The sequence below is a fragment of the Hemiscyllium ocellatum genome, chromosome 13 (assembly GCF_020745735.1).
Source record: "Hemiscyllium ocellatum isolate sHemOce1 chromosome 13, sHemOce1.pat.X.cur, whole genome shotgun sequence".
Taxonomy (NCBI): domain Eukaryota; kingdom Metazoa; phylum Chordata; class Chondrichthyes; order Orectolobiformes; family Hemiscylliidae; genus Hemiscyllium; species Hemiscyllium ocellatum.
Genome location: NC_083413.1, coordinates 55,344,358 through 55,416,446, shown reverse-complemented (window position 1 = coordinate 55,416,446; position 72,089 = coordinate 55,344,358).

Below are 72,089 nucleotides of genomic sequence, written 5' to 3'. Positions count from 1 at the left end.
CAAGAGGAATTCTTTGTTTTGACTTGGGAGGCTAACAGGCCTTGATGTTATCCAGGCCTCAGGCAGTCCAAGTAACAACTTTTCAAGTTCACCTCTTTCTTCCTGCAACTTGCTCACATTCCTTATGCTATCCCTCTACGATACCTTCTCTATAATTCACTGCACTGAAAATTCAATTAATTTAACTCTTGTAACAATTCATAGTTGCGAAATACCTTAAATTGAGGAAATGAAAAATGCTGTATTAGTGAAAAATTTCTGTGGACGACAAATGGTTTGTTGCTCCATTTTTTAAATTTTTAACAAGAAACAGGTGTTGGTATCTGAATTGTCAATAGAATGGCAATGTCTCAGTCTCCAGAGAGCATTAAAAGTCTTGTCAAAAACAAAGGGATTTCTACAATATTTCCAGTGGTCAATTGGAAAACCATAAATCTTCTATGTGACTTAATTTTTTTGTAATGTGTAGATTTTTCTGGAATTCAATACTTCAAAGCCAGATAGCCAAGTTAAAAATCAAAATTTCTACAGACATGTTCTGTCTTTGGATGCCTTTATTGTCATAGAAATTTTAATTTTTAATTTGGTTATCTGGCTTTGAAATATTGATTCCAGAAGGGATCATTGTAAAAATTCAGAAGAGAAATATGGTTAACACCTGAAAATCTGTATTCTGAAGTTGAGCTTCATTTGCAGTCTCGAATTCATGTCCTTTTAGGCAATGATTGCTGGGGCTCATTGATTCATAAATAGATGCAGAGATAGAAGTGTGATTATGATATATCGGCTACAGAACTAGATTATTAAATCAAACGCTCACTAATATCTGCCCCCCCCCCCCCCCCCCACCCCACCGTGGAAACATTCTAAAATGATTGCAAAGGTTACACCTACAAATTGGCCGCAAATACAAAGCAATGCAGGCTGAGTAATTCATCCACCATTGGCATGATTGTCAATGTAGGTAAGCCTCACAAGTAATCTGGCTCACATGCCCTGTATGCAAGGCATGTGGCATTTGGAAATGCCAATGCAGAAAGTGACAGGGCATGATGAAAGTTATCCCATGAATTGTGATTGTACACAGTCCCGAAGCAGCAGCCATCAAGGTCAGGCGTGTGGCTTTGTTTCTGTGACTAGAGGAAATGGCACCATGAAAGTGATACTTGGGTAGATTCTCCCACCCAATGGGGTAACCAGTTGCTGAAATATGAACTTAACCCTGCACAAAACAATGGATGTTTTGTTGTATTAGGTAATAGTGGAATGGCTGATGTGAGCAGCATTGAACATACTGTTGTCCTGTACTGGCTGAGGCTAAAGAAATTCAACAACTCCATAAGATACAACTTACCAATTTGCAGCATGGAATATGGGAAAATCTGGACAATAGATCAAGATATATTTTGACAAAATTGAGTATCATGTTTGGTTCACAACAATGGGAAGAAAAAATATTCATTTGTATTTAAATAAAGGTGACCTTATCCAAAGGATTAAACCAGCATAACTATTGACCTGATGCACGCCTCAGGAAAAGAATTTGAAGTTTATGAAATGGTACCATATGAATCAGTTGAAACCTTTGAAGAATAACACATCGGATTGCAATGCTGGCTGCCTATGGTTGCAAATGTGGGCTCCACTGTTTGGTATTTCCCTCCATGGTCTTCACAAATGTGCATGAAAAGGTAATGGAGTTTGTTCTAAAATTATTCCTTCAAATTGAATTTACAATATATTAGGGAAACTTTGGTTATAACGTTCCCCTGCCAGCACATTTGAAAGAACTAAAAGAAGCTGCAACTGCATACAACTTGATTCTGATTGTGATTAGTACAGTTAAGACTACCCGTTTGGAGGGATTTTGGGAATAATGTGCAACTTTCCCCTGCCTACAGTTATATTCTCAAATTTTAATATTGGTGCAGATCACTGTCACTGTGTACCTCTTGATGATCACATGTTGGATAGACAGCGACTGAAGCAGATTCAAAGGAAGGATAAAATGCAAAGTTTACTAAGAACACTAAAATCCAATGAGGGATGAACAAAGGTGTCTCTCCCTCTTAATGTAAAATCTGTATGAAGTATCCCCTTTTTTGGTCTTTGTGTTCATGTAGTCTGTAGGAGTTATGTTGTTATGCAGTATGGTTATTTTTATGGTAGAATTGGTAGAAGTATTGCTATGATTTAAAAATCAGCTTTTACTAATCTCGAGCTGAGATCAATGGAACTGCAGAAGTTATATGTTATCACTGAGGAATGAATATGTACTCGTGGGCAGGCAAATGCTGCGTACATTAGCATACTGATGATTAGAGGGGAGCTAGCTGTATGAACGTGTAGTGAAATGTAGATGAACAGTTCTAATTGGAAGCCTCAGGAGAGACAGCAGCAGGGCTGCCAGCATAATTTGTTCAAGGAATTTTGCTACGGCTGGACAACAGAACAAAGCAGTGAAGACAAAGCGAAAGAAAACAAAGCAAAGGAAACTGGAAAATACACAAGGAAATACAAAACTATTAGAAAAGAAGCACACTCTGCGATCTAGATTTGAAGTTATATTGCACACTTTTGTAATTTGTTGCCTAAACATTACCTTTGGTGTATAAGCTTGTCCTGAATTACTCTTAATAAAGCTAAGGATGCTTGGTAACTGAAACTTTATTGTCACTTCAGATTCTGTTCCAAGTATGGGAGTTAAATCTCTACATCAAACATAGAAAATAGCTACATGATCATGGGTGTTTCCTGAAGTACGATTAGCTAGACAAAATGCACACTTTAGTTTGAGTATTTTTGGCAAATCAATAGAGAAAAGCCGTTAAAGGTTTCTGAAAGGTCTCGCACTTCCTGGACTGGAGATAGCCCATGTTCACAAGTAGAGCATTTTACTTGTGTGGAATCAGTGTGAGTTGTACAGAGGATTGGTGCGAGAGAACAGCATCACCACAGTTGTCATTAAAAGTAAGCTTAGGGCCTACGTGATGTGTCACATTAATGGAATGTTGTCATGAATGAATGTAGGGAACTTTATCTAATGGAACTTGAGTAGTGATTTCTGTGCATTTAGTGATAGCATGGACTGGAGACAATTTAAATTGTGTACATCTCCAGAAATCTTTCTTTGTATTCCTGTCCCCTGGATAACACTTATGTTAATAAATGTGAAGTCATCCATTTTGAATGGAATAACATCTCTCGGAAGACTTCGCGACGGCTGGTGGGTAAGTTTGGTCGTTTATTTAATAGTTAAAAGTTTAAAGTTTTCCTTTAAAAAAGCGGTAGCAGACCCGGAAGGCGCGCTAGGTTACCTGGGTAAGGTTTTTTTCTCTCTCCCCTTATTTAAACGCGTAGGCGAGTCACCCGAGGCACTACACGAGTAGTGCCTCCCACCCTTCCACCTCCTCTAACCTAATAATAAGACCAATTGTGACTAGCGGGTAAGTGCTGCATTTTCCTTGTTTGTTTCTTTAGATTTAGTTGGTTTTTGTTGTTTTTTAAGGAAAGCTTACTTTTAGAGGGATGGCAGTGCAGAGAGGGCAATGTTCCTCTTGCAACATGTATGAGGTGAGGGAAGCCATTAGCGTCCCTGCTGAGTACACTTGCAAGAAGTGCACCCATCTCCAGCTCCTCCAAACCCGTGTTAGGGAACTGGAGCTGGAGTTGGATGAACTGCGGATCATTCGGGAGGCAGAGGAGGTCATAGATCGGAGCTTTAGGCAAGTAGTTACTCCGAAAGTTCAAGATAGATGGGTGACAGTGAGGGGGAGTGGGAGGAGGAAGCCAGTGCAGGGACCCTCTGCAGTCATTCCCCTCAAGAACAAGTATACCGTTTTGGATACTTGTGGGGGGGATGACTTACCAGGGGCAAGCAACGAGGTTCAGGCCTCTGGCACGGAGCCTGGCCCCGTTGCTCAGAAGGGTAGGGTGGAGAAAGGTAGAGCAATTGTTCTTGGGGACTCGATAGTGAGGGGTACAGACAGACGGTTTTGTGGGGGCGACAGGGACTCACGTTTGGTATGTTGCCTCCCAGGTGCAAGGGTACGTGATGTCGCTGATTGTGTTTTCCGGGTCCTTAAGGGGGAGGGGGAGCAGCCCCAGATCGTGGTCCACGTTGGCACCAACGATATAGGTAGGAAGAAGGGTGAGGATGTCAGACAGGCTTTCAGGGAGCTAGGTTGGAAGCTCCGAGTTAGAACAAACAGAGTTGTAGTCTCTGGTTTGTTACCCGTGCCAAGTGATAGAGAGTCGAGGAATAGGGAGAGAGAGCAGTTAAATGCGTGGCTACAGGGATGGTGCAGGAGGGAGGGATTCCGGTTTCTGGACAACTGGGGTCCTTTCTGGGGAAGGTGGGACCTCTATAAAAAGGATGGGCTACACCTGAACCTGAGGGGCACCAGTATCCTTGGGGGGAGGTTTGCTAGTGCCCTTTGGGAGGGTTTAAACTAACTCCGCGGGGGCATGGGAACCAGGACTGTAGCTTTAGGGTACAGGACCTTGAGTGTAGGGAGGTTAGGAATAATGCAGCGATCTCTAAGGAGGGTGCCTGTAACCAGAAAGGTGGATTGAAGTGTGTATACTTCAATGCCAGAAGTATAAGGAATAAGGTAGGTGAACTTGCAGCATGGGTTGGTACCTGGGACTTCGATGTTGTGGCCATTACAGAGACGTGGGTAGAACAGGGACAAGAATGGCTGTTGCACGTTCCAGGGTTCAAATGTTTTAGTAGGATCAGACATGGGGGTAAAAAAGGGGGAGGCGTGGCATTAATTGTCAAAGACAGTATCACAGCAGTGGAATGGACGATGGAAGAGGACTTGCCATCTGAGGTAGTTTGGGCTGAGGTTAGAAATAGGAAAGGTGAGGTCACCCTGTTAGGTGTTTTCTACAGGCCTCCTAATAGTCCTAGAGAAGTAGAGGATAATATTGCGAGGATGATTCAGGAAAAGAGTGAAGGTAGCAGGGTGGTTGTTATGGGGGACTTTAACTTCCCAGATATTGACTGGGAGAGCTATAGCTCGAGTTCATTAGATGGGTCGGTGTTTGTACAATGTGTGCAGGAGGGTTTCCTGACACAATATGTCGACAGGCCAACAAGAGGGGAGGCTATATTGGATTTGGTTCTAGGTAATGAACCAGGCCAGGTGTTAGACTTGGAGGTAGGTGAGCACTTCGGGGACAGTGACCACAACTCGGTGACTTTTACTTTAGTGATGGAGAGGGATAATCGTGCGCCGCAGGGCAAGAGCTATAGCTGGGGGCAGGGAAATTATGATGCAGTGAGGCATGACTTAGGATGTGTGGATTGGAAAAACAGGCTTCAAGAGAAGAACACTAATGAGATGTGGGGATTGTTCAAGGAGCAGCTACTGCGTGTCCTCGATAGGTATGTACCAGTCAGGCATGGTGTAAAGGGCCTTGTGAGGCAGCCGTGGTTTAGTAAGGAATTGGAGTCCCTTGTGAAAGGGAAGAAGGCGGCATATGTAAAGATGAGGCGTGAAGGTTCAGTTGGGGCGATTGAGAGTTATAAGGTAGCCAGGAAGGAGCTAAAGAGGGAGCTAAGAGAAGCGAGAAGGGGACATGAAAAGTCTTTAGCTGGTAGGATTAGGGAAAACCCAAAGGCTTTCTATAGGTATGTCAAGAATAAAAGGATGACTAGGGTAGGTATCGGTCCAGTCAAGGATAGTAGTGGGAAGTTGTGTGTGGAGGCGGAGGAGATTGGAGAGACATTAAATCAGTACTTTTCATCAGTATTCACTCAGGAACAGGACACTGTTGCTGATGTGAATATGGAATCACAAATAATTAGAATGGATGCCCTGGAAATATGCAGGGAGGAGGTTTTGGGAATATTGGAAAGGATGAATACAGATAAGTCTCGTGGGCCTGATGGCATTTACCCCAGGATCCTATGGGAAGCTAGGGAGGAGATAGCAGAGCCATTGGCCTGGATTTTTATGTCGTCATTGTCTACGGGAATAGTACCAGAGGACTGGAGGATAGCGAATGTGGTCCCATTGTTCAAGAAAGGGAGTAGGGATAGCCCTAGTAACTATAGGCCAGTGAGTCTGACTTCAGTGGTGGGCAAAGTCTTAGAGAGAATGGTAAGGGATAAGATTTATGAACATCTGGGTAGGAATAACGTGATCAGGGATAGCCAGCATGGTTTTGTGAAGGGCAGGTCGTGCCTCACAAACCTTATTGAGTTCTTTGAGAAGGTGACTAAGGAAGTGGACGAGGGTAAAGCAGTAGATGTTGTGTATCTGGATTTTAGTAAGGCATTCGATAAGGTTCCCCATGGTAGGCTAATGCTAAAACTTCGGAGGTATGGCATTGAGGATACATTAGAGGTTTGGATTAGGAATTGGCTGGCTGGAAGGAGACAGAGGGTAGTAGTTGATGGATTATGTTCATCTTGGAGCGCAGTTACTAGCGGTGTACCACAAGGATCTGTTTTGGGACCGTTGCTTTTTGTTATCTTTATAAATGATCTAGAGGAAGGACTTGAAAGCTGGGTAAGCAAGTTTGCGGATGACACAAAAGTCGGTGGAGTTGTGGATAGTGAGGAAGGAAGTGGTAGGTTACAGCGGGATATAGATAAGTTGCAGAGCTGGGCGGAAATGTGGCAAATGGAATTCAATGTAGCTAAGTGCGAAGTCGTTCACTTTGGTAGGAATAACAAGATGATGGATTACTGGGCTAATGGTAGGCTACTTGGTAGTGTGGATGAGCAGAGGGATCTTGGTGTCCATGTACACAGATCTCTGAAAGTTGCCACCCAGGTAAATAGTGCTGTGAGGAAGGCATATGGTGTACTGGGCTTTATTGGCAGAGGAATTGAGTTCCGGAGTCCTGAGGTCATGTTGCAGTTGTATAAGACTCTGGTGCGGCCTCATCTGGAGTATTGTGTGCAGTTTTGGTCGCCTTACTATAGGAAGGATGTGGAAGCTTTAGAACGAGTGCAGAGGTGGTTTACCAGGATGTTGCCTGGAATGGTAGGAAAATCTTATGAGGAAAGGCTGAGGCACTTGGGGCTGTTCTCATTGGAGAAGAGAAGGTTTAGGGGAGATCTGATAGAAGTGTATAAGATGATTAGGGGTTTAGATAGGGTAGATACTAAGAACCTTTTACCGCTAATGGAGTCAGGTGTTACTAGGGGACATAGCTTTAAATTAAGGGGTGGTAGGTATAGGACAGATGTTAGGGGTAGATTCTTCACACAGCGGGTTGTGAGTTCATGGAATGCCCTGCCAGTAGCAGTGGTGAACTCTTCTTCTTTATGGTCATTTAAGCGGGCATTGGATAGGCATTTGGAAGTTATTGGGCTAGTATAGGTTAGGTAGGATTCGGTCGGCGCAACATCGAGGGCCGAAGGGCCTGTACTGCGCTGTATCCTTCTATGTTCTATGTTCTATGTAAAAAAGGACTATTATTTGAATGCTGAGCAGAGGGACCTGGGTGTCCCCTTGTGCATGAATTACAGAAGGTTGGCCTGCAGGTGCAACAGGTAAGTAAGAAGGCAAGTAGAATTTTGACTTTCATTGCTAAAGGAATTCAGGTAAAAACAGGGAAGTTATGGTGCAGCTGTTTAGGAGTACTGTCTTCAGTTTTGGTCTCCTTACTTGAGAAAGGATAAACTGGCACCTGTGGGGGTGTGGAGGAGGTTCACTAAGTTGATTCCAGAGTTGAAGGGGTTGGCTTATGAGCAGAGCCTGAGTGGGTTCATTCATTGGAATTTAGAAGAATGTGGAGGCATCTTATGGAAACATATAAAGTGATGAAGGGAATAGATAAGATAGAAGTAGAGAATGTTTCCACCGACAGGTGAAGCAAGGACAAAAGGGCAAAGCCTCAAAATTAGGGGCAGCAGATTTAGGACTGAATTAAGAAGGAACTTCTTCACCCAAAGGATTGTGAAGCTGTGGAATTCCTTGCCCAATGAAGTAGTTGAGGCTTCCTCATTGAATGTTTTTAAAGCTAAGATAGATTTTTTTTTAACAATAAAGGAAATAAGGGTTATGGTGAAATGGTGGGTAAGATGAGCTGAAGCCATGAAAAAATCAGCTATGATCCTTTTGAATGGCAGAGCAGGCTTGAAGGGCCAGATTGCCTACTCCTGCTGTTATGTTCTTATGATGAAATAGTTTGCTTTAGCAAGACTGACATTGGATGCTTACTAAACATAAAAATGAACTATTGAGTTATTAATGTTACTGATACCCCTTGCGACAGTCAGGTAGCTGAAAGTAAAGAACTTGATGTTGTCATCTCTGTTTGGAATACTCAATGCAGTGCTGGTTACAACTGTGGGTCTCAGGAAGTGACAGGTCCATGAATTCCTTCTTGAACTGGATTCTTTTCTGAAAAGTATGTAATTCAGGTTTCACAAATTCTGATGGAGGTATGAAGCTCTGAGAGCTCTGCTGTGGCCATCGTGAAGAGCAGTGTATGAATGATGAGCTAAGAAAAGAATGAGATTGAGCATATCTGCCACTTGTTACTGATAAGCAACAATTGGATGGATTAATTTTATAGTCAGAACATGTTTAGACGATTAGCTGCTGCGTCAGAGTGCCTGTATTTGTGTGGATTGATGGAACCAGAGGGCATTTTGAGTTAAAACCGAAGTCCATAAGCCCGGTCACCTTGAGTTTTGTGGTGAGAACAGGTTGTGCAATTGTTTGCTAAATAGTAATACTGTAATAATATAATAATATTCTATTGGTGCCTCAACTATTGACCTCGATTTACATGCTCAGGACCCAGAAGGTTTTTGTGATAAGTTTCATGTCAATTGTGATAATGTAACTGACCACATGACTGATATCAATAAGAGACAAGACAGAAGGTCTAGAATGTGGATGTGAAGAGAGGGTTTTAGTATCAGTACTATGTGCAGAATGAAATAAAGGATGTTACAGAATATCAGGAATTGAAGAGCCTCACTTAGAGATTTAATCTTTCATTCCATCAATAATGAAGACATGCTGTCGATCATTTTTGTATTGTATTACATTTTACTCAAATTCAATCTTTTGTTATTCTGCTCATTTTCACATCTTGTTCAACTTATTCTGAAATTTCTGAGCTATCACCTCTGAGTTTACAGGCTTTCATAATTTGGTATAATTTCAAAATTTGACTTCTTTTACTGAATTTGAGTCCAGTTAATTTAAAACTGTATGAAACACAAATCATCTAATTAAGCAACCCCAAAAATAGTGTAACCAATTCTGAAATATTTGCTAGTATTATTACACACCTCTGGATCAAATGAGACTGGGACCTGGGCCTCCTAGTTCAGAGGTAAGGACATTATCACTGCACCACAGGAGCCCTCACCTATCCTACTCTGACAAAAATAATCACATTATGAGCACCTATCCCTCTTAGCCAGTTTCATAATGTTTGAATTTAATTAATAACATTTGTGTAGAACTTGAACAGGAAGGGCAAGTGATGCAGTGGTGGTTTCCTGATCTATGAGCCAGGAGGTCTAAGTTCAAGTGCCATCTGGTCAAGAGGTATACAGTGAAATTTCTGAGCATGTTGATTGGAAAATACAAAACCTGATCTGAAGTCTTTTGAAATTCAAAGGATACTATGTCATTGGACCTGACAGGGAAAAAAACAAAAAAAAAGTCATTTTCAAAAAAAAAGACTTAATAAATATTAGAATTGCACAAGTGTCAGAGTTGATTTTTATAGAATGCCACTCACCACGATTACTCAGCTGGAACTATTCCCATCAGCAATTATCTTCTGCATGCTGCTGTTAAGTCAATTTGTTATCTAGTTTACAGCTTCCTCCTTGACCTCGTTTGCTTTCATCTTGCCAACAACCTTTATTTGAGGAACTTTGCCAGCTTCTTTTTTGAAATGGGATAAATAAGTTTTGATTGCATTGCCTTCCAGTGATCAACCTGTTCACTTTGCAATCCATCCAGTTTTTTGATTTCACAATTCTTCAGCCTAGAAGCAGATTAACATTTAATTAATCAGGCATCCAGCTTAAAAAAGGTCATAGTTGATTAAAAACACCACTAAAGGGAATTCTAATATTTTATATATTTTTACATTGTAATCCAGACCTGATATGCATCAAATAAACATGACACAAAAGCTTCAAGAAACATCTTAAATGCTGTTTATAATAGCAAGATTCAATGACAGCTTTTCGTTGTGCTAGCATTTCTCATTTATGTGACTTTGGCTGCAGAGGTATGGAAGTCTCTGGGAATACCATCTGTGACTGAACTCTCTTGGTATTTTTACCAACCTACTCCCAGATATCCTAGCGAGCCTAATTCCCCGTGAGGCTGAACAACCTGGCACAATTACTTGTTGCATAGAGTCCATCAGTCATCTTGACTTGATGATTGTGCAGAAGGGCTCATAATTACATGAAAATAAAGTTTCTTTTTAGCTTAGGATTTTCATCAATCATGGCAACCATCAGTTCTTGTGACATATTAACAATCACAGAAACTTTAAGTGCATTTTTATGACATTAATGTTGCCTATTGCAATATTTAGCCAGAAATATATAAACTTCAGGAATATGTTTATCGAGTGGTGTCTTAATTGCTAACTGCTGCAATTATTCCCTCTGAAATAACTTTTTGAATGGTGTAAAATGGATTATAGAAAATTGATAGGAGAAAGTGAGGACTGCAGATGCTGGAGATCAGAGCTGAAAATGTGTTGCTGGAAAAGCGCTGCAGGTCAGGCAGCATCCAAGGAGCAGGAGAGTCGACGTTTCGGGCATGAGTCCTTCTTCAGGAATGAGGAAATTTATAGAAAATTGATAGCCAGTTTTCCTATTACCCCAATAATTGATTCCATTGCAATCAATGAATAGCACCACTATGAGATGGAGATGGAATTTCACTATTACTATTACAGATTGTTACTCATAATTACCCACATTGTGTGTGTCCTAAATTCAAATTATTAACAGCATGGACATTGAATATTTTGTAATATTTACAGTAATAGAATTGTCAATTCAAACAAAAATGAAATGGGTGACATTGGTGTGCAGTGCCAAATGGACTCCTTGTTTTACAGTGTCTAGTTTTTATTTCTTTGAGTCACTATATCACCCCAACATATCAAATTCCTTTACAACAGTTATTAACAGGACTGTGCCCTTGCCTTATTAAGTTTATTGAATGCGATGATGATAACACATTGTGAAGCTACCTCTGTTTCGTGGTGCTTGAAGAAAAATAATACAATTCCTCGAATAATTTGGATTTTGATTATGGTGTTGCTGACACTGCTCTAGCAACAAAAAAGATTACAGGGGAATATCGATTACCCGAATTTTGGATTATCTGAAGAAGGTTTCAAGGTCCCACAAAAACATTACATCAAAGAGGTAAGTGTGTTTGATTTACCTGTACTGAAGAAGATGTGAAAACGCTGGGAAAAACCAAGAAACACAAGCAGCTCAAACATCAGCAACTGGATTTTCTTTTAAGGTAAGGGTTAGTTACACAGCCCTTTGCAGTATTTTACAGTATTCCTGTCACTTTACCAGGCCATTCGTGATAAAAATGACTAAGAACGTGAATGCATGTGTGACACTTCTGTCTTTTTATCGTGACACTGAGTTCCCGGAAACTGACAAATGCTCTTGCGATCGTAGAAGCTGTTCTGGATCTTGTTTAATGCTGGGATTTCATATACAGTACAGTATTTATGTAATGGTAAGGGCTTAGCCTTTCTCAGTTTAACCTCTAATTTGCAGAATGCAAAGTTTAGTTTGCTTAAATAGCATACTCATTAAAATTATAGATTTAAACAAATTCTCCGGGAGGGCACAGTATTAGATCAGTATGGCTTCCCTTGTTTAAGGTGAAATCGATTATCCAAATAATCAATTATCTGAACGAGATAGTGCCTGCCCATCTTGTTCGGATAACCGAAGTTGCTCTGTTTAATTGAGTTTCCTCTGAATGATCCATCAAGATACATCTGACTTGGAAACATTTACAAATTATCTGAACAAAATCTGTATGATAAAATTTCTATAAAAGACTTACCACCAATATCATAAAAGGATATGTAATTATTATTGAAATGCAGTGACTTTTAATTTGTAGATAGCTTGAAATGATGATTCAACTCAACATTGCAATAGGATGCATTTCCAAGCATTTTGTTAAATCAAAATATATAACTATGCAATCTTCTTGATATTATTCCATGAGTGGTAATCCAGCATTGATGGATCTATGCATTATGATGATGTGAAATGTAACAAATCTATCAGCTAGAATACCAAAAATTCCAAATGCAAATTCAATCTTATATATTTTGGTCAGAACCAAGCAGAGCAGACTTACTAAGTTATGTTGGAGAATGATGAGTTGGATCACTATCAATGGGTGGTCTAAATGCGTCCCTGAGTTAGTATGTTTGTTTTGGTCATTTAGTGATGTACTAGGATTCTACCAGAATGTAATCTTCAAAAGCAAACAAGCCATAACTCCACAGGGTCTATGTTATGACATGCTAGGCAATACACATGTATGTTCCAGGTGCAGAACAAGCCAAGACATGAATGTGTGATTCTGCGTATTGGTCTAACAGTAAAAAAGGCATTGATCGACTAATTGAGTCATGTGAATCATGTCAATTCCTCAAGACTCCTGTTCACTTCCAATACAGCCTCTCCTTCCATGTGAGATTCCTTCTGGACCACACTGTGATATCACCACCGATATTTCCTGTCTCCAGGGATGTGATTACATTCTGGTCACTGATTAATTCTGTTTTGTGAGATAAATCCAAGGTACCATTAGTACAACAGCTGTTGAAACATTGACCACCATCTTCACTATGTTTGGTGTTCCTCAACACTTTGTCTGACAACTATCCACAATACAGTTTGCCCCTTTACAAGATATGTATATTCCCTCTACCTTTTCTCCCAACTGTCCTCAGTTACAACATTGTTCATGTTGTAAAATCCATAAACACTACATGTCAATCAACCTGACAGAAGTTTTGGATTACTATGATAAATCTAGGTGCTACTCCTTAAGGCACCATTTAACTATCACTGGAAGCTTCTTGTTGGAAGACAGATCCACATAGATCTTTCATCTCACACTTTCACAATAGAACCATATGTGCACATTACATTATTGGAAAGAACAGAGAAATTGATAAGATCATGATTATTGAGATTGAAGGCAGTTATCCCAAGTTGAATTGGGAAAATCATGTTTTTGAGATTTCCATGCAAACACATGGCTCCACAGAAAGATATCACATCATTGCATCCATCTTTGATCATATGAGACAGTAATAAGCAATGGTCTAGTACTGCAAAGCAACAGCTAATATATCTGAAATGCTTATTATCCATCACCTTCACACAGGATGACAAATCCATGACTGAAGTTGTCATGCTAACCAGTAACTACACATCTATTCCTAACTCTAAATGCACACCATAGAGTGAAGCTACAACACCAATTTGTAATTATATAAAGACCAGTTATACATCAACCGAGCCTTTTCTGAATGTAAAACAGAAAGAGACAATACTGCTATATGAATTTTTGCACATGTTTAACGGGAAAAGTGGCATTGTTATATAGTGGCATACCACACCAGTAGGCCAGTACTTGGATAACATACATGACATCAGAACATGTAATGAACATCAGAACTTGATTGAGTTTTTTGAAGAGGTGACAAAGGTGATTGATAAAGGTAGAGTGGTAACATTGATTATATGAATGTCAGCTAGGAATTCAACAAGATTCCGCATGGTAGATTGATGAGCAAGAGTGGATCACATGGAAATCAGGCAGAACTAGCCGTTTGGAAACTAGCCAGCTCGAAGGTAGGAGACAGAGGGTGGTGTTTTTGGACTGGAGGCCTGTGACCAAAGGTGTGCCAAAATATTGATGCTGGTCCACTGCTTTTTGTCATAAGTGTAAGTGGTTTGGATGTAAATATAGGAGGTATGGTTATTTGCAGATGGCACCAAAATTGGAGGTGTAATGCACAGCAAAGAAGGTTACCTCCGAGTACGACAGGACCTTGATCAGATGGGTCAATGGACCAAGGATTGGCAGATGGAGTTTAATTTGGATTGATGTGAGGTATTGCATTTCGATAAGGCAAATCAAGGCAGGACTTATATAGTTAATGGTAAGGCCCTGGAGATTGCTGTCAAACAAAGAGATCTCGGGGTACAGGTACATAGTTCTTTGAAAGTGGAGTCATAAGTAAACAGGTAGTGAAGAAGGTTTTAGGTATGCTTGCCTTCATTGGTCAGTGCATTGAGTATAGGAGTTGTGACATCATGATTAGGCTGTACAGGATATTGGTGAGGCCACTTTTAGAACACTGGGTTCACCTCTGGTCTCACTGCTATAGGAAATGTTAAACTTCAAAGGGTTCAGAATAGATTTACAAGGATGTTGCGGGATTAGAGGGTTTGAGCAACAGAGAGAGGGTGAATAGGCTGGGACTTCTTACCCTGGAACATTGGACTCTGAGGGATGACCTTATAAAATCATAAGCCAAGGTCTTTTCCCAGGGTAGGGAAGTCTGAAACTAGAGGGCATAGGCTTAAGGTGAGAGGGGAAAAATCTAAAATGGACTTAAGGGCAACATTTTCATGCAGAGCATGGTACGTGTATGGAACGAGCTGCCAGAGGGGATAAAATTACAACATTTAAATGTAATGGGTAAATGAATAGGAAGGGTTTAGACAAAAGGCGAATGCTGGCAAATGGGACTAGATCATTTTAGGATTTCTCTTCGGTGCGGACTAGTTGAACTGAAGGGTCTATTTCCATGTCGTGTACCTTTGTGACATTCTGGTCTGAAGCTACATGTCTTGCTTTTTGTCACTATCTCTGTATAATGGAGTCAGACTAATATCTTTGGTCAGTCAACTATGGATATGTAATATACACTAACAAAAGTCAACATTGAACCTGGATTATGTGTATAAGTCTGTGATATTGAATCCATGTAAGTAGTTACAAATAAATTTCAAAATATATGTCTGAACAACTATCAGCTCTCTGTGGTATATGCTATGCATACCAACATACAGAAAACCGTAAAATGCATTGCACTTTTTTCATTGTTCATTTTTAAATTCAAAGTACAAGTTTGAAACTTGTGAAGAATTCCACTGTTGTTATACAGTTCTGTAGATGGCAGTATAGTTCTGGTAAATTGTCCACCTGTAATCATAGCAAAATATTGATATGCAATCTTTCTAAGTTTCCTGGCTTGAATTGCATCTTAAGAGAATCTTTTATGTAAAATAATTCTCATTGCACTTGTATATGTTTTTTAAATGCAACTACTTATTTAATGATTCTGCAAAATCATAATAAAAATGTTTTGTCCCTGCCTTACAGGATCATAATTTATTACTGAATGGTATGTACAATTTGCTAATTTGCACTATCTGGTAAGGTAAATCAAGATTTTGTTTAGCATGCAGTTAATACACTTATGAAGCAATCGTCTTAGGCATTGCTTTGTGACGAACATGATATACTTGATAATCTTTCAAAATACTGCTTGTGTATGATGAAATAGACCATGGAATACTAGACACTGATTTCAGGTGTTCTTTTTCTCAGGGAAGTTATCAAAGGTAATAATCTCATCAAACCTACCTAAATCATGTTCAAATTACCATGGGATGAATACAGCTAGAGAAATGAATGTGTGGTTCAGGGACTAGTAATGGAGAATTGTGCTGGGTTTGTGCAGCACTGACACACTGAGGAAAGTGATATCTGTATCTTTAAGGTAGTCTTCACCCAGTCGTGCTGGTCCTCTGGACAGACACCTAACTAAGAAAGTGGAGTGGACTTTAAATATAGGGTGCCAGGTCAAGATTGGGTGGAGATAGCAAAGTAAGGGTTAACGTTGAGGTAGGAGGGCAAAATAGGAATATAGAAAATAAAGTTCAGAGAATGAGAGAGCAAAAACCTAGGAGTACACTAACAGTCAAGACGAGGTTTTAAAATAAAATGAAGAGTCAATACTTAATGGCATTGTATCTGAATATGTGTAGCTTTCAAAATGAAATGAAGTAATTAACAGTGCACATTGAAGTAAATAAATATAACCTGTTTGCTATAATGGAGAAGTGGCTGTAGGGCGACAAGGATTAGGTCCTGAATATTGAGAGGAATATGGCAATCAAAAATAATAGAAAGTTGGGTAAAGGTGGTGAGGTAGCACTGTTAATCAAAGATGACATTGATGCAACGTTTAGAGATGATCTTGGTTTAGGAGATCAAGATGTAGATTCAATTTGGGTGGAGACAATGAATAGAGGGGAGCAAATGACACAAGTGGAAGCGGTCTCCGGGCCCATTAACAGGAACCAAAATATAAGATGAATCATACATGAAGAAATATTAAATGCAGGCAATCATGGGTGATTTTAACCTATGTATAAATAAGAAAAACAGGATAATATATTGAATGAGCAGTTCATAAAATGTTTTTGAAATTCGTTCCAGAACATGCTTCTCTAAGAAATTATCAAACAAAAGTTCATGTTAAACTTGTATTATATAATATTCAGGATTAATTAATGGATTGAGTAAAGGCACCACTAGGCAGCAGCCAAAACAAATGATTGAATCTGAGATCCTTTCTTCTGCCTTTCAAATTGGATATAAGACTAGTATTTTATTCTTAAATAGGACAACAATGTCGGCATGAAATCTGAGCTAGATGAACTGAACAGCAACACCAGACAGCAAGATAGCTCAATTGAAAAGCAGTAGCAGACATTTAAATAGAGTCTTTAGAGTACTTGGAATAAGTGTATTCCTATTATGAAGAAGAATTCTAAGAGAAAGACTTACGATCCATGGCTAACTATATAAGTTAAGGAATGCATTAAACTTAAGAAAATATCATACAATTGCACAAAGGTTAGATACTTGGTCAGAATATAAAGAATGACAGAAGATGACTAAAAAGCATATCAGGAGAAAGAAGAAGAAAAAAGAAGGGAGGTTAGCTAGGAATTTAAAACAGTGGCATGAGTTTCTAAAAAAGAAAATGTCTTTAAAAAAGAAAGAATAAATATAGTGCGTGTTGGCCCTCTAGAGAGTAAGAATGGAGAATTAATACCAGGTAATCAGGAAAGTAAAAATATTCCACTGCTGACTTGATTACAGATAACACAAAATAAGTACTAGTAATAACTATAAATCAGGAAGTGGAAGGAGGAGAGGAATGTGGTCAAATTAAATCTTAAGCAAAGCAGGCTGACACGATCACAGATCCTGATAAACTTCATCCTATTGATATGACAGATTGTTTCTATGAAAGCATATTGTCCTTCCCATAAATATGTTTCAACCTAACTTTATCCAAAGTGTACACATGTGGAGTCATTTATTCACTTTCTGTGAGCATTTTGGCTCATTAGTTTGAAGAATGTTTCTGTGATAGAATGTGTATGTCTACATTGGGCAACTAATCTTTTATGTCTTATTGAGTTATTTATTCTTTACCAAGATGTGAGTGTAGCTGTTGGACCAGTGTTTATTATCTAGTCTTAATTGCCCTGGAGAAGATGGCAGTGATTTGCTTTCTGGAGCTGCTGCAGTCTTTAAGGCCTTCAGCGCAGTTATAATTTCCATCATGTTGAACCAGTGAAAATGAAAGAAGGGTGATAGCATTCCAAGACAGGGCGGTGTATGTGGCACGTCATGGAGGAGAACTTACAAGTGTTTCTACTCCCCTGTATCTATTGCCCTTGTTCATCAAGGTAGTAGAGCTTACAGATTTGCAAGGAGTGTTGGTAAGTTGAATCTCTGTAATAAATGATCCCAGGTCTGTGATTGCACAAACAATGTTTCAGAAAATAGTTTAACTGCAACCATAGAGAAGGAGCTGTATTAATACAGTGATGATGCTGCTCCTTGAACAAGGTTAGGTTGTCCTTGTTTTTTTTTTAGCGGGATCACAAATGCATAGATTCAAATGTGTCTGATTTGGATGGGTTTTAGAGCCAATTTGATTATAACTAACAGATACTGCCTCAGGAAAAAAAGGCTTTCAAGTTGAAATAAAATACTTGTACAATGAAAGGGAAGTGACCAGTTCTCCCAGCTCAGCGTTTCTCTGGTTTGGTTTGGTTTTAGCAGTCTGACTGTCTAGAGCTGCTTGTCAGTTTAAACTGGACAATCAAAAGAAACCGCTATAGTTTAAAGAGGTTCACTGCTAAATCTCTCTGTCATCTCTCTCTTCTGGAAGAATATGTGTCTGAATTTACCTTTTTGTAAGGGGGATGTTTATAGGGATTGTTGAGGGTTTTGGAACAGCATCATTGGGTCGGGAATAGTCTCTTGGGTTTTTGGGTAGGTTAAGTTATTCAGTATTCTGTTCTGTTTTGTTTGTGTTCCATTCGATACTCTGTAAATAAATTCTCTTTCGGTTTTTAAACCAAGGGGTTTTGACCAGCTGCATCACTCCTGGAATATCTACTTTACACCTGCTTAAAACAGCTAGAAAAGTTTGGGTCTGGGCTTCCTTCTTGAAATGTTTTGAGGGGGTTCAGCTTGGTTCATAACAATGTTATATATCTATGATCCACAATATTCCTTTCTACGTGATTCCCGAACTGAGAGCAATTTTATGTTCTGAATCCATCACAGTAAATGGTTTGAGAGTGACAATCAAATTTTATGAGTGATTTTTAAAGTTAGCAAAAATTCCATCTACTCATTTTAGTCTGGATTAATATTGGAATACTAGAGTTACAGTGAATTAATAGCAGCTTTAACTCATTCAGGGCTGATATTCCAAGGAGATGCTTCGACTACTGCGTGGGTGCAAAGTTAATAAGTTTAAATTTGAAAGTCCTAAACACAGTCTAAAATATGTTTAATTATAGAGGATTGTCTAACCTTCACAGTTAGAATATTACAATCATTCCATTTTATCTCCTAGCTAACACATTACAAAGTAAAACTGTGATTAAATAATTATGTAATTTCACATAATGAACTATAAGTCAGCTGACAATTTTCTTATAATTTTGCTATTTGTATGTATTGTGTAATATATCATAACAGAAAATTATGCATTTAAAATCATCATGTTTTGATTGGAATGTTTGCCATTGGATCATGAGCAGTAAAAACTTTGTTTATTGTGCTAATTATGCTGAAATACTGAAGAAGGTAAATTAAAAGGAGGACGTGCAAGAAACACTCATTAGACCTAGATGCATTTGTGGTGAGAAAAACGAATTAACATTGTAGGTTGAATCTGAGCATATATTTTGGCAAAGTGTAAATTATGATAAGAATCATGGAGGATCACTCTCTGAGATCTGGTGAGCTTTCTCACCCTATAGTCCCAAATGTGTTTAACTGACTACCTATCCTGCCAATATGATGCTCCTCTCATCCGATACAAACTTGATTTTCCAATTATAGCCAAAAAAGCTTAATGCTGCCTGTGTATCATTGAATAGACTGACATCTTTGGCACTGGTACCATCTTTAAAACACTGCTGTGCACCCAGACAAGCACTGCCATTCCAAAACTGCCTTGAATGGTTGCACACTGTTTAGTGGACAGGATGACAGACAAGGAGAAAATGGTGCCCTGCTTTGCAGACGAGGACATTAAGCATCACTGGAGAAGACCATATCACCAGATCCTGCCAGTCTAGTCTGAGGTTGCTACCTGGGTCAATGCAGTGTCCTCGATTCAGAGGAATGCCCAACTGTGTGGAGAAAGGTCAATGACCTTACACCAGTACAAGAGCCACCATCGTCTCTCTGTGACCTGACATTCACTCAATCTCAGCAACTGCACACACTTCCCATCAAGGCTCTTACTCTATCCCTCTCACTTTCACATGCAGCATCTTCACTCAATCACTCTCACCTGCCCCATCACCAACGGACTGCTAACCCTGTATATTCTCTCCAATGCCTTCTCACTCACTCTCACCACCTTTCCTCCACCTGTACCAGCCAACAACTATGCTACCCATTGTGGTTTCACTCAATTCCTACTGTTTTCTCATTGCCAAAGGAAACAGCCCACAACAGAACCAGAAGAGCCAGGGAAGAGCGCCCAAAATCTGCCTCCTCACCCGTTATGGGGAGACTATATTGGCCCTCATGGCAATAGCCTGCAGAGAGGCTCAGATGTCCATGTCATGGCAACCACAGGAGAACCATTGGTTATTGTACTGCAATTCTCACATTAATCCCAACAATATGTTTTTCACTTGCTCCAACTTTTAACTTTCAGTCATGATGCTTTCTCCCTTTTGCATCTTGCAGGTACCAGTATCATGTCCAAGTTAGTTGTGATCAAGAGGGTTGTCCTGTAAAGCATTCCCTACACCACCTCTGGAGAGAAGGGTACAGATACATTCGAGGAAGCATTGGCAAGATTGTGTCCTGCACTCTCCACCAGCTCAGAGACCAACACCTCTGTGAACATTTGATGTAGTTTATAGTTGGGAAAACTTGCTGGTGAGCATTTCTGTCTCACTAGTCAAGGAAGAAACAGCCACGCCATTGGAACTCTGAGGATTATCAGAGACCAAATGTCTGCTTAGCCACAGGCTGAAGAGGACCCATGCTGTCGACAATCAGGGAGTTCATACAAATTCACAAACTGACACGAGCAGTGGGCAGGTTTGTTAGGGCAATGGACACCATACTACAATGGCTACAGTAATACAGCAACCTCAGAGGAACCCTGCAACTTCAGGCATGCTATCATCTGGTTGCCTCTATGGATGGATTGGTGGCTGCCAAGGAAAAAGTCAGGTCCAACATGTCATGGTTTGCCCAACAATGGGACAGGTGGATGGTCCTTCACACCATCACCCTAGCCATTGGTCTTCAAAGGCAAGGTGACAGAGGAATGAAGCACCCTGCTATCACTGTAGATGTTCCTTCCTTTATGGGAAGTGGAGAGGTGCCAGTAGGCATTGAGGTAGGGAGGGAGTCACATACAGGCATCCCCAGAAATCTCCCCTCAGGACACCGTAGGGATAGTTAGACCTTCTACTCCCACCTTGTCTGTCTCCCTGTGAGAGTCCAAGCCGAGGAGGGTACACTTGCCTCTGGCTCAGCATATCTGAACCCTTTAAGCAGTGACTCCCTGGATGTCACTGGTGGCAATTCCCCAAAGACTTTGAGACAATGCTATTTGCTTGAAGCACATGCTGTGTTTTTGTTGTGTCTGTGAATGGTGTGAGTCACTGCATGGTGTGAGATGGATTTAGCAATGTAAAGGACCATCCCTTTACTGCTGGCTGTGTACAACGATAACAAGCTGCCTGGGCCCATGTCAGCAGCAAACAGTACTCTGAGCCTTTAATCTCCAGTTGGGAGGGGCAGGTGAGTGCTGAGCAAGCAAGCAGCCCTAAACTGCAGCCTGATCCAATCATGCCCTGGTGCCTCTCCTGAAAGTATCCTTACAGCAATATTTCACTGCTAGTTGCTGGCACATTTCAATGTCCAGCATTGAAGTGAGCAATGTTATGCAAGTGCATTGGAGATGTGGGCCATGATGGTGGAGAGGGGCTGGCACATGTCAGAAGTCAACATGTGAGGATTCAGGGTGAATGTAGTCATTGCCTGGGCAATGTCCTGGAACTCTGGTACTGGATATGTGAGAGAATGGCCCATAGGAGCAAATGGCTAGCAGAAGTCACCAAGCAAACAGTAGGTTAGGAGGCTGCATATTAATGAGGTGAGATATGTGGTTAATTGGGCTGACAACAAGCAGTAATTATCTAATAAGCATCATGTGTGCAAATCTTGTCTCGATGTCTGGAATTCTGTTGGAAAATGCAGCCTGGTGTTCTCCACATTAAGAAAATCCATGCTGAGACTTCTTGCATGATTCTCCCAGATTTATTGCCATGCCCACGTCATTCTGGGCCCTATAGGTTCTGTCCTTTGAATCTAATTTGATTCTTCTTCTGAAGCTTTTGTATTGTGGTGGAAGGTGACTTTGTTATAGGCAAATGAAGCTTGGAACTTTGTAAAGCCTAACATACCCAAGGATTAATACCTGAAGAATCATGAGCAGAACCTATTACTGAGAAGAATTTAGGTCATAGCCAGGAAAAGGTTGCTCTTTTCCTAACTTTGAAAAATAATTGGCGTTCTCCAATGACACTTCAGCAGTGAAATATTCAACCTGTACTTACCTCAAAGTTACGATAATGCCGCTGTGACTTACTTCATTTCAAGAGCAACAGACTTCTATGGTTCTTTGAAACTTAAAATGCTACCAAAATATGCAGTCACATCACTTTTATTTGTATAACATTAAAGGTATTTATGTTACTGATAATAATCTCAAATGTTCTGCCATAAAAGTTTTGAAATATGGAACATTTCTAAGCCATTGAGAAGGTTAAGCAATTTTTACCGTTGACATCTTAAAAGAATTAAAAATAAAACTATTGCAAGTCTGCACTTCAACTTCAAGGTTAATATATTGAAATGACATTGTCTAGTTGGTATAACCTTGATGTTTCACATGGCTTTGTTATTTTTTTTCTGACAGAATACACTTCAACATTGAAGAACAAACCTTTTTTTATAAATAAAGCTTACAAACCATGTTGCATTCGTGTTCAACTAGAAAAGCCAGTGGTAAGCTTCCCAAAACATCAGAGAAGAAAATGTCATGATCTCTGCAACAAGAAATAATCAAATTACTAAATGACAATATATTAAATGAGCAAACAAGATGAATCATCATCCTCCCTCAAAATTTATGCTATGTAAGTTGATTAGTCATAGTATAACAATACTCAAAATAGGCAGATTAGCAACATGATTATCCAAGTTCTGTGACTATCCTGTTAATGGGAAACAGTAACTCCAAACATGGGTTAGGCTCTGGAAGAATGTAAGAAATTGAATAATAGCAATCATTTAATTTAGATGTCATCTTCAATTTACATGCTGTTTTATAGAATGTATTAGAATAATATATCTTGTAATAATATTCATGTGTGTGTGCGGCATCTAAATTAAATGATTGCTATTATGTCAATTTCTTACGTTCTTCTAGAGCCTAACCCATGTTACTGTTACTGTTTCCAATTAAATTAAAGATTTATGTGGGTGAAAACATCACAAATGTGAAATAAAATCTTTTGTTAGTAGGTCAATATAAAATAATGAGCTTACATATACCAGATTAAAATATTCAGCTGGATGGACTACATAATAATAAACTGAGCATAGGCGTCAGTTACTCAACCAAAAATGCTACAGTACTAAGAAGACACTTGGGGATACAGAACTGAAATGGCAATATCACTAGCCTAGTCATGCAGACCTGGATTCAAACCCCTCAATGGTAGCTGGTGGCGTTTAAATATATTTAATTTACGAAAGCAATTAACTGGATTCAAAGTTAGTCTCAGTAATGGTGACCATTAAATGATCATTGCTTGTCATAAAAACTCTACTCGTTCACTAATTCATTTATTCATTGGATGTGGTCTCCTCTTAAAAATGAAAACTGCTAGCACATCTGACGCCAGACCTACAGCAATGAATAGTTGACTCTTAACTAAGACCAGTAAAGGATGGGCAACAATGCTGTCATTGACAATGATATCCACACTCCATGGAGGAATTGGTTTTAAAAAGAAATTAACAACAATTATATGTAATGGATTTAAACAACAAGATAGTAATGTATGGATTCTAAAATAAAATTTAATACTGGGGACATGGAGACTTAGAGATTGTTTCATAATGGCATGGACTAAGTGTGGAGAGAAATCTGGAATGAATAGACCTCAGCTGCAGCCAATATTTGACTTTGATCATCAGTTAATGAATACATTGTTCTGTAGATATATGTTGGGTGTAGCATTTTTCAGCCCATAATGAGTGTGAAGACAAAAAGAGTTGAAGAAGTTACACCTGTAACAAGCATTACACCTTTTGCATTCTGTTGTAAATATGTTTTATATATAATATTGCTTGGAGGACTTAAGTTTGAAGGATTTTGGAAAAGATGTTTATTATTTCAGATTTTGTGAACAGGGTTTCGTAGAAATGACATGACTGATGATAATTGATTGCTTTGCTGTAGATCCTGCTGTTTGAACAGTATCAAAAACTGTGGAGCAGGAAAAGCACAGCTGGTCAGGCAGCACCAATGTTTTGAGCACGAGCTCTCTTTCAGGAACGTTCCCTGATGAAAAGCTTATGCTTGAAACATCGTCTCTCCTGCTCCTTGGATGCTGCCTGACCAGCTGTGGTTTTCTTGCACCACACTATTTGACACTGATCTTCAGCGTCTGCAGTCCTTACTTTCTCTTGTTTGAACAGTGACTTGCTTGGAGAGAGTCTTGTTTTATCTGGTTCAGTTGAACCAAAATGAAGAACCAACAGATGATTTGCAGGGAAGCTCACCAAGAACCAGATAAATTTGAGGGAAGCTTGCTATTAACAAGCTGCTGAACTGATTTCTTCTATTTCAGGAAAGAAAGACCTCTACATCAGTTCCAGATGAAACTTACCTGCTTTTTCTTTTGAAAGAGTGACTGAAAGGACATCTCAACATTGCATTTCCTGAACATGTTGTTGACCTCAGCAATAACTGAGCATGGTTGAGGCTAGACTACTTGTACCATAGAGTCATAGAGATGTACAGCACGGAAACAGACCCTTTGGTCCAACCCGTCTATGCAGACCAGATATCCCAACCCAATCTAGTTCCACCTGCCAGCACCCGGCCTATATCTCTCCAAACCCTTCCTATTCATATACCCATTCAAATGCCTCTTAAATGTTGCAATTGTACCAGCCTCCATCACATCCTCTGGCAGCTCATTCATACACATACTACCCTCTGCGTGAAAAATTTGCCCCTTAGGTCTCTTTTATATCTTTCGCCTCTCAGCCTAAACCTATGCCCTCTAGTTCTGGACTCCCTGACCCCAGGGAGAAGACTTTGTCTATTTATCTTATACATGCCCCCCATAATTTTGTAAACCTCTATAAGGTCACCCCTCAGTCTCCAACGCTCCAGGGAAAACAGCCCCAGCTTGTTCAGCCTCTCCCTGTAGCTCAGATCCTCCAACCCTGGCAACATCCTTGTAAATCTTTTCTGAACTCTTTCAGGTTTCACAACATCTTTCTGACAGGAAGGAGACCAGAATTGCACGCAATATTCCAACAGTGGCCTAACCAGTGTCCTGTACAGCTGCAACTTGACCTCCCAACTCTTGTACTCAGTACTCTGACCAAAATAAAAGAAAGTTAAAAATCACACATCAGTTTATAGTCCAACAGGTTTAATTGGAAGCACAAAGCATACCAAACGCCTCCTTCACTACCTTATCTATCTTCCTGTGACTCCACTTTCAAGAAGCTATGAACCTGCACTCCAAGGTCTCTTTGTTCAGCAACACTCCCTAGGACCTTACCATTAAGTGCATAAGTCCTGCTAAGATTTGCTTTCCCAAAATGCAGCACCTCGCATTTATTTAAATTAAACTCTACCTGCCACTTCTCAGCCCATTGGCCCATGTGGTCCAGATCCTGTTGTAATCTGAGATAACTCTCTTTGCTGCCCACTACACCTCCAATTTTTGTGTCATCTGCAAACTTACTAACAGTACCTCTTATGCTTGCATCCAAATCATTTTGTGTAAATGACAAAAAGTAGAGGACCCAGCACCGATCCTTGTGGCTCTCCACTGGTCACAGCTCATCAATACAATGAGTCCAGAATATCCAACACTTTATACCATTGCTTTCAAGAAAAATCCATTTGCCAAAGTGAGTTCTGTTTTCTCAAATGTGCATCTCTGCATTGAGATCAGTTCTTTTTCCTCTCTTTCGGAAGACTGCGTGTCTTTATGTTTTGAGACTATTTAGAGAGATGAGCAATTCTTTTTCTGACTTAACCAATTATTATATCTTCAATGAAAAAATTTTGTTCTGATGATGTCAACCAATAACTGTCTATTAACAAACCTGGTTGTTAGATCTCGTTGTTTAAAATCCATTACATAAATAGCATTTCATTGTTAATCTTGGTAAATAGAAAAAATATTTCTTATTTGATGCTGTGGCGTAAAGTGGAAGAATTAGGGCAAACGGCATTACTACAGCCTTGGTCATGATGATATGTGGGAACTTGATATCAGTTCAATGTCCCCTCATTGTCATATCTGTGCAATCATATTTTGCCAAGAAAGGTAATCTATCTTTAACATGAACAAATAATCTTAAATAAGTCATTCTCAGATGTCACATCAATACCCTTGTGGATTTCAGTTGATATTAGGACTCGTCTGTACTTACCTCAGGAAAAAAAAGTCATAAGATGCCTTTTAAATGCAATGATTGCTGAATAGTGTTTAAAAACATATTAGTCATGATTGAATGGCTTAATTCTGTTCCTATATCTTATCGTCTTTTGGTCTAAATGAGCTTTTTTAAAAAAAATCTTAGTTAAAGCATAAAGCTGGGCTGCTGGTTAAGATTTAGCTGAAACATTTGAAAACTGATCTGTAGAGGCAGGGGAAGGAAGGGTGGGCAAAGGAGCTATACAAATTCATAATTATGATGACCTGTTGTAGTTGTGACACTATGTAAAAATAAGTTACCATGAATATAGCAGAGTTCAGGAAATTTAGGACCCTTAGACATATATATCACATTTGTGGTTATACATGTAATATCATCAAATTTCAAGGTCATGACATCACCCTTTGTGAACTTTACTTCTCTTTTTAATTATATAGGAGATCTCCTGTGGATTTGATCTTGAACATTCTGGAGCATGGTGAGGATATTCTCTTGCCAACTGAGTTAATGGTTTAGAGGCCATGAATCTAAATATAAAATTTCAAGTAATTGTAGTTAATTATAAACTGCTGAGATCAATTTTAAACATTACCCGGAAAAAAGACACATAAGGACCTCCAGTAATTTCTACCCAGGAGTTTTTCTTCTCATTTACAGTAAAGATTATTCCACTGTTTACCTCAAATGAATTAAAGTACAATGCTAAGTCGCTGCTGAATATTGCCTTGGCTATCAATTGATGCTGATGAAGAATTGCTGTGAAGGTTGCAAACAATTTATTCAGTGACCATCTATCCACATAAAACCAATATAATCATTAGGCTTTCCCGTGTAATAGAACAGTTTAAAATGGCAGGTTGATATTATATTCATATTGTACTGTGTGTCTTGTTCACGAATCTTAAATAAAACAGTGAGTCAAACAGCTTCAATTATAATTAAGCGATTTAGAAAATAATTGCATTAAAACTGTTTGGTGATTGAAGAGTGAATTTTATTTTACTACGCAAGTCTATTTTCAGTTATCCTGGATGTTAGTGCAACTTCCTGCGTTGAATTTAGGCCCTTCAAGACTGATGAAGAATTCCTATGGCTTTTCTGTAAAATAGAGACATTTACAGTATTTTAAGAATCTGAGTGTATATTGCTAGTTTTTGTTCATCAGCAAACATTATCCATGTTCTTTAATAACAGTATAGTACTAAGCTGCTTCTGTGATCTTGGATTCACTGAAACTGCCAAACAAATGCTGAAATCAGCAGAAACTTTGTTTATTGCTGAATAGGTGATGCTCCAAAGCCCTTAATGAAGTTTCTATGGCATACTAATACAGCCAGGATTTCCCCAGGAGTCTAGGGTAAGCTGAGGCTGGTCAGAGAGTGCTGTCAGTTTCACAGTTCTCTAAATGACATATAAGGCATATCACTAGTTCAAAGAAAGAAATTTCATAAATTTTGTCTCCTGCAATATAGTAACTGTCCTTATATAATTGCTTTAAATTCCACAGGATATATTGTAGTTGTCAGTGGTATGTCATGATCTATTTATGACTGGCGGCACAATTGCTCAATTGTATGTATTTTTAAAATAGAAAATAAAGCTAAGCTATTCTCACAGGAGTTGCATTGTATAGAAGATGTGTTAGCAATTCAGCTGACAGTTGATACAGTGCAAGATGCTAAGGTATTCCTTGAAAAATAATACATATGCAACATAATATGAAATAATTTAAGATGAATATGTCCGATTGAGGTTGACCTAAGGTTCTGATATACTCTGTCCATAAGAGAATGAGCAAGTACATTAAAAACTCATAATCTGCTATCGTACTGTGTCATCATTTCTTATTGCCGTGCAAGATGATATGATGTTATTTAACATCAGCAACCAAAGCATTTTTTCCTAAATTTGTAGGAAATATTTTTACCTTAATATGTTAATGGTAACGTAAGTATGGTGTACCAAAAATATATGATGGAACAGCAGAACACCAGTTGATGCCTCTGGTTCTGAAGGTTGCGAGGTCCTTATTTTCTTGGAGTTTCATGCCAAACAGAGCCAAGACTCTCTTGACATGCAATTAGCAAAATCTGAAACTTAATTTAACTGGATTATCACACATTTGGCAGATGCATTACCACAGCTCTGTCCTCTTGCCTGATGAAAGATACATTATATATGGGGAAGTAAGATAGCAGAACATAATTTCTTTTACATCCAGTAATGTAGTGATGAAGTTCTAAGACTGTAATATTGTACTGCTTGCTATTACTGCTTAGATAATAACATGGTTAGAAAATAGAAAAAAAATAGGGATAAAGGTATGTTTCTTGGACTGGAAACTTATGGATCTAAAAGTTTGATTTAATGAATAACTTCTTAATGTGAACCTGTCATATTGCTGCGAATATTGCATTGTTATTTTGATATTTCTGAGCCCTACTTCAGTTGCAACTTTAGAAAATACAATCTCTGAAATTTATATTTCTACTGTCTGCTGGCAAAAATGAGCAAACTAATGCTTAATGATATGGTGGTTGTGTGCTGCAGACTCATAGTCCTGCTAACAAAGCTGAAGCAGCTAACACTCATTTCAGTTTTGATCACTTGCTGGTGTCAGGAGTGAATAGACCATTATCATTTGTGAGAAGGTTGTTGTGAACAGATGGTGTTTCATCATCGATTGCTAACAAGTACTAAATATTGACATTAATTTAGTGTCTTATATATCCATTGTAATTTGTATTGCCTATTGCCTAAACTTCTATGAGAGTTTGGAAACTATGCTTAAAGAAGAAGAATGGATAACATGGTTTTCTTTCTGTTTTAAGCTGCAATTTTATTTCATTTCATTATACTTCATTTCCAGCTGATTTCTCTTTTCTGTCCTAATAAATTGACTTTACTTTACATCAGTATTGGAAGCCTTTCCAACAATCTGACTGTTCCTCTTGATAGGGTATTAATAAACTGGGGCATATTTTACTGCAGCATGTTTCAGTAGCTGATTGATGGAGTCTCACAGCCTAATGACATTAGCTGAAGGTCCAACCAGTGCATTTGTATCAGTGACAGTTAACCAAGGCAGTCGTTGGATCAAACTTCTGTAAGTTTAGAGAGTGAGTAAAAAGCCTGCCATTTTAAAGAAAACCAGGGCAGACACAGCAAAAATGTTAAATGCAAGAACCTCTGGGTTTAATGTCACTGGACGGTCCTGGTTGAGAAGCTGAGGGCACACAGGCAGGCTCTTTCCTGATGAAGGGCTCTGGCCCGAAACGTCGAATTTCCTGTTCCTTGGATGCTGCCTAACCTGCTGTGCTTTAACCAGCAACACATTTTCAGCTTTACCTTTTGGCTCCCTAACAAAACTCAGCAGCAAACCTCACGGCAGATGATTTAAGTAAAAAAATCTGCAAAACATCATGCCAAATAAAAGCCCTGAACAGAAACACAAGAGTGAAATTGATGACTTGTGTCACTATCTCTTGGAATTATCCTTGTCATAGCACTTTTCTGCCATTCTGGCACACCAGGATTTTCTCTCCAACTTTTATACTCCAATTATATCAGATTTCCACAGTATTCCTCCTCCTCGTTACAACTGCTTTCACATGTAGTTGATGTGATCCTCATGCCAGGTACAACAGGCATTCATCCGGTCACAGCAGCATAAGGAAAGGAAATCCTAGGAGGTGGATAATAAGTCAGAGTCTTCGCTTGAAAGCAGAGGAAAGATACTGTAAAGGCTCAAGCTACAAAGAAAACTGCTTGACATACACTAGTGATTATTGGTGGTATTGGATATATTTGGGGTTCATTATCAGCATCAGTTTGAGAAAGACTGATTGGACACATGGGAGCTTCAAACACATCACAGATTACCTACACAAAACAAACATTGATCAAGAAACTCAGCAGGTCTGGCAACATCTTTGGAGAGAAAGCAGAGCTAATGTTTTGACTCAAGTGACCCTTCTTCAGGGTCTTTTGATGTCGCTCACTCTGTTATTCTCCCAGTGGAGTGGTGAAGTGTTCAGGGTTTCACAAGACAAAATGATATGGTTCTCTTTTCTACTTTCCTGATTGTTTGACTCTGCCAATTATTCCCTCAATGACTGTCCACTGCTTTGATGACTAACATTACATTATCCTTAAGTCAAGTCAAAAAGACTGAATTAGCGATGTTAAATTCGATGTGTGAAAAAGGTGCTTTTTCTGAAGGAGGGTCAATGGAACTGAAATGTTAACAGATGGTACCAGACCTGCACAGTTTCTCCAGCAATTTCTGGTTTTGTTTCAAATTTCTAGCATTTGCAGTTCTTTGGCTTATTATAGATCTCCTACAGTTTGTTCTTTTCACGCAAGAGTGGTGCGCAGTCCCTGGTGTGTTCATTGGCTCGCTGGAATATGTTGACTTCTGTCATGCTGTCAGCACATTAGCTCCATTGGCGTCCATTGCCAGACACTCAATCAATGACTGGTATAGTCTGTGCTAGGCTGTTTCCTTTTCTGAATAGGTTGCCTGTTTATGGCTGTATTTCACTGGCCCTGAAATCCTTCAGTGCTCCAACCATGGACCTCTCAAGGCTTGTAATATTTGCCATCCATCAAACATTGTCCAGTTGCTGGGGTATCATCTCAAAGAAGCTCTAGAATAGGCAGAATGTCGCTGTGGGTAATCCTTTGGGTAATTATATTGAATAGTATTGTATTATAGTGGTTGTGTCAATCAATAGCAAATTTAAAATTTATCCACATGATGGGTTTTTAACAGTTACGCAGCATTTAAATGTGGGTGTGTGTTATGGGGGTTGGGGCGGGGGGACTGGAGCAGTAGGTCAGCAAATAAAATGACTGAGGAGGAGCTTGAGATTAAGGGCAGTAAGACTAAGGGCTCATCCAGTGAGTTTGTATGGAAAGTGCTCAGGGATAGGAAAGGTATAATTACTTTGATGGGGTTGTATTACAGGCACAATGGACAATTTAGCATGGTCAATCCACCTAACCTGCATTTTATCTTTGGACTGTGGGAGGAAACCAGAGCACCCAGAGGAAACCCACGCAGGCACAGGGAGAGTGTGAAAACTCCACCCAGACAGTTGCCCGAGGCTGGAATTGAACCTAGGTTCCTGGCGCTGTGAGGCAGTAGTGCTAACCACTGAGGCACCGTGCCACCCTAATGGGTAATTTTAACTTTCCCTATTTTGACTGGGACTCATTTGGTGCTGGGGGCTTAGGTGAGGATGAAATTGTTAGTTGTGTCCAGGATGGTTTTTGAAACAGTATGTAAATAGTCCAACTAGGGAAGACGGCCAAAATAGACCTGGTATTGGGAAATTAGCCTGGTCAGCTGATTAAAGTTTCAGTTGGGAACCATTTTGGTAACAGTGACCATAATTCCATCAGTTTTAAGTTACTTATGAATAAGGGCAAGAGTAGCCCTTTGGTGAATGTACTAATTTGTGAGAAGGCTAACTACCACAATATTAAGCAGGAACTAGAGAGTGTAAATTGGGGTCAGCTGTTTGAGGATAAATCCACATCTGACGTGGGAATCTTTTTTAAAGGCCTGTTGACTCACGTTCAGGACCAGTATGTTCCTGTGAAAATGTAGAATAAAAATAGCAAGATGCAGGAACCTTGGATGATAGCATTGGTGGACTTGTTGTTTTGATTTAGATGACTGTTAATGCAGAGGCCAGATGTTATGTAAGTGTATTGCAAATTGTACTAACATTCCACTAACCTTCAATCAGGTCAAAAGGACTGAGGTAGAGCTGTTGAATTCCATATGTTAAAAAGGTGCTTTTTGTTGCCATATAACCTACCTGTGACTCTTACCTGCTCATTAAACAGTTGTGGGTAGAAGTGGGTGGTGGTTGGTGTATTGGTGCCATGGAATGGGAAAGAGTGGGCGATATACTCTCAAGTTATTATGTAATCATAGAGTCATAAAGCACAGAAACAGACTCTTCAATCCAACTGGTCCACATCAGCCATGTTTCCAAACTAAATTAGCCCCTACCTGCATTTGGCCCATATTCCTCCAAACTTCTCCTATTCATGTATTCATCCAAATGTCTTTTAAATGTTGTAACTGTATCTGCATCCACCACTTTCTCTGGCAGTTCAGTCCACACACAAACCACTTCTGTGTAAAAAGGTTGTCCCTCATGTTCTTTTTAAAACTTTCTTCTCTCACTAGAGAAAAATGCCCCTAGATTTGAACTCCCCCAGTATAGGGAAAATACCCTTGTTGTTCACCCTTTCTATACCCCTTACGATTTTGCAAACCTCTATAAGGTTGCCCCTCAACCTCATAAGCTTTAGTGAAAGAAGTTCCAGCTAAGGACAGAACCCTCCTGGTCCTCACCTTCCACCCTAACAACCTCTGCATAAACTGTATCATCTGCCAACATTTCTGCCACCTCCAAACGGACCCCACCACCAGGGATATATTTCCCTCCCTACCCTTTTCCATTTTCCACAAAAACCATTCCCTCTGTGACTACCTGGTCAGGTCCACGACCCAACAACACACCCTCCTGTCCTGATACCTTCCCCGCCACCGCAGGAATTGCAAAACCTGCGCCCACACCTCCCCACTCACCTCCAGTCAAGACCTCAAAGGAGCCTTCCACATCCATCAAGGTTTTACCTGCACATTCAATGTCATTTATTGTATCCATTGCTCCCGATGTGTTCTCCTTTACATTGGGGAGATTGGACGCCTCCTAGCAGAGCACTTTAGGGAACATCTCCAGGACCCGTACTAATCAATCCCACCGCCCCGTGGCCGAACATTTCAACTCCACCTCCCATTCTGCCAAGGACATGCAGATCCTGGGCCTCCTCCATCACCACTCCCTCAGCACCCAATTCTTGGAGGAAGAATGTCTCCTCTTCCTCCTCGGAACACTTCAACCCCAAGGCATCAATGTGGACTTCACCAGTTTCCTCATTTCCACCGTCCACCTTACCCCAGTTCCAACCTGCCAGCTCAGCACCATCCTCATGACCTGTCCTATCTGAATATCTTCTGTCCCACCTATCCACTCCACTCTCCTCTTCCACTTATCACCTTCATCCCCACCTCCATCCACCTATTGTACTCTTAGCTACCTTCTTCCCAGCTCCACCCCCCTCCCATTTATCTCTCCACCCTAGAGGCTCCCTGCCTCATTCCTGATGAAGGGCTTTTGCCTGAAACGTTGATTTTCCTACTCCTCGAATGCTGCCTGACCTGCTGTGCTTTTCCAGCACCACTCTAATCTAGAGCCTACTTTTATAACTCAAACCCTTCCATTCCCAGCAACATCCCAGTAAATCTTTTCTGACCCCTCTGCAATGTAATAATATCCTTCCAGTAACAGGGCAACCAGAACTGCACACAGTATTCCAGAAGAGGCCTCACCAACATCCTATACAATCACAACATGACATCCCAACCCCTATACTCAATGGTCTGAGCAATGAAGCCAAGTGTGCTGAACGCCGCCTTATCCATCCTGTCTACCGGTGACACAAATTTCAAAGAATTATGTACCTGAACCCGTAGGTCTCTCTGTTCTCCAATACTACCCAGGCCTGTACCATTAATTGTATAAGTCCTGTCCTTATTTGTTTTACCAACATGCAATATCTCACATTTTTCTAAATTAAACTCCATCTGCCACTCTTCAGTCCATGACCCAATTGATCAAGATGTCTTTGAAATACTAAATTACCTTCTTCACTGTTCACTATACCACCAATTTTGGTGTCATCCACAAGTTACCAACCATATCCCCAATATTCTCATCCAAATTGCTTATAAAAACGACAAATAAATTGGACCCAGTATCGATCCCTGTGGAACACTTCTGGTCACAGTCCTCCAGTCTGAAAAATAACATTCCTCCATTGCCTTCTGTCTCTGATCATCAAGCCAATTTTGTATCCAATTGGCAAGCTCCACCTGAATCCCGTGTGATCTAACTTTACTAATTAGTCTACCATGTGGAACCTCATTTTAATAAAGTCCATGTAAATAATGTCTACTGCTCTACCTCAACAATCATGAAAAAAGACATATTTATACCTTTTTCTGGAACTTATTACAAACATGTGAAGGTTAAGTAAATGAGGTTGATGCCCTTTTATATTAAGGATAGCCACTGACTTATGTCATAAGGCCCTTATAGCTGCATGTCAATAACTGAGCTCTGCAAACCTTATAGCTCATTTCTGCCATTTTAAGCCTTCCAGGAGGATGTAATTAGACATATCAAAAAGTAAATCTGTTATTGTATAATGCAGGCTTGGTCGAGAAAATCATGCTGGGGCCCATCAGCCTGATGGCCCACCTTGAAAAAGTCTAAGGCATCACTGAAATGATCACCATTGCCTTTACTGTCACCGGCAATGAGGTCAGCACCTGGCTTGGCATCAGGTTCTACTGTAGCATGTAGGTTGCATCACTCTGGAAAATCTTAACTTCCCCATTTTGAATCAGCATAGGAGCTCAGTTGTTAGCAATGCTGACACCCAGTGCCAAAGACTTGGGTTCAAAGATGTGCTGGTTTGGTAGAGTGAACATGCTGAAATTGTCTGTAGTGTTCAGGAACGTGTAAGCTAGGTGGATTAGCCATGGTAAATGTGGAGTTACGGGACATGGTAGAGGTCTGAGTGGGATGCTCTTCAGTGAGTCTTGGGAGGTTGAATGGCTTCATTCCACACTGTAGGGATTCTATAGTCCTCTGTTAGGGATTAATCCTTGTTCTATATGCTCAAGAAGGTATGTACTGTATTGTTCAAGTAGTTCCCCTCAGTGTTCAAATGGAGCTCCATTATATTTGCCTGATTTCTAAACCTCCTGCAGTTTTTCCTCTGAGTGGCAAGGATGACCCCATTCTCCCAACTTTAATGTGAATGTAGAGACTCTGAGATAAAGTTTCAGATAACTATATGCAAAAGGATTGCCATTAGCACAGTCAAAGCATATCCTTCCAGATTCCTGACATAATTAAGTATGAAGGCAAGTTTCCCTTTTAATTGGTGATTCCAGCATTTACTATGCAGTATTACTGGAAAGCTCCGTCTGTCAGCAATGTTTATGGCTTGACCATATAAAATTGTCTTCGAGCTCTATTGATGGCTTAGGACCTCAATTTGAATATTATAATTAACCCGAACGTCTGCTTCAGGCTACTATTTGGTTGCCTAGCAAAAAGACCAAAATGAAATGATATTGGACAGATCCACAGTGGGAATATGCTGGAAAATGTCCTTTTGTCATTCCCACCCCATATTTGTCTGATGGATAAAGTCAGAATCTGTCTATGGAGACTTTAAGCCAAGCCTGATCATTCAGCAATCTCAACATTCCCATTTGCAACAGATAAGATATTGATTAGGAAAATTTACTTTGTTCAATTTCTCAGTTTATTTCATTAGCTATGGCCAGCAGGATTACATTACATGGCACAACAGCTGTAGTTATGCATGTACTAGAAATTAAACATTATGTCTTTCTGAGCAACTCTTTTATTTAGACTAGTTAGGAATTCAGATTTTATTAAAATCTTATTTATTATTATTAATCATTTTGGGTCTTCTGTGATATCCCTTTGACTGAAGGTAGAGAACCTAATAGGTAGGTATAGACTGTGAATTTGCATTATTATATCCTATGTTGTATTAGATGGAATAGCTTATTGCTGATGATATATTTACCTTAGTAAATGGGAGCAATTTTAAATCTTTGCTGCTATAAAATTATAGTTATTCCACATTTGTTGACCAAAATAATCTTTCAAAGTACTTTCAAGATGATTTTGCAATAAGTTGTCAAAATTCTAGACATACCATGTATAATTAGACTTGGGATAGTATGAGTAACATTGTCCCATCCTTACACTGAGGATTTAGTCAAGGCATTATGAGCAATGCTTTAGACCATAGGTTTGTCTCTTATTAAGGAGAGAGTCACATTAAAACATAATGAAAACACATTGATATCTGTAGGTTAATGCCTTGTCTGGCAATCATCCACCAGGCAAATTTTCTTCCATTAATCACCAGTATATGCATTAGAAAGGATAAATGAGTCATGGATGCAACCAAATATTCGGCTCACATATCCATAATGATATTCCTGGCATTATATAACACACCTAAACTTAAAGCTTCTCTTACTAGTATAAATCAGCAAGTTCTTTGTGGGTGCATGGCTGTGTACATGAATAGAACTAATGGGACCTGAGACATCAGGGAAGTCAGAAATAGCAAAGAATAATTGAATTTTCCATCAATGCTGTGGTGCATTAGAATGTTGACACAGCTTTATGTTCTGAGCAAAACAGCAGTAACTGGTGAAACAATCTTGAACATTGCTGACAGATTGCTATCCATAGTTGCTGCAGTTTGAAAGGTACCAGTAGAACAGTAAATGAGAAGAACATTCACCTTTGCTGGAGGCAGCATAAATACATAAATAATATGAGGATGAGATTCTAAAACCTTTTTGAATTTGTTAGACATTCTCGACAATGGTAGCTTAAAATTAAACAGAGGTCGTTGGAATAATTAGCAAAATTAATGTGACATTTGCACAAAATTCTTTATAAAAATCTTGTCCAAAAGCAAATTTATTATTTAATAGGGTGCTTCTTCAAATATTCTGCTGCAAATTAACTTAACAGTAGCAGACTTTAAACTGTATTTTTTTTTGTGAACAGAATCAAGAGCTGTTTTACAGTGATTAATTTGCATTGCTTCAAGCAACGAAATAAAGTTCAACTAACAATAATGTGAGACTGCAATGTACATTGATGAATAATCCTTTGAAAGATGGAGAACAAAACAAAATAACTGGGGATATTTGGAGTAAAATGTAATTCAAGTATTGTTTCAGAAATATTTTGAATGAATGTAGTATCCGAGGTGAATACTGTGTTTGTGTGAACAGGCAGTTAAATGGACTGGCTTAACCCAGTGTTCACAATACAGAGTGTCAGTAAATCAGATCACACACTCTCTATGGCCTGTCAGTGAGGCTCAATTCACTAACTGCTCACCAATAAAAGCCTTTTTCAATGGATCATTTGTAAAGGTCTTCCATGTACACTGTAAAGTGGCTTTCCTTTCATCTGCAAGCACATACAAAATAAATTTGAGCTTGCATACACTGATGTCAATCTATTGCTAGAAGGCCAACAGTGATCTCAGATCTCGTTTTGCACTGAGCAATAATTAAAATAAATTTATGGGAGGAACCTTGGTTGACAGTTAAAGGAACATCATTGGCAAAAAAGTATTCATTCAAAGGATCACAGGAATATTATGTATCTTACAGACCTCACCTGTAGTGAGAGTGCAGGTCAAAGGTGTGAAATTAAATCCAACTCTTGAAAGTTTAATTTCAATTCAAAGAAGATTGGAGATTTTTTATAAACTTCTAGAAAGGTGATATTCAAGGGCAAGAACATTAGGATTAAGAATAGTATTGGATAAGAGAACACATCAAGTAAGTTTCATCACTCAGTAAGATTAAGGTTGAACTCTAGGTCATTCCTCTGTTTAATCCCCATGATTTTCAGTCAGAGCCCAAAAATCTATCAGTCTTGGTCTATTTAAAATGACAGAACATCCTTTCCGATAGATAATTACAAAATTCATAATCCGCCGTGGAAAGAAGTTTCTTCTTAGCCAGTTCTATACAACTGACCGCTTAGCCTGAACCTATTCCTGTATGGACTACCATGTCAGGGGAAACTGTCACACATATCTAACCTGTCAAGCTGGAAATAATTCCAGAGGTTTCGATGGCATTGCCGTTCATTATTCTGGAGCATATAATCTCATTCTACTCAAAGTCCTTCACTGTAGAAGGCTCTTATCTCAAGAATCAATCTTGTAAACCTTTGTTGAACTGCCTCGAAGTCATGTATATCCTTCCTTAGGTAAGCAAAACAAAGCTGTACACTTTGTCCTTTGCTCAAAAACTGCATGAATTCGTGTGATCTCAATTTTTAGATTAGAATCAGTCTAAACATTGTGGTATGGACAGAGAACATAGGGGGCTAACACCTTCAACATATTGTCTGGCTAACACCAATTGTTATTACAGTTAACCTGATAATGCAACTTTTTAAAAACGGTTTTGTGATTTACACATGAAAGAAGTGAAACTATCATGGTATTTGAACAGATGAAAGACTCAACAGACAGTCAAGGTATTTTTCAATGTATAATTTCAGTTACATCACACTGTAAACTTTTGCTAAATTCTGTGCCTTACAATTGTGTCCTCCACAATTACCTGATGAAGGAGCAGTGCTCCGAAAGCTAGTGCTTCCAATTAAACCTGTTGGACTATAACCCGGTGTTGTGTGATTTTAACTTCGTACATCCCAGTCCAACACCGGCATCTCCAAATCACATAACTCCAAGTGTGAGCTCAGCAGAGTTCTTCAAATTGCAGAAAGACCTCAGGCTGAATTTTACATGTTTATTTTGGTTAAGTGTGAATTGTGTTGAGCGTTTTGGAGAGTTTCCCACTGTGAGACTCATTGGGATTTCTCACTCTGTCTAACCAAATGTGCTTCATTAAATACCTACCCTGCCCAATGTTGCCCATCATGTCCGATTTCATACCCATCTTACCACATGCTGCTTGCAGAACAACTTGCTACTTAGTGGATGTCTACAGCATAAACTGCAGCCCTGAGAAGGGGAACACAGCACCCTGATTTTCTGACAGGGCCCTGGAAGCCTTGGGTGAGGGTGTAGTGAAGAAAATGGGTGTTCTCTTCTTTGAGGACCAGAAGAGGAGGCCCTGACTCTAGAACCTGGCAGACTTGTCTGAGGTCAACAGTTGGGTCGGTCCCTTCTTTATGGTGCTGATGAACGGCCAGCAATGCTGCCAGAAGATCAATGACCTTTTTCTGCTGCACCAGTGTAAGTGCCAAACTCTTCTCTTTGCTATCCCATACTCACTCTATCTCTATCACTGCATCCACCTCCCACCAAGGCTCATATATTCCCACTCTCATGAATGCCTGCAACATCTTTCCTCACTCACTCTCCCTCTACCTAACCACAAATCTTGCAGGCCCCTGTGTTGCCTTCTTTCTCCTTTGGAAGATCTCACCATCTTTCATCCACCACCTTTTATCTCAGTCAATTCCTCTCTGTTCTCATTACAGGAGAAACAGCCTATAACAAGAGGGAAAGCACTCAGCAGGTGAAGGGCTATGTGATATTGGACTACTCACTTTCTATGACTTGAGAATCCTGACGCTTGCAGGAGAAGACGGGAACTGTTCCTGCAAAGATGCAAAGACATCCATCTCCTGCCAACTGACTGAGTGCCACTCTTTATTCCTCTGCAGCTCTCACATGAAGCCCACTGTTGGTCTCATTCATTTGAATGAGGCACTTTTAAACAATGGCTGCAACATCTTCTTTCTCCTATGTCTTACCGATACAGCCAGCTTCTCCATCGTGAACATGATGAGATGGCCAGCCCACCCAGAAGCCATCTTTTTGACATCTGAGAACAAGAGCACAGGGGCCTTAAGCATCTGAATATCTGCCATTCTGTACCTCTCATTAGTTCCTCAGTGGGAATGCTAACCTTAGAAAGTTTGGGAGCACAAGTTAATAAACATCTCATTGTGACAGCTCCACAGGTGGCTGAGGAAAAAATAAAACACCCCAAGTCATTGGCCCTTGGGAGATTCCTGGGGACCAGGCACTTACTCAGCTCCAGGCAGGAGAGGACCTTGTGGTGTTGGTAAGCAGTGACTTCATCAACATGCACCGAGAGGAACGGGAGCAGTAGACAGGGATGTGAGACCCGATGGTCCCTATTGCCCAGAAGCTGCAGCAGTGCAACTAGTCACCCAACAATCTGCTTTTGCATGGACAGGCTGGTGGCTGCCATGGAGAGCCAGGTCCAGAGCATTTGAGGTTGGCTGGAGAGGTGCAGACACTTGTACCGCATTGACACAGCTATTGGGCCTTAGGACCAAAGACATGGTGACATGGGAATGGGGAATCAGGTATTCACTCCAGGTGTGCTTTCCTCACGGAGACAGGGTGGTGCCGGGAGCTACCCAATCAGAGGAAGAACTACACATAGGTTCCTCTGATGTCTCCACTCAGGACACCTCACAGGTGGCCAGCCCCCCCACCCTCCATCTCCTCCCTCCCTGCCTTCTCATTGACTCTTTGAAGTTCTAGCCTCTGGCAACAAAGCCCTTGGCATGTCTGACCTGTCCAAACACACAGAGCTTAGGGGTACCCAACCAAACCCCCAGGGCAAACAGGCTCACCTGCTGAGCGAGCTCTATCCACCCTGGCTGTGGAACCAAGGAGTACATGAAAACATAATGTGAAGGAGAGGGAGAAGAAAAGTAATTGAGGACATTTTGGTGGCAAGGTGATGATAGTGGACATACTTTGGTCAGTGGCTTCATCTCTTATGTATTGGTGAGCCTCCAAACATCCAAATCCTTGACAGATGGCTGTAGATCTCTTTGACAGCATTAGTCCTACCCCATGAATGGATGCTATGGAGTGACAGCTGATTGTGACCCATTCCCTGGACTGTAGAGGTATGCACCCCTGACTGAGAATATCCTGACTGGACCCCTGACTGTGACCAATCTGCAGGACTGGTACAGGAGGATGCTCTTGACTTACTGTGCCATGTTCCCCTAACTGACAGGAGACTTGATTGACTTCAGTGAGGACTCCTCCCTTTAGACTATAAGATGTGACTGCCTGCTTGCTGCAAGTGCAGTGTGTTTGCTGTGTAGTTGCTGGCACACGGAGCAGGTGTGAATTTGACGTAGGACACTGGCTGTACAGCAAGATGTCTGCCCCCTTGACTGAGGGCTGATGATCAACTCAGCAAGCTACCTAATCATGTGACTGTACTAATTTGCAAGTTGAGGCAAGACAAAGGAAGGAAAGGATATTGTGACCATGCAGGTAGACACTAAGGGAGTAGCTGGTATGACAGAAAGAGGACAGTCCAACATGCAGCCTGATCTAATCCATGTGTGTCTGTCATAGAGTCATATAGTACAGAAACAAATCCTTTGGCCCAATCTGTCCATGCCAACCATAATTGCCAAACTAAACTAGTCCCACCTGCCTACTCTTAGCTCATACCCCTCCAAACATTTCTTATTCATGTACTGATCCGAATGTCTTTTAACTGTTTCAATTGTACCCGCATCCACCACTACTTCTGGAAGTTCATTCCACACATGACCTGAGCTTGCATGTAAAGTATTCTTTCAGTGGCCTTTCAATGCTAGTTGTCGTGCACCCTGCATTGCAAGCCTGTGCTTTCTTAATGTGTGCGAGTGTATTGAAGAGACATCATGAGGGGTTGGAAAATGTTAGATGGCAATGTGTGTGAACTAGGGGTGCATGCAGCTGATGCTGGTGGGATGCTCTTTGGTCCTAAGGAGCATAGAGGCCTTTTTGGAGCAAGAGAAAGCTGAAGTTGCCAGTACCCACTCTGATTTCCTTTTGGAGAGTTCTCAAAATCTAGCTTGTTTGGTGCATTGGTCATACTAAAAGCTGAATATTAATGAGATGGGCTGCACTGCCAGTGGAGCATTTAACAAGTTATAGTCCCTTTTATTTGGTAACTTGATGCTGCCTAGCAAGAGAATCACTTCAATACACAGAAGATGTATTAAAACTGCAGCAAGGTACTCCTGGTATTGTGATAGGCCTTGTCAGATTTCTCATCCAATTTTATTATAAACCTTGTATATCACTCAGATCTGTATAATATTCTGCCCTACTTTATTTTTAAAATCCAAATTACTTTCAGTGAAGGCTTGTTTGTGGTCTTTGCATGTTTACCTTCTCTAATTCATGCAAATTCCTCTAAATCCAGTGTTTGCTAGTATCTTACCTTTTAAAAATGTTCTGCTCTATATTCATTCAACTATATTGAATAGTTGTACACTTCTCCATAATATATCCCCTCTTCCACCATATTGTCAGCCACCAAACCCTGCCTATATCACTTTGCAACCTCCTTGCATCCTCCTCAAAGCTTAGTTACCTAACTAAATTAGCACAATCAGCAAACTCAGGTGTATTACACTTGGGCCTTGTGTAGAAATTGTTGAAATAGATCTGTGGGAGAGTCATACCAGATCCAATGTTAACTCGTGTTTCTTTTGCCACGGATTCTGCCAGACCTGTTGTATTTCTCCAGCACTTTCCATTTTTATTTCAGGTTTCAAGTATCTGCATTATTTTGCCTTTATCTACCTTATTAGTTACATGCAAAAAAAAAATTCTAGTTGGGTTAATAACTCAGTTAAAATTTTCCACGCAAAATTTTACTTTGGCTATGGTGGGGTTAAAAAAAATTAGCAGCAGCTTGAGGAGAATCAATGATTAAACTATAAATAATAACAAAGCAGTTTATATCCAGCCAACACTTTAGTCAGCTTTTGGATTTTAGGTGTAGACAGTAAATCCCATCAAAGGATGCTTAAGCATCTGAGGCAGCTTAGTGAAGAGAGTGATGGGTAGATTCTATTCCTTAGCTTAGTGACAAGAGATGCTTTGCATGCTACAGTATTACTTTTTCTTTGTGAATTCAACAACAAAGACGAACAATACAGACTGAACAAAATAATTTAAAATTCAGGCACAATTTTTAATGGAACACTTTTTGAATTCTAAACTTCAAATCAAAATGAAATAAATTTCTGGAATCAATATTCGTGTACTATATAACCAATGTAGTTGTTTCTACTCAAATTGAATAAATATATCAAAACTAATATTTGTAAATAATAACAGCTTTGTAATACGAAGGCAAAATACTGCCAAATTTTCGTAAGAAACAATAAACAATACAATATGCCAAGACAGTCAAAAGGGTGGCCAGAGAATCAAAAATTACATCCCAAAAATGAGTTTTTTTCAGTCTATCATGTCTGTGCAGGCTCTTTGAAGGGGCAATTCACCTCTTACCGCTCCGCCACCTTTATCCCCCAGTGCTACACAAATTACTCATACAGAAAATAGTTTTGTTTCCTTATAAATACCTCAATAGATCCTCTCTCCACCACCCCTTCAGGCAGTTCCTAATCCAGATCCTAACCAATCATAGTGCAAAGAAGACCTTCCTCAGATTGCTATGGGATTGGGAGGTAGAAGTTCTAAAAACAGGGAACAGAGACCATTTATGACCAAGATGCAAAAAAATGTCTTCACTCAAAGTGTAGTGAATCTTTGGAGTTAGCACAGTTAATACCTGTTGTGGTTCTGTTCGCCGAGCTGGGAGTTTTTCTTGTAAACGTTTCGTCCCCTTTCTAGGTGACATCTTCAGTGCTTGGGAGCCTCCTGGGAAGCGCTTCTGTGCTGATTCCTCCGGCATTTATACTGGTTTGAATCAGCCGCTTCCAGTTGTCAGTAGCTGTCCGCTGCAGTGGCCGGTATATAGGGTCTATGTCGATGTGTCTGTTGATCGAATTCGTGGATGAGTGCCATGCTTCTAGGAATTCCCTGGCTGTTCTCTGTTTGGCCTGTCCTATAATGGTGGTGTTGTCCCAATCAAATTCATGTTGTTTGTCATCTGAGTGTATGGCTACTAGGGAGTCCTTGCATGGGATTTTGACTGCACAAAACACTACATAGGACAAACAGGAAGACAGCTAACAACCCGCATCCATGAACACCAACTGGCCACGAAACGACACGACCAGCTATCCCTAGTAGCCATACACTCAGTTGACAAACAACATGAATTCGATTGGGACAACACCACCATTATAGGACAGGCCAAACAGAGAACAGCCAGGGAATTCCTAGAAGCATGGCACACATCCACGAATTCGATCAACAGACACATCGACGTAGACCCTATATACCGGCCACTGCAGCAGACAGCTACTGACAACTGGAAGCGGCTGATTCAAACCAGTATAAATGCCGGAGGAATCAGCACAGAAGCGCTTCACAGGAGGCTCCCAAGCACTGAAGATGTCACCTAGAAAGGGGATGAAACGTTTACAAGAAAAATTCCCAGCTCGGCGAACAGAACCACAACAACGAGCACCTGAGCTACAAATCTTCTCACAAACTTTGAACAATTAATACCTGCTTCTGACAAGTTTCATTAGTGTACACATGATTTACTCATGATCAGATGTGTAAAAATGGCTACTTGTAGCTTATTTTGATGAGCTAGCAGAGCTTTGCATACACTGATGAGAGGAAATTAAGTCTTTGGAGGCTCAGTTATTGAGCAGGTTCAAGACTCAGATTGGTAGATTTCTACATATTAAAAATATTAAGGGGTACAGGGTTGGAGCAGAAACATGGTGTTGTGGTAGAAAATCAGCAATGGTCAAACTGAATGGTGGATAAAGCTTGAACAGTAGAACGACCTATTCCTGCATCTATTTCATATGGTCTCATAATGCCATTGATTCTTTAGCTTTAATTCTGTGCCCTCTTTCATCAATGGTAACAGTTTTTCCCTGACTAGACACCTTCTGCTTTTGAATACCTTAGTCAAGTGTACTTTCAACCTTATCTTCTCCAAAGAAATTAATCCCAACTTATCCAGTTTATCTGTGTAATTGAAGTTATTTTATCCTTGGTATTATTCTCATAAATCTTACCTACACTCTAGCTTAAGTCTTTGCATTCTTTCTTAAATACGATGCCCAGAACTGAATGCAATACTTATTTGTAACTGAACTAGTGTTTTATACAAGTTTTAAAAAAAAACTTCCTCGCATCTATACTCTCTATCTTGATTATTAATGCTTAAACTTGGTGAATGCTTTATAAATTGTACTTCCATTTTTTTCTGCCACTTTCAATGATTTCTGTGCATATATATTCAGATCCTACTACTTTCCTTTAGAATTGTGCATTTGATTTTATATTAATTTTTCAGGTTGTTTCTTCCAAAGTGAGTTACTTCATGCTTCTCTGCATTAAAATTTATTTGGTACTTGACTGTCTATTCAAACAACATGCCTCTATTCTTTTGCAGGTCTACACCATCCTCCTCATAGTTCATAACACCTCTAAGTTTTATATTGTCTACTATTTTCGTAATTGTGCCCTGAACCCCAAAGTGTAGGTCATTAGCATGTCAGGAAGAATCGATATCTTAACACAGATTCTTGTGGAACTTCATTATAAACCCTCCTCTATTCTGAAAACAACCATTAACCACTACTTTATTTTTCTTGTCACTCAGCCAATTTCATTTTACTACCCCTTTTATTCTGTGAGTGATAATATTGCTCACATGGCATGTGAAGCACTTCATTAACTTCTTTTTAGAAGTTCATGTACACTACATCAGTTCTATACTTCATCTTTGACCATGAACTGGGCAGCATCTGCATCCTTGATAAAGACAGATGCGCATTATTCAATTAGTACTTTACCTACAATGCCTGCCTTCATATGTAAATCCCTTATTGGCTCCAATCGTCCCTTTACCATACTTTCACTATTTATAAACCTATGGAAGACTTTGGGGTTCCCTTTTTATGATAACTGCTTGTCACTTATTAAATTCTCCTTTGCATCTTTGCTTTCTCAATTTACAAAAAAAAGGTTGCAGTGAAGCACTGTCCTTAGTGTCTCAATATCTTCAGAAATTGCTTGTAATATTTGAGGTAAAGCTGTTCTCGATGGGGTTAAAATTGTTCTTGGCAAAAACTGCCATTGAACACCAACTGTACAGGTATCGTTTTCCTCTTTTAATGGAGGCATTCATCTGTTTATTTTAAAAGAGCTAGTGCCTCTGTTAAGGTAATAGAAAAGGGAACCTGATAAGTACATATACATTTATTATCTATGATTACTATCAATTTGTAAGACATTAATAAAATGTTTTATTACTTGGTAAGTGTATATAATGAAAGAAGTGCAGATATTCTTGATAAATTGTTACTGGAAGTTATGTGAATCTTCTTTGAATGATATTCAAGCTGTTCTTTGACAGCACTGATGTAGCTGTGAAGGTAGCTTTTTCTCTGACAGACATAGTGAGGCCCTGCTGCTTTTATTGAGTGTAAGTTAGACAAAGTAACATTTATTCTAAACTCTAGAAAGGAACCTCCACCATCATAAACATGTGACCTACCAATCCTCTGCTGGATTTGAAGCTGCCCAAATCTATTGTCTCATTTTACAGTGTTATCCAGATTGAATTGATGTTGGAAAGCTTCTCAGATCATTATGCATCCTAAACTTTCCAAGGGAGCCACGAAAGACAATGGGCAGCTTGTTCTGTTTTTATTGAGAGGAAATGAGTCCTTGTTCAACAAGACCTCTACTTCAAGGCAGCCAATTTAAGACCAGTTGAGTCATGTAAAACTGATTTAAAAATTCTCTAGTAACTTCCGGAGAAGGTTCCTAGGGACGCACATAGTAAATGTATTATAAGCTGTGTTTGTAACTTTGTAAATCTTAATCTAACTTATTTTGAAAAAAGAACTTTATCACACTTTTGAAGACATTATCCCACTCAAAACTGTGGACTTCCTGTCTAATGCAGAACTTTTATATTCCTGAAGAATTGTGGATAGCTTCGACTTTCTTATTGTACAGTCTCTTTCATGGTTATGTAAACTTGTTAAATGCTGTCCCATAATCTCTAAGTAGTCAATAGGAAGGCAATGAGTGATCTATAAATTAATGCAAATAAAACTGATGAAATCTGTACTCATGTTTTGTTCACCAGTCATTTTCAAAACTCAGAGACTGGAACATCATCACTCCATTGCATATTTAACAAATTCCACTTAGAATGTGTTTACTCCAATCCTTCACAAAAAAATATAATTTATGCTGTTCTGCTCGTTAAGTGCAACTGTCACTATTCATTTGAAGGTCACATTCAACCAACTTATTCACTGCGACAAGGCCTTTAACAATTCATCTTTAAAAGCTTTCCTGAGGCTGACTGAAGTGGAACTACTCAGTTTGAGCATCCATTGGTTTTCTAAAGTAGCTCATTTTAATCCTGTTATTGATCTATACTTTGTTTCAGCTCTCCTTCATTTAGAGAATACCACTTCGGAGTGGAATTTCACTGGGCCAGTTATTCAATTCCCTTTTTATGAAAGCTAGAACAAAAATAATCTGTTGAAGTTGATTTTCTATTTGCTGTTGACATTTGTATTTGTTTTTGAATATAAATGCATGATCGCTTTTTCTATGTGAAATTTACACAGGCACAATTTCCTCATGACGATGGATGCAAAGCTCCGCTAGCTCATCAAAGTTAGCTACAAACAGCGATTTTTACACATCTGGTGGCATTTCCATCATGAGTAGATCATGTGTGCACTAATGAAACTTGTCAGAAGCAGGTATTAGCCGTGTTAATGACATAAACAGGTATGTAATTGCAGAAGACATGACAGAGTTTTATTTTTCAAATCTATTTGACAAGACAAGACCTAGAAATGCTTGAATAGCCATTAATCAAATTTGAAATGTTTGTTGTGACACAAAAAGTAATGAGTTTTAATGAATTTGAAGCAGTTTTGAAAAGTAGATTCTGCAGACAATGATTTCTTGATAACATTGATGATGAAGGCTATTTATACCTTTTGGGTTTGGTGTACTTTATTCCAATGTAGCTAACGACATGCGTCAATCACAATACCAAATTCACATGGCACTGCCGTCATTAAAATTTGAACTTACATTTTATCCAAAATACAAATAACTTAAATTTTGATTCCAAAGTTTTTGGGAACACATGTTGAATACATGACGCATTTTTAAAAAAATTCCAAGGTGTTATTTGTGCTTTTTGCTCACATTGAACTGATTAACCAATTCAAGCCCATATCAATGTTTTCTTCCATTGACTACAATGAAAAAGAAAATTAACATCATACATACTAAGCAGTTAAATCAAAATCATCCATTTATATCATTGCCCAATGTTAAAAGTGTATCCACAGTGTACTGTTAACTCATGAAAACTCCACATTTAATTGATATTCTGTATTTCCTTGGAAAACATTTTTCGATGTCTACTGAGATTTTTGTTTTTATTTCATCATTGCTAATTGTTCAGCTGAGGCAAATTATTGTTCATGATCATAATTTGTTTAGCCTCCAAGTAATCAAAATGCTATTTTATGAATTGTACACAGAGCTACTGTCTACCTCATTCCTATTTTGGTATATGCCATTTGGAATTTTCTGTATCTTTTTGTGGTGGAATTCATGCAGGTATCACTTCAGCAAGTTGGATTATCCCACAATGGCAGTAACATTTTATGATCGTTTTGTAAGGACATGGCGTTTCTCATCTACTCCAAAAGATTACTTCCAATCATCTCCACTAAAGATGCAAGTGTCTTGCATCCCTTCATTTCTGGATGATGAACTTATGTGGTTAGAATGGTGTTACTCTCTTTCCAAATTCCTGCAAAAGTTTGGCCCAGTTCACTTGTTCTGTGTTTGATCATATGAGTCTGCTTACCATTGATGAGAAAGCACAGCAGGTCAGGCAGCGTCCAAGGAGCAGGAGAACTGAGGTTTTGGGCAAAAGCTCTTCATCAGCCTGATGAAGGGCTTATGCCCGAAACGTCAATTGCCCTGCTCCTTGGATGTTGCCTGACCTGCTGTGCTTTCCCAGCAACACACTCTCGACTCTGATCTCCAGCATCTGCAGCCCTCACTTTCTCCTACTTACCATTGATGCTCACTGTGCTGGATTGGTTAAACCTGAATGTGTACTCAGAGTAAAGCAGCCAACAGTTGGAAGCAAAAGACCTTGATGCATGGAATTGATACCTTAAAGCATTGTGAATATAATCCTGTCACATATTGAAAACTCTGTCATCTCTACATAACGTTTGAGACATAAGACAGACTAGAGTGATAACAAGGCTGTTGGAGAAAATATATTAATTTACTGACTCTTTTTATTGTTAGTTTCTTCATTGGGAGATTCATCCATGAAATATGATCAAAGGAATTTTAGATTCAAGATCTACTTGCTCATTACTGGAATGATCAATCCAGATGTAGCAGTCATGTTAAAGAAGGTGATTTTCACACATTGTCTTGGAGTAGGAGACCAAACAATAGTCAAACATCTTGTAGAAGATTAATCTAAATTTGAGATGGCCGTAAATTGTTTCACAATCCTTTGGACTGAAGTAACATGTGATGATTGAATGATGTACATTTTGAAATGGAAATGCTGATCCCATTAAAGAAGACATGATGGCATCAGGACAATCTGATTCTGTAATTTTGCACAACAATCCGCAAACTAATCCATAACCGATTAAGTGAGAAGGTTTCAACTCCTTAAGTTCGGGAGGATGACTATGTAGCATGAAAAAAAGTTACAATGTTGGCATTCAAGTGAAACTTCCAATGTTAGATTCAAAGAGATTAGATTGGAATGCACTCTTAGATTCAGCTCACAGATACTGCTTGTCCAATTTGCTCAAATGCAAGAGTTATGGAAAAAGAGTTGTCAGCACATCTACACAAACCCCACCATGGTCAGATATCTTCAAAACTGAGCTGAAATTGTAGAAGTCCTCAACTGATTAAAATGGAATGACCAATGTGAGGGGAAAGGTTCAATTCATTCTTCATATGGAATAATATTGTAAGGATGATTTTCCAGAAATCTGTGGCATGAGTTCACCATTGGAGAATTAAGGAGCATAGCAGCCTGATGCATGGAATCTGGACCAATACATAAATCTGGATTTGACTGTGGGTCAATAAACACAATTTACTTATGGAATAAATCATCTCCATTCAGCTTACAAATGCTGTCTGATAAATCCAACCTTTCGATACTTGTAAACGTTTATGCAACACAGCATGTGAACAGTTTGATTTAAATGGAAGTAGATTTCATGTAGCTTTGTAATTATTTTCTTCCTGTGAATTGCTGAAAGTCCCATTAGGTAAAATGGTGGATATAGTTTGCTGTAATGTGTATCCTTCTTTTCAACCTTTTCAGTCAGCACATAACCAAGATGCTAGTAAAATATAGTTACTGCAGAATTTGCTCAGGTCCATTTCATTTTGCTTTCCTCTGGAGGCACATAACTGCTGGTGCAGAGATCATGGAACTGCACTGCAATGAATTTAAAATCCATGGATTAATAGTTAACAGCTACAATCTGAAGGTAACTTGCAATTCTGCAATCAATAAATTGCCTAATGGGAAAATATCTAAGGTGAAGCAAGTTTTAGCCCAGTTTGCCAAAACATGATTTTGTATAGCTTTTGTTGCACTTTCTGCTATAAAGATGAATAATTAATTTTTATAGAATATATTATATCTTCCATTTGTGTGTATGTCATTAGACTTTTAGAACAGATATTGTTCTTTATATAGAACTGAATAAAATAAAAACCTAAATATTAATTTGTGGAATGCTATATAATGGCACATAATGCATATTCACTTATTGTGGCTCATCGACAACGTGATAAAAATCAGGATCACCAGGATTCTAAGAGGAATTTAATATGATTCAAAATTTTTGAATCTCACAGAAGGTGTTACATTTATATTTCAGCCAGAATTAAAGCAAAGGCTCAAGCAGATGGTTTACCGAATGTATTGTAAGCATTCTGCCTTGGTACCTGGGTAACAAATACGTGACATTAAGCCGGTGACCAGTTAAACTGAAAACGTCATTTTAGATCAGGGCACTGATGAAGACCTTACTAGTTTGCTAGAAATTCTTGTGTTCAGAATAGAATATTAACAAGCTGTTTCTAAAGAAATTTTGCAATATTTACTTCTCAATCTATGTAATCATGTGCTAATAATGGAATTATGAATTAGGGATTGTACAATATATGGGCCAGGCAGTTGGGTTCCATAGTGTTGCTGTTGTTGATGCCATTAAAATCCAAAGTAAGAGAATGGCATACACAAATCTTTTCATTAACTCCAGGATGGCTCTCCTGGTGCCATGGCCCTTCTGGTGCCATTCTTCATGGGTATGCAGTGTGCACACCCAAATCTTTTGCAGAAAGCAGCTATGGTTTGGTCACATGGTTTGGACACACTGGGGATAGTTGGTTTGTGCAGGTTCAGTGGACACCCTGCACTAGTTATTCACAACAGAACAAGCTCTCAGCTGCATTAACACCTTACCCATTGGAAACCCAGATTCCTCTGCAGCTGGAGTCTGCATGCGAAGATGGCTGCAGGTGCATTGATGGAATCTCAAATTTTTGGAGAAAGGCTGAGCCAAGCTAAAACAAATAATGGACACCCAGAGTTACTGTATTTTTTCACATGACTTCTGGGAATATTGCTTTGCAAAATTCTTACAAAGAAAATAAGTTCATTTTTGCACTGCTTCCTATCATTAGCAATACCTAGGGTCTTGGCTTTATCTTTGGAGGTGAGGTAGTTTGACTTACTTCTGCTTCAGACAAAAATGTTTACCTCCTGAGGGGTATTTTTGGAGCTGTTGTATGATTTTGATGCCACTTGGCTGCATTCATTCAAGGAGGGAAGAATTTTTATGCCCCAAACAAAAGATGCAAACAATATGGGGATTGTAGATTCAGGAACAAGGAGAAGAAATAGTGCCTGTAAAGGTGAGAAGCACTGGGTCTATGGAGGAGGAGGGCTTTCTACAGAACAAGCTATGCATCAAGCACTTTCATGGAACACTACTCCTGGCTGACATGGTGAAGAAATGTCTGAGTCTGCTGAGATTCATCAAGGATGTCATAATTAACTGTGTTTCTTCTTTTAAAAGGACTTACAATCTCACAGTCAGTGGAGAATAGCATTGCCAGCAGTTGCTGATGTCACTATCCAGATGACAGCAAGTGACATTACAAACATAACTCAGTTTGCTATTCATTGCATCATCAGATAGCTGATGGAAAAACAGTATGAAGGTAGAGGGATGTTCACAATTTCTCTTTATCCATGAAGAAGCAAGATGAACAGACAATACCTGGCTTTACCAGCATTATGGAGCTCCTAATGGTGCAAGGAAACATTGACTCCATAGAACTGTGAGCCCGACTTGTGAATGGAAGAGGTACAGGTATCACCAGGGGTTCCACTCCCTTAATGTGCAGTAATTTTGTCGATGAATTCCAGCTACTGTGATAACAGCCTTGTCGCCTATCCAACGGCAATCTGCTATTCTACCTTAGTTGGGCCACTACAAGATTGCAAAGGCCGGCTGGTTGGAGATCAGGGATATCAACTATACTTGTGGCTGATAAAGACCTCCTAGCCAGGATAAGGCATGCCCGGTAGGAGCCATGCAGCTACCAGAAGCATTATGGACCGGACAAGTGATGATTCTGTTGCTTGGGACACTCTTGGTGGTCGTGGGGAAATCTTCCAATATTTGCAGAGTGTGATGGTCTACTGAATACTCCATAACCTCATTATTATGAGAGAGCAGTCATTTCAGCCAGGTGTATGGAAGTTACTTTAGGAGAAGAAAGAGGAGGAACACAAAAGGAGTCGGGAAGGAAGCATTAGTGATCTCATTGCTTTGTTCAGGAGGTCCTTGAGAGCCTACTCAGGCTTCAGATCCTTTCGGATGTCATCTCATCACCACCGTGGCTCAATGATTCCCCACCTTCACAAATGGTGATATAGACTTTTTTATTTCCCTGATTGCACATGAATTTGTATGATATCACCAAACAAATACGACTTTGGCACAACTGCAATGGAATAACTGCCCACATCAGCATGAACAGAGTTAATAAGTTTAATTTCATGTTTGGATAGCAATTATACAGAGCTAACATGGCAGCAATTAATTTAAAACCTGTTGTGCAAAATGAAATTGAGAAAAATATTTTGAGGATTAGTGGTGTTTGCCAGCATGGATACTGACATAGAAGATGTTATGATTTATTCGTACGAAATACCGGAATTTCCAAGCTTTTGTTTTCGGAGTACTGCTAAAAGCTCTATTCCTTAGTGACCAATTCCATTCCTTACCCTGACTACCTTCTGAGGTTAAACTAGACTGTTTGTAACATAGTGTAATATTTGACTCTGAGATTTGATTTGATTTAAAGTAAAATAGGACTTGATATGACCTTGACTTGTTACTCTCAGATTTGATATAACTTTATTTTGGTAATCCCAATAAGAGTTGGCTGATGCCAACTGGCTGGATAGATGTAATTGTTAGCATCTTTAACAATCCATCTGGTATTGCGCTAATTTATTTAATTGAATTTACATAACAGAAAAAGGTAATTCAACCAAACCGGTTCTGTGGCAGTGTTAATGCTCTTCACTTGCTCCTCCCCATCCCTCTTCGTCTATCCTTCATGTTTAGGTGCATTGAGTATAGGAGTTGGGATGTCATGTTACAGCTGTACAGGACATTGGCTAGCCACTTTTGGAATACTGCATTCAATTCTGTCTCCCTGCTGTAGGAAAGATGTTGTGAAATTTGAAAAGATTCAGAAAACATTTACTAGGATGTTGCCAGAGTTGGAGGATTTGAGCTATAGAGAGAGGCTGAATAAGCTGGGGCTGTTTTCCCTGGATGTCGGACGCTGAGAGGTTTATAAAATCACGAAGGGCATGGATAGGGTGAATAATCAAGGTCTTTTCCCCAGAGTAGTGGTGTCCAAAACTAGAGGACATAGGTTTAAGGTAAGAGGGGAAAGATTTAAAAGGGACCTAAGGGGCAACATTTTCACGGAGAAGGTGGTGTGTGTATCGAATGAACTACCAGAGGAGGTGGTGGAGGTTTGGTCCAGTTACAGCATTTAAAAGGCATCTGGTTAGGTATATGAATAGGAAGGGTTTAGTGCGTTACGGACCAAGTGCTGGCAAACGGGGCTAGATCAGTTTAGGATATCTGGTTGGCATGGAAGAGTTGGACCAAAGGGTTGATTTCCATACTGTATATATCTATGATTATATTACTCTATGATTTCTATTCGTTTCTCTCTTATGGTTAGTTAGACCCCTGTTAAAAAGAATTCAACTACTCTTTTTTATAGTGACTTCCAAATTCTTACCCTTTGTTTATTGCAGCATGCTTTTTAACTCACTTAGATAATATCTTGAATCTTGCATTCTTTTTAACTTCACAGGCATATTTAAAGAAGTAGATTTATGAAACATCTTAAAGAAGGAGAGAGAAGCATAGAAATGTAGGAAGGAATTGCAGAGCTAGGTCCCCTGGCAGCAGACAGCATGGCTGCTTGTGATGGTTTAATTAAAATCAGGGTTGCAAAACAAGCCAGGTTGGAGGTGTGCAGTGTGCACTGACTGTTTAGAACTGGAGAAGGCTACAGAGGTAAGGATAGGTGACCCCGTGGAAGGATTTGATAGGTAGATGAGAAATTTGAAATCCAAAAATATGAGAACAGCAAAAGCCACTGTGATGGAAAGGTATTCATCTAAAGAAGCAAACATAAAAGCTATCTCAGATTTCCCATGCTTAAGTGTATTGCATGAATGGATTTTTATCAGAAGTCTATTCTCAAATTCAGTAGCTTCATGGTCAACTTATTAAAGAGATGACAGAAATTGGAATGGACAAAATAATTTGGGAGTACTTTTGCCAATTTGAAAACTGTGCTGACAACTGACAGTACAAGCTGTGAAGGTTTGTGTAGACGCTTTCAAACTGTCAGAACTGAAAGAAAGTTCAAAAATTTAGAACTGGAAATAAGTCTCTCGTCAGTAAAAACTGGGAAGAGTTACTTAGGCAAGAAATTCAGGAGTTAAGTTAGGAGTAACACTTCACTGGCAATGAGTGTTTGTGAAAGATATTACTGGGAAAAAGTTTGAAACTTTGTTTTATGTTAAGATCTTTCAAAACAGTCAAAATAGTTTTTTTTGCTCAATAAACTTATGTTCTTTGTCAATGAACATTGACACCCTCATGTGAATGTGTTCAGTCATTATTCACCACCATTGTAATAAACAACAAAAAATAAATTAATGACCTATCAGGCCAAGTTTCACCCTGTGATCTGTTTTGTCCAGTATCATCATCAGCTGGGATAATAATAATGTACTTATAAATTTATCCTTTTGTAAAGATAACATTAAATTGTGGGTTACTCAGCACAGGTTGATATGTAAAAGGCACTTGATATGAGATAGGATGCAGATGGCAATGTTTTGGAAGCTGAAAAATGGCCAGGAGTATATTAAATCTTTAATCCACTGTATTAAAGACATAGGTAGGGTTTTCTTCAATAGATAGTGTAAGTTTAGGCAAGGGCTGAGTCAGGAAATTTATAGAGACAGCAGTATTGTTGGTGAAGTTGATATTTGGGAAAAAGTTCACATCAGAGTCAAATATAACAGTAAAGTTACGAGGTCTTGTGTTGCCTAGCAAATAGGTTGGATCAGGAATGAGCTGATGACAAGGGAATGGAGCTTTTAATGAGGCATTGAATACAAAGGCTTGGTCATTTCCAATATTTATTAGGAATAAAGTGTCTGTTCATCTAATATTCTTAGAATGATAAATAAGAGAGTGAGGATTTGAGAGACGTAGTGCTGAGGTAGAGCTGAGAGATGTCAGCTTACAGTAGAGAGCCATTGGAGGAGGTAGGTGTAGTTTTTTTGAGGAGTGAGGTGATGATGGTAGATTTAAAGCAAATTGAAACATAACCTCAAGAAAAAGACTATTAGCCTTAGCAGCTAACATGTAGGGTGCAGAAAAGGGAAGAGCTGGGATAGGTTTAGGGTGATATGGCTCATTGAGTGAAACTAGTAATGCCAGAACTTTTAAATAAATTATTTTTGGAGTTTGCAAAGGATGACTGGATTTTTAAGGAGCATTATTGACTGATTGGAAGGATAGCAGTTTGTTGTGTCTGTATTCTCATGTCTTTCCAGGTCCTTTTAAATCAATCACATAGCAAGAAGATTTGACTATTATGCAAGGTTGAAAAGGCTCATTTTAATCTTTTTAATCTTTAATCTGCATTATAACTATGATGACATTGTCATTTACCTTCAGACTTTATAAAAGCTGTAATTACACATTGAACAGTTTAATTAATAAGCAATTCCATCCTTATTAATAATTACCAGTCCTGAAGATTGCTTAACATTTATTCTCAACATATTATAGTATTATAACTGATAGTCTCAGGAAATTTTCCAGGTATTGTTTATTGTAAGATCAACTAAGCCTTTAGAATCAGTTTCCACATGTTCTTTGTACACGAAGAAATATCAATGTCTGCCTTTTTTAATTTACTGGTAATAGACAAGAATTTCTGATAAAAAGAAGCATCTGAATAATAAAAGAAGATTTCCAATGGGTCTATTTAGTTTAGTCTTAAGGAGCTCGCATATTCAAATATGAAAGAAATGAATACTTCTCATCTTACAATACGCATTGCCCAGCATGTGTGTCAGCAGAACACTTCTGCAGCAACAACTATAAATAAACTGAATTTCCCATAAAATACCTTCAGTTTGACATTACATCCAGCAAAGCAACTCTTGGCACTTAACGTCAATTCCATATTCTCGGCCAGACATGTATGCAGCAGTTTTGATTTTGCAGCATAAGCCTTTATCAACAGCTGTGTAAAAACAAAATTGGGCAAATTTCTATTCTCGTTTCTGGAAATGTCACCGATAACTAACTGTTTTATGTAAACTGTTGAAATTAATGAATTAAATTAGCACAACTGATTGCGTTTTTATTTTGTGCATTGTGCCTTATCTCTTTGTTACAATGCAGCTTGAAAATTGCTGTGACCACGAAGCAAGAATTCCATGAGATCTTCTGACATGTATAATAATGAAATGCTGTCTGGTGCTAGAGATTACTGATTGGGTGCACCTTTTTGTGCAGGGGGAAAAAACATGCAGGTTACTACACCCTAGAGATCTACTGATTTTCTAATAGCTGCAAATTCTGACCGAATTTTCCAACGGTAAAGGACAATGGTTCAAACAGAATGCAGTTTGCCAGCTGTGCTGGAATAAGTAAATGGAATCATTGATGTTCAAGATTTTAACAAAAATAAGTGAGTATGATTTATGTGCACTGCAGAAGTGTATGAAACTGCACAGATTTGTATTGTCTACAGTTTACATGAATCCTCTCCAATATAATTTCGGTATGTAATAGTGTTATCCACAATTTTATAATTTGTTGATATAATTTAATGAATGGTCACTGTAGAACAGTAGAAATAGATTTTAAATGTCTAGTATCAAATTAACATTTTATTTTTCTCTGGGTAGTTACTAAAAATATGTGTTTTATCAGTGCTGATATTTTCCTCGCTGTGGGAACTTGAACTGTTAGTTTGTACTCTGTTACTAAACCTTTCTGCTACTACAGCACACAAACAGTTACTTTTCTTTTTATTCAGCATTGTATTGTTGAGAAGGCAAAATATACATGGGACATCACAAAAATGGGAAAATAACCTTTGATTGCTGCAGCATTAACCCTGGTGTTGAAAAATATAAACACAGCAGCTTCCTGGGGTCAGCAAATTGACCTAATGATTTGCTGAGACATGCAGAGCAGGAGATCTCTCCTATAACTCTCTGAGTTAGCTGATGTCTTTTAGGATAGCAATGGGTGAACTGCAGCAGGCTCATGAGAGGGGGAAATCAGTCAAGGTTTCTGTTCCAGATTGCTTCAAATCATTATCTACTAGTCGTTCTTGGAAAACATACAAGTACTGATTTCATATGCAAACCATGTTAGTGCAATGATGATTCTCCTTATGGTCTAAAATCTGTGTTGCTCCTATGAAGCCTCATATCTAAACTACTGCTCTGGTATTTCATTAATTTTGTTTACCTATTTTAGCCTAAAATGACAATGATAGATAGGCAAACACACCCTTTTCATTTTTCAAAAATCGAGCTACAACTGTATAGTGTCCAAGAGCATTTTGATAACCCTCTTAGTTTGCTTATTACAACTACTTTGTGCTCTTAGGTGATATACCTTGTTTTTGGAGAGTCACAAAATATTGGTACAGTATATCAGCGGTTCTCAAACACTTTTTGATACCAGAGCCTTATTTCAAACAGATTAGTAATCACTGATCCCACTATTTAAGTTATAAATTTATAGAATATTCATGATAAGAAAGTATTGGATGTGTAGAGTGTTTCAATAATGCTTTTAAGAATTAAGATATCAGTAAGGGGTAGGTGCCTCTTTCTCACTGGATGTGAAGATCCTTGGTGTGATGTTTGATAATGGTAATTATAAATGTTTGGTTTTTTTAATCCAATAAACTCTCTTCATTAATTGGTACCTCATCACTGATCAAGAAGAGTTTGTGACTTTAACAGAAACCTAGTAAAAAGATATATAAATTTGTATAAGTTTGCATATAATAAAACTTTACTGTAGACAGGCTGCTTCTAAGTTAGTGCTAAAATTTAAAATAAAATCTAAATATGATTCTGTCTATCTCTTGAAATAAATTGATATGATCGCATCTTACAATTGATATGGTGCAGAACCAATAAATAGTGAAACACTGTTACTGTTTGGTATCCTCCAACCAAGTAAAGAGTGAGGTCTGCAGATGCTGGAGATCAGAGCTGAAAATGAGTTGCTGGTTAAAGCGCAGCAGGTCAGGCAGCATCCAAGGAACAGGAAATTCGACGTTTTGGGCATAAGCCCTTCATCAGGAATCCTGATGAAGGGCTTATGCCTGAAACGTCGAATTTCCTGTTCCTTGGATGCTGCCTGACCTGCTGCGCTTTAACCAGCAACACATTTTCAGCTCTATCCTCCAACCAACCATTATGTAGTAAGGTCATGCTTTTTGAAAATTTAGGATAATGGGGAACAAGATTATTAGAGTATTAATTTAATTTGTTATCATTGAACTAGTCTCTGATTATAAATATATTTCATATGCAACTTGTGACAGAGGTACTTTAGTTCACAGCCCCCCTGGAAGGTCTCCAAAGGGGCCATGTTTGAGAAGTCCTGCCCTACACTAATTGCCAAATAGACTTGTTAAATAGTAAACGAAAGTTGGCAAAGGAAATTGCTGGCTATCATGTCAGCAGAACCCTTGGAGAAATGGCATATATGGCAGTTTTGAAACATTCACACTGTTAGTCAGTGGAATGCACCAATATTTTAAAAATACTCTAGAAACCAGGCCCATGTCCTTCATGATTAAATAATGTAAATCTATATGATATGTTAATTTTTAAAGATAACAGGTCTCCTATGTCAAAGAAAATAATGACTAGTACACAGTTGTGTTTCAAATATGATAAAAGTTATCTGGGTGACTCTTTAAATGTTACATACAGATTTGTCAATTTGAACAAGACGGATTGATAAATCTATTATAAAAATAGATTTTTTAAGCAATTGTCATGTTTAAAAGAAATCTGAATATATTTGAACAAACGCCATAAGATGTTTATGTTTGAATTGAATGTCAGAACAAACTAGCTATAATCAGTAAGAATTCTATCTCATTAATCTAGGATATCATTTCTATGACTTTCAAGCCCTAATTTACCATAATAGAATTAAGGAAGCCTCAGGCTCAATCATAAGTAAAACTACATGATAAGAAGGCAACTACACTTTATAGTGTGTTCAAGGAATTCCAGTGCGCTCCACCATAATTACAGCACTATTTTCATCTATGTGGAATGAAGAGTACTCTGAGTTTAATCAAAACATTATTGAATAGTCTCTTTTATACTCTGATAGATTTAAGAAAAACTCCCACGCATTTTTCGATATAACCTCATTCATTGCAAAGTGTACTCATTTTAAATTGTTTCTTTGCTTTACATTTTTAATTTCTTTCTTTCTCTTTTTCTCTTTATCCTTCTCTCTTTTACTGTGTCTCTTTCTTTCTTTTTTTTATCTTCCTCTCTCTATCTATCTTTCTCTCTTTTTAACTCTGGCTTTCTCTATATATCTCTACCTATTTCCCTCTTTATCTATCTTTCCTTCTCACTTTCTTCCTTTTTCACTCTTTTTCTGTTCTTTTTCCTCTCTCTTTCTCCATCTTCTCCTCTCTTTCTCTTTTTACTTTCTTTCTCACGTTCTCTCTTCTTTCCTTTTGTTCTTTTATTACTTCATTCTTTCTTTCTCTCTTTATTTACTCTCTCTATCTTTCTATATCCAGCAAATCTCAGATTTTGTGTTTTTTTTTCTTTCACTCTCCCAATTAGCAACAGGACAGAAAACTTGAACTTTAGCTTCATAGAGATGCTAAGGGCCAGCATATTGGCAGTATTTCAAGAAATTACAAGAAGCAGTTAATGATTTTCAAAGCTTAAAATTGAAGAAAGAGTAATTTGAAGGTAAAACCAAGTATCATTAGGTTGAATTTTTATTTTGTGGGAAAGATCCACATGAGTCCTGAACCCAGTCTGTAGGAAATATTCTTTCTATGACATTTTGACTAGGGCACCTCTTTAACTGGCATGAAGAAGGCATCCTTTTCATATCAGGCTTTCATATCAACATACAAATTAGGACCAGAAGTAAGTTATTCAAACGTGCTCTGCCATTTGATAAGATCATTGCCAAACTAATTACTCCATATTTATGCCGGTTTTGGATAACCTTTTACCCCTACACTTATCAAGAATCTATTTACCTCTGCCTTAAATGGATTCAAAGACTTTGTGTCTGTTGCTTTTTGATGAAGAGAGTCCCAAAGATTCATAGTCCTCAATGAGAAAAATGTTGATATCCTTTTACAATGTATAAAGTTCCCTGTGCTACTGCAGTTGTCTGATGCACCTATTAACTTACTGCTCTGTGCAAACAACATTGAAGCAGTGACAATATACTTCTGGCATCTGTAATCAGGTAGCATATCCATTCATCCTCTTTTCCATCATCCTGTTATAGAATCCAATTATGAATGTTGACACAGTTTCTTCTTTATCCACTAACACTTGCTCAAACCAAAATAAAAATGAATGCTCCAAAGAGAGTCCTTCTGGCTTTTCAGTAAGTAGTCTAGGATGAATTACTTTCCCATGTAATAGCTTAGGGTCTTTCCTTTGGCCTTCACAGCATACAGATGACTCTCAGATGATGCACAGTAAAGGAACAAAAGCTGGGAATGGCTTGCCCTAAATTCAGAAGGCAAATGTCAAACCCTGATCTTTCACAACATCATGGATCTCCCAAGATAATAGATGATGATGGTAGAGATGTGCTTAAGAAGCTGAGATTTATCAAGCAGACATTTGCTATGATGTGCCTTCAGATAGCACTTAACATTCACTCAGGGACAGCAGTCATCAAAGTTAAAATGACTAAAGTACCTTATTATTTAATCTCTTGTCACTGAAGTACAGGAAACAATAAATAGTTGCTTGCCAACTGATCGAGGAGCTCACAGTTGCATTTTTCAGGGGCCAATGCCTCCATTGGTTTCACTGCTGGTCAAAAGAAGCCGAATGGCAGGGCAACACGTTTTTACAGAATTATTTGGTTTCTGAGACCTCAGGAGGCAATTTCCTACAATCATGTTGTCGCTTGGATCTGGTGCCTGTCATTTTCCATCTCACTCTGACCTGTCTGTCTTCAGTCTTTCTGCAGTGCTTCAATGAAACTGTAGGAAGCTATAGGAACAGCACCTGAGCATACTTCACAGATATCTGCATTTAACACTGAGTTTGCTATTTCAGAACCTAAATGGTGCTTCCATTTTTTTCTTTTCTCATTGTGTGTTTTTTTTGTGTACTGTATTTTTATATTTGCACAGCGGATATTGGTGATGGTCCTCCTATTCCATTCACATGTCTTTTAAATACTTGTCTGTCTTTCCCACTTTGCCTTGCTTCATTATCCCATTTGTAATTCAATCTCTTCTGTCTTTCAGCCTTTCACAAACTGTTCCTGTGACTGAAGGTTCTAGAAGAGATTGGGTGCATTAAATTGCTTAAGAGAGCTTGTCGGAGTTTAAGAATTTTTTAAGATTACTGCTTATAGAAAACTTTACTAACTGTTTATTCCTAGACTTAAAAGTTAATTCTATACTGAAAGATTCTCTTCAGAATCTTTCCATCATGTGATTTATTTCAACACAACCAATGTAATTTGCTATTTATTTATTTGAATATTGACTGTTTGGTCTACATTTCTCCCAAGTCACTGTCTTTAATATAATATTTATGTCCTCCTGCACAGACATTCAGTTTATGCTTTCTTCCTTTCCCTGCCTCTGTACTTGCATTAAAGAAATTGCATTAATAACCACCAGTCATCTTTCTCAATGACAGACCAGCCCTGTGGTCTTCTGGCCCTATGGCAACCTTACTTTTACTATAACTTATCTAGTTTTGCTGAAACCTCATTCATGTACATTGTGTGGAATTTTCCCATTCCCCGCATAGCATAGGCAATGGCAAGAAAGTTGGAAGCATGTTGTGAGAATCAGAAAATCAGATTATTAATGTCCAGAAAAAAAAATCTGTTTTTTAAGTTAAGCTTTAAATGGTGAGTTTAGATCTCTTAATAAGTGGTGTCTGCCTCATTTCCATGCACTTGCATCACATTAATAGCTCAACTCACCTCTTGCTCTTCCCTCCTTGCCCAAGAAACTCAATGGCACCAGTTCCTGACCTGAAAGTCAGAGTGGGTTACATGGTGTCACAGCTTGCTGCTTGCCTCTCTGGACATTTATCCAGCTTCGCTATTACCACTATTTCCCTGCATGCTCCACAGACATCATCTTCTTCCACCCTTTGTCCATTCAAATGGACATCAAACCATCTCCCTCACAGATTTTTCATGTCCACTTTAAGCCCATCTCACACACCAGTTCAACACTTTGGAGTTCAGGGACACTTATGATTTGTACACTTCTTGTACTGCTCAGACACAGACATGCACAGACACCCATACATTTCATGCATCTATACAGGATACGTATTGTACCTCCTAGATGCACTTCTCAGTGCTCACTCACTTTGCGTTGTCTTCGAGGCTGTCAGCCTCTCTGGCTAGCATTATTTTAGAGTGCATAAGGTTTCCAACATACCCTGCATACCTCCAGCTTCTCTGGTTTGTATTTCTGTTTAGTGCAGACAAAGGAAGGCAGCTTGTCACATTTGCATCACATATAAACACACTGTAAATGCTTTAACCAAATGGCTACATCTGAAAGTCAATCAGGAGCCATTGTTTGTGAGTGAAGGGGTACTGCAGTCAGTCAGGGGTTGCCACCAGTCAGCCAATGGGCTGATTAATCTTTGTCCATGACCAGTTAGAGTTTACAGAACATTATTTTTGAAGTCCTGGGTTTGTGCCACAGTACTGTAGGTCTAATGTAACCAGGCTGGAGGTTCCAGATTTGCCAGTCAGGTTGCTGTGGAGACATCATGCAGGGGCTGGGCCATGCTCATTTTGGACTTTCCTCCCAAGTCTGACCAGAGGGTGGGCCACAGTCGTTCTGAGAGTGTGGGTACTCATGGTGAAGGGGCTGATCAGGGGGTGCTGTCTATGCAATCATGGAGAAAGTTGAGAGGAGATTCCAGAGCTCTGTGAACAAGTTTGGGGCAGGAAGGTTTGTGTGCAGCCTTTCCATGAGGAAGCTAAGTTGGCCCCTTAAGTGGCCAGTTAAAGGCCTCATTCAACAGCTGCTGGTAGTTGACTGGTGGGTGAGGTGGAAACCTGCCATCTGTGGGCTCACTAACCCCTGTTCTGTTTGCTGGTGATGTCCCAGGACATTACTCATTTCTGGGTACTCAGTGCCCAATCGAGGGACGTAGCTCCAGAGGAAGCCACCCCCTTCTTAGATCCAGCCTCCCTTCCCCTGTGGTGAATAACTTCATTCTCACGATATCCACACTCATTTCCATCTAGTCCCTCTTTAGTACACTCAGTGGCTATCACTCCTTGTAACACTGCTGGACTGGTACAGATACCAGCCTCAGACGAGAGGCCTAGTACTGCGCAGGTTAGATTCCCTACAGCGTGGAAACAGGCCCTTCAGCCCAACAAGTCCACACCGATCCTCCGAAGAGTAACCCACGTGACTAATGCACTAACACTATGGGCAATTTAGCCTGAGCAATTCACCTGGCCTGCAGATCTTTGGACTGTGGGAGGAAACCGGAGCACCTGGAGGAAACCCACGTGGACATGGGGAGAATGTGCAAACTCCACACAGTCAGTCACACAGGCTAGAATCGAACCTGGGTCCCTGGCGCTGTGAGGCAGCAGTGCTAACCACTGAGCCACCGTACCGCCCCAAACAGGTAGATGCTTGTTTGGAGCTAAATAGCAATTTGGTCACCTGTCAACCTTTTACACAGATTAAATTCTGGCCATTAAATCTTGTTTTTCTTTCTTCACAGATACAGCTGGATCTGCTTATTATTTCCATCATTTTCAGTTTTTATTTCAGATTTTCAGCATCGGCAGCAATTTGCCGTTGCCAATTCCCTAATTTGAAGGAAGTTAAAGCTTGAAGCCTGGCACCAGTGTGGGCCAAGTCTCATGCAGGCATGGCTTATGATAAACACAGAGTGCAGATCTTACTGCAACACATCCATGGTTCCTGAACAGATCAATTGCTGTCTTAGAGGACAAGGTTCTTCTCAGTCTCCAGTACAATTGTTTGCAGCTTTTTCCACAAAGAGATTTGAATGTGCGACATAATGGCGTGGATGCCATAACCATGTCAGACTAAGAAGATAAAGTGCAACTTATAAGTTCTCAATAACACTAGCAGTGCTGACAGTGTCAGAAATCTGTAAATTCTGTACTTCAAACATCAGCTTTTGGTCTCCTTTACTGTAACAAAATATAAATGAAAACTGGGAAATGTTCAAATTAAATGTAGTGCTTTGTACTCGATGGCTAACTTTGATAGAGCCTGCTTATAGGTGTCAGGATCATGATGTGTGAATTTCCTCATTTGTGTGGGAGACATTGTTGACAGCTTGACTTGGCACAGTGTTAATGTTTTATTTCACATGTGTGACACCTGTCTAATAAGTGACTACTGTTCCAAAGGAACTGAAAACTGCCTGGCTCAGTATTAGAAAACTATATGGCATGAGCTGTCCAATTCCAGAGGCCTTTCTCTAATGCTTATGTGTTTCAGGTTTGTTGTAAAGTTAAATTTAATGACCATTCTTGTAACATCCTACAACCATTTTATTTGAAGCACATTAAGCAAAGAGAAGAACAGTGCAATGAGATAGCTAATGGAAATGAACTGTGATGAGGTAAGTTTGAAGATTTCTGTGCAAGACTCAAAAGAATACATTCCTTCTCCTGGTTCACGCCGATTGGGCTGGTTGTAAATCAGTATCCCACTGTACCATGGGAGAGAATACAAACATGAACCAATCTTCATTTCTATACAAATGGCATTGGCGTATGCAGCAGGAAGGTTTGGGTATTTCTTCACATTTTAACCACACGTAGGCCATTGTGGTGTGGGTGACACCTACAGATTCATTAACCAGCACAACAGTTTACATTTTGAAAAAGTGACACACTCCAGTTCATTTTAGCTAATAATTGTACCTTTTAGAAAAAAACTGCAACATACTAAATTGTGAACTCGGCCCGGACACCCATAAAGTCCAACCTCCAATCTATGGAATCCATCCACCAGGCCCATTGTCAAGGACAGGCTGCCAGCATTCTCAAAGATCCATCCCACCATGGCAATGTTTTTCTACAACCTCTACCATCGGGGAGAAGGTACAGAAGCCTGAACACACGCACCAGCCAGTTTTGTAACAGTTTCTACCTTACTGTTGTGAGAATTCTGAATGTACCCACAAACTCTTAACATTCGCCTGTACCTCTCTTTTTGTTTTTGCCTCTGTTTAGCTATTATTTATTATCTATGCCACTTAACTCTGTGATCTGCCTGCATTACTCGCAAAACAAAACTTTTCACTGTTCCTCGGTACACGTGACAACAAATTCAATTCAATTCAATGTTTTTGTAACAATTGGGCAGCACTATAACTGCAACGAGTTGCAATTTATCAGCTTTATCTTTCATTAAAAGTTGGATCTACTTAATATCACTTACATTGTCAACTACATCTCCTTTTCATAGCTTTAAATAGAGCTGCTATTTAAATGTTTTATTTAAGGTTTACTGTAAAATGATTTTCTCAAGCCATGAATTTAGACCATGCATTTGTTGTATAGTCCACTAGATGGCACTCCTGCCACTATTAATATTTTCATACCTGTTTTTCTAGAATTATTTCTAACAATATGAGAACTTTGTATATTTAAAAATGACTGCTTAAACTTGGAGACTAGCTCTCAAAATTAAGAAATGTATATGTCAGGTCATTTGATCCCTGATTTATATATTTATAAATAAAATAGTTTGTCAAGCTGAGAGGTTGTTAAATTGTAAATGTTGATGTTTTGTCTATACATATTGTGTAGTCACGTTTAATAGGATTCAAACTATTACACTGTTATAGCAGAATGTATTCTTGCAGTTTTGGAAGAATGTTTTTAGACAGTGAAAGTAGCATCCAAGAGTCATTTATGACTTGGAAGTATGAATGGGAAGGAATGTTCTCCTTTTATATGTTTTTATAATCTTTTCATAACTTTATACGTTCCTTTAGTTGTTCTGTAGCTCTTATTCTAGAACAATATAGAGAATGTCACAGGCAGGATAATAATTACAAGTTAGTCATCTAATTAAATGATTCAGATTCAGATGATATCAATTGTATTAAAAACAAACTAAAACTGAAAATACAGGGCGACAGCTGTATCTGCAGAATCTCTTTCTGCAGTTTCAGTTACCCGTGGCTTACCTCAGCCCAAATATCTTATATGGAACCTTCCAGAATGAGGGACTGGGGGGGATGCTGGGAAGGTAAATTTCCTATTTAAATGAATGGGCTCGCTCCTATCCACGGTTTCTGGCATCTGCGGTAGGTCTTGGAACTTATCCCCTGCGTCTGTGTGTGTGTGTGGGGGGGTGCTGTATGCCATTCTATCCTCTCTTATTTCTCCCTGCAATATTGAAATGTCTTTATAATAATCTAATCATTCACAAAATCTCAAAATTGTGCATTGCCTTATGATCCTATATCACTCTAGATCCTTCCATCTGTAACTGAACATATTTTTAATATTACATAGTGGTTTCTTTCCATTCATGTTTTAAATTTATTGGTAGCCCATATTTTGAAGCATTGTATTCTACTCAGACGCCTGAGCATTATAGTTACACAGGATCTTTGACATAATTTCTCAGAAGTACTTATGGTTTCAAGTTTATGTGGATTACAGCAGTGCTGTTATTGGAGATCACAACAATGAGTGTCCTTTCAGTTCTGAAGGATAATAACTTATGCACAATAGGATGAACAATTGAGTCAGCAGGTTTTTAAGCAATAATCTACAGTCATTACTGGAAAGTTCTGTTCCTCTGTTAATATTATAATTGATTTTATGGCTCTGTGCCAGTCTCTCAAAGTCAGGACAATAGAATTCTATTCAGCTTAGTTAATGAGTAACCAACTAGCAAGTAACAAACAGCTATATATTGATACCAAGTCACGCAACATTTTTATAATCTCATAACTGTCTTTGCTTTTCCGCTTTTAATAAAAAGCTTGAATTTCCTCACAGTTGCTCACACTCCATCATTATAACTTTGCCAGACATGCAGAGGAAGCCCCATGTACAGGTATATACACAAGATTGATATTCCACTGCAAAGCCAAGACTCTTCGACAGAATAGAATTTAAATTTAAAGTATGAGAACGCACGTCAGTTCTCTCGTGTCACAATTCGAGTAGAAGCCAATTTTAATGCAAATCTGTAGATATATCTAATGGCTGTTTCGAAAACAAATTCAATAGCACACAAGGATGGCTGCTTTAATCATGCAGATGGTTTTTGCAATTACCTTCTCAGAAGTCAACATCAGTCAGCAATCAACGCCTCATACCTTCATCTTTTTTGACAGACCCACAGGCTAGAGGATGACTTGCTTCTACTCTGGTGGTGGGAGTTGGGTTCTGGGTGGCTGAATAATCCAGTCCTGGAGTTGCAGACTCTACCACAGGGGGCTGGCTGGGACACAGTGGATGCTGCACAATCTTTCTGCAGCTTGTGTTTGTTCTCCACAGAGTCCACTTGGTGATGCTCAAAGTGGTTGGTGCCTTCGCAGATGCTGCTTCTCCAGTTTTTGCATTCTAGAGCAAGCAATCCTCATGCATCAGCGATTATATTGCATTAGTTAGCAAGGCTTTGAGGTGTTCCTGTAAAGTTTCCTCATCTGTTCCAGTGATCGCTTACCATTGCAGAGCGTGGTCTAGAGCGCTTGTTTAGGGAGTCTTGTGTCGGGCTTGTGGAAAATGTGGCCTGCTTATTACTGGTCCTGAATAACCAGTGCCTCATTATTGATGATATTAGCCAGAGAGAGGACCTTACATTGGTACATCCATCCTGCCAGTGGATTTTCAGGATGTTATGAAGGCCGCACTGGTGAAAACCTTGCAGGGATTTGAAGTGTCTGTTGTTCATGGTCCATGTTTCTGATACATGCAGGAAATGGGGACCAGCGCTGCTCTGTAAGATATAAGCTTGGAGCGGTGTTTGATGTTTCGGACTTCTAACACTCTTCCTCAGGTGTCTGAAGGTTGTACTGATGCTTTAATGTTGATGTTGGATTTCATTGTCAATGCCTACTCACACTGAGAGGAGGTTCATGATGTAATTAAATTAATTTTTGTTGTTCAGGGACTCACTGCGGACTTTTATGATAAGGGTGGGGGTGGTGGTGGGGGCAGTATTGCGTGACTGGTAGACAGCTTTTGTTTTCTGGATGTTTAGTTTGCAGCCCATTCCCTCACACACTCCGGAGTAATGTATCACTGACTGCTTGAGTCAGGAATTGTCTGCATGCTGCAGCTCATTGTCAGATGTTGGGGTAGTCTTGGTTCTGGTCTAGAGGCTTGCAGGTTTGCTGTACTCTGGTGAGGAGGTTCAAGGAGATGGGGTGAAGTGTTGTAGTGAGGAAGATGGAGAAGAGCATTTGTGTGGTGACGCAGTACTTTTTGAGCCCAGTTTGGGTCTGTGGTGGATGCATCGGTGGGGATCATAGCTCATTGTGAAGCAAGTGGAGAATTTCTGTGACAGCCAAATTTGAAGAGGTATTCCACAATCCCTCAGTGACAGCAGAGTTGAAGAAGGCAATGCACAGAGGTCGGTGCTATTCTGTGCACTTTTCTTGGATTTGTTGCACACCGAAAATCAAAACACATTGTGTCTGTTGACCGGCAGAAGCTGCTTTGAACATGGGGAGGTACGCTGGGAGGAGGTGGTTTAGGAGAATTTTCACAAAGACCTTTCCTGTGGTGGACAGTAGGGAAATCCCTTTAGAATTTCCACAGTTGGACCTATTCCCTTTGTTCAAGGTGGTCTGAGATCTCTTGGCAATCAATGTCGCATTTATCATCCTGATGGGATTTGAAAGCCAAACAATTGCAAAACATACTGCTACAGAAATGATTGTCTCCAAAAAAAAAGAAAACCTACACAAGAGAAGTGCAAGTTATACCCAATTTATATGGGAATGGGTTAATGACTATCCAGCTAACCTGGAAAGTTCAATAACCATTTGCTATTTGCAATGTAAGCCTCTGTCCTGACAGTAAGAGCACCTCCTCACTTGGGAAACTTGGTCACATGAGTCCCACAGTGTTGAACCTGACTGCCTTTTTAATTATACCATTTTGAAATAGCAGACTGTAAACTGGTCAGTACTAAATAAAAACCGAAAGAACTGCGGATGCTGTAAATCAGAAACAAGAACAGAATGATCTGTACTGTTCTATCTCCCATCTATTGACAAAATCAACATTCTGCTTTGTAACCCAAAGTTAGGAAACAGCTGGCCTACAAAAGTAGCTACCAACTCGTGGTTCTGCAAATAAAAAAAAATCTCAAAACAGTGAAGCAGATGTCACAGTTCAGGAAACTTTTCCACAGAAAACTTTGAAAGATCTTTTGATAAGAAACTGCCTACAACTCCTCAACTACTGGTGAGGCAATCAACATAATTCCACAAAGAAATTCCAGACTGCTAACTCTTGACTCTCACTTTTAAAAGTGACTTTGATAAAATGGTATCCCTTGGTTGTTTTGTATTTAAGTTATTATCAATTTACTCATTTCATAGTTGTTCTCCCTCTCTATATCTTCTTATATGTTTGTAGGTGCTTGTGTTGGGAGATTTTTCTGGTGCTAGAAAGTTAAACCCTATCTCAGGTCTAAATTTGCCACAGTACTGTTGCAGTCTTCATAAAATCAGAGCGCACAAACAAGAGGGACTGACAAAATACACCCCCATTGTTTAAAAAAATGGAAACTGTAAATAACAAGCTACTATGGACATGTGATAAGAACAGGGAGAGAGGCTTGTCTTAAAACCTACAATCTGTGATACCAGTCTTCACAAACCTCTAAGTTTTCTTTTATAAATGTGCCAGTAATTAAAAGTGCAATAGCAAACTGATTTGACAATTTCATAAGATGAACTGGAGTATATATCCCATTTCCTTATCATCTAATTCTCCAAGTGCCTCTCCATTTTCACTGTTTCACTGATGTGGACATATTTGAGGTTTTAACGATGCATTTAAACAAATGCAGTTGTTCCTTTGACTTGCTATTTGCTATTGCAAAGTGAGTTTACCTTTATCTCCATTGTTTTTATTCAGATAGAATAGCTATTACTCTGAAAGGCTTACTATGCATTCCTGATGGCTTTGTGTACAAGCATTATTTGCAATTCCATTGACCCATACAATGCTGGACACATTTGTTCAATTCTTATACTTTGCTAAGTTAGATGATATTAACCCACAGTTACAAGAAGCAGAGATGAGAACAAAAGTGTTTTAGGTAAAGTAAGTCTCTGGTATTATAATAAGAAAATATTCTAGCAGAATTCTCTTTCTTGATTGTTATCTAGCAAGCATTGTTAGTGATCTTTTCCCTGTAATTTGGGTAAGATAAAGGTAAAGTCACCATCGTCCCAGAGGACCATAGGGCTGCTCTCTCATTAGAGAGAGAGGGACAATTGTAGGTAGTTTAACCTGAAGAGCATCATACCTTGGCAAGGGGTGAGGTTGAGAAGGCAGTGATTTCAGCTGCTAAGGGAATTAAACCTTGCTATTAGGATCACTCTGCAATACAAATCAGCTGCCCAGCCAACTCACCTAACCGACTCCAGCCAAACAATGGGTAAGGACAAGGTCAAGCTTGATGTTGCTTGGTAGTATAGCTCGATGACATTCATTGCCTGAGCTGAGTGTAAAGAATGTTCGATAAGGTGCTCTTCCGACCTGTAGAACAATGACATAGTGGATTGTTCCTGGAAAAGAAAGAGAAAAACCAGAAAACAAAAAAATAGAAAATGTCCTGTGTAATATCTACCTAGAGTGTAAAAGGTGGATTATATAAAATCAGCTTACTTGCTTCACACCGCATTTATTAAATGCCCTCCATTCTTTGGCTGTTGAATATTTGGTAACTAATACTTGAAAGTAGAGTTTCCAAACTGAGAAAAATAGATTGAGAATAAGCTCTAATTTCGTCTGAGACAATGCATAGAGAATGAACCCTATTATTTACTGCACAGTGTTGAGGCTGAGGGAGAGGTGGAGGACATGAAATATGAATTATGATCCTCTGACTACATGGATGGTATTGTCGGAGAAGCAAAAGACTTCT